Below are 72089 nucleotides of genomic sequence, written 5' to 3' on the forward strand. Positions count from 1 at the left end.
ACACACATTTCAAATGAAACTTTTGGATAAATAAATAAATATTTTTTTACAAGACATAAAGTAAGAAAAACATATTTGCAAAACTACCCTTCACTTATTTTGTAATTACCTCCCATCCAAATATATTTTGCAAAAACAACCCTAGGTTTTTCTATAATTACAAAAATACCCTTTTTACTTGCACTTTTAAATTTTCAAAAGCTTCACATAAACACATACAAGCTTTACACTTACAAACACATACTTCACACTAACAAAATATATGTCTAGCATTGTAGTACATGAACTGTCACATACACATTCATGCAAACAAAAACAAAAGATAAGAAACAGTACAACATTACATAAAAACAGCACACAAAACCATGGTAGAACTGTTCCACGCGTTACAACAATCGCGTGAGCGCAAAAACCACCTAAAACGGGGCTAAGACGCGGAATCTAGAGCTAAAACAAGGTCCAGGGGCTTTTCTGCGAGAAAACAGAACTTCCAGGGGGTTTCTAGGCAAAAACTAGTGACCTAGATGTAATTAAACTATAGACACAGGGTCTAACGTGTAGAACTACGCTCCAGGGATGGCGGACCCTATTTCTGGAAAGCTCAGGGGCTTCGGTGCAAAAATAGGGCTTAACTGGAATTATCTTTGAACGGAGGTGGACTGCGGGTTGATTCCAAGGAAGCTCATGGGCTCTTTAACAAAACTACCATGGCTGAAGGGGTATCTTCTAATCTGGGCTGTCGGATCTGGATCGAACGGTTCGGACCCAATCTAGTTCGGACGGTCCGCTCTGCACGGTGGGGGTTCGGATGGTCCGATCAGGATCGGACCGGTCCGATCTGGTTGGGCTCGCGGGGACGGCGGGGCGGTCACCGGAATTTGACTCCCGCGGCGGCGCGCGGCTCGGGCTCGCCGGAGCTCCTCAAATCCGATGCTCCAAGGGTCAAAACTACTCGAGCTCGGGTCTGGGATGGCCTACGCGACATGGGTAATCCGCCTAGGGTTACTGCGGGGCTCGGGGAGGTCTCAGGTGGCGCGCACGACGACGGGGGTGGATCGGCACGGCGGCGCATCGCCGGCGCGCGCATTCTAGCTACAAGAGCGAGCCTTGGTCCACGACATCTAGCGCAAGATGACCAGGAGGATGATGTGGTGCTCACCGAGGGCTTGAGGTGGGTTAGGTACGGCGGAGGGTGACCGTCGAAAATGGCCGGCGGCGGAGACAGGTCGGGCTTCGCGGGAAGGTCGATGCAGTGGCGCTCCAGGCTTCTGGTCACCGTGGGTCGACTCGTGGAGATCCTGCGAAGGTCCTACGGGGGTTAGGGAGGTCCGGGGATCACCGGCGGCGAGGAATCGCAAGGGCGGAGCAGGATACCGGCGGCGGTCCTCGGGCTCGATACCGACGCGGGCAGGGCTCGGGGTCGAGAGTGGAAGCCTCGGGGAGCTTCCTGGCAGGACGGCGAAGCTGCTGCGAGCCTTGGTCGGAGCTAGGATGCACCGGAGCGGCTGGCCCACGACGGAGCAGAGGTGCTGCACGGTGGAGCAAGATGCCGGTGGTGCTGGGGATTTGGGGTGGCTGCAGTGCGGTGGTAGGGCACAAGGACGGTTTAAGGGAAGGGTTACAGGGGCCAATTAAGGAAGAGGCCGGTGGTTTGGGCGTGCGTGCCCCGGTGGGGATTGCGGTCATGATCCGCGCGGGAGAAGCGGATCGTGCAACCGCCCTGCGCGATTCGGCTCGGGGAAAGAAGCTTCTAGAAGGAGGGCGCGCACGGGAGACTGGCCGATGGGCTCGTGTTCGGGTACGGGGTGGAGCGGGGCCACGTGCAGTGATGGCACGGCGGGGCGGAACAGAGGGAGCCGGCATGGGGAAGAAGAAGGGAAGGAAGGAGATGGTCACCGACAGGTGGGACCGGACTACCAGAAGAGAGAGCTGCGGAAATGACTGAGAAAAGCACAGGAATGACTGAGAAAAGAATGGAAATGACTGAGAAAAGAAGAAATGACTGAGAGAAAAGAAGGAATGACTAACCTACTTTCCTGTTTCCTCCCTTTTCTTTTTCAAACCAACTCGATTCTATTTGAATTCAACTCAAATTTGAATTCAACTCCTATGCACTCAACCAAATAAAACTTATTCACCAGCATGAATCCACAAACATGTTGAACCTAAAATAAATTTTAATTCTTTATGAATTAAATTATAAATAAATGCAAGCTAGGCAAAATAAATCCTTAGAAAATTACTAGAGCCCAATTAAATTCATTATAAATCTCAAAATTTTACCTTAAGGTGTTACAAACCCACCCCCCTTACAGGAATCTCGTCCCGAGATTCAGATAGGCTAGCTAGCAAAGAGATTGGGGTATGTCTTCCTCAGCTCATCCTCTCGCTCCCAGGTAGCCTCCTCCTCGGTGTGATGACTCCACTGAACACGGCACATCTTGATCTACTTGTTCCTAGTAACTCTCTTAGACGTCTCCAGAATCTTCACTGGATGCTCGGTGAAGGTCAGATCCTCCTGTACTTCCAACCCTTCCAATGGTGCTTGCTCTTCCGGCACTCTTAGGCACTTCTTCAGCTGGGATACATGAAACACATCGTGCACTCCTGAGAGGTTGGGAGGCAACTCCAAGTGGTATGCCACCTCACCTTTCCGTTCCAACACCTTGAACGGACCAATGTATCGAGGGGCTAGCTTCCCTCTCACATTAAACCTGCGAATTCCCCTCATCGGCGAGACCTTCAGATACACATGATCACCCACTGCAAAGGTCAGATCTCGCGACGAACATCCGCGTAGCTCTTCTGACGAGTCTGTGCGACCCTCAGGTTCTCGCGCACCTGTTGTACCAGCTGTTCTGCCTCCTCAACAATATCTGGGCCAAACACCTGCCTCTCGCCAATCTGATCCCAATATAATGGAGTCCTGCACTTTCGACCATACAGGGCCTCGAAAGGAGATTTCTTCAGACTGGCCTGATAGCTGTTGTTGTATGAAAACTCTGAATACGGCAGATTTATCCCAGCTGGTACTATACTGAATAGCGCAGGCTCGAAGCATATCCTCCAACACTTGGTTGGTTCTCTCTGTCTGCCCATCTGTCTGAGGATGATAAGCTGTACTAAAGCGTAGTTTCGTATCCAGCGAATCATGCAACTGCTCCCAGAACCGTGAAGTGAACTGAGATCCTCGGTCAGATATGATCTTCTTTGGAACACCATGCAGACAGATGATCCTGGAGATGTACAACTATGCGAGTCTAGCGCCGGAGTAAGTAGTGTTCACCGGAATGAAGTGAGCAACCTTCGTCAACCGATCCACTACTACCCATATGGAGTTGTACCCTTTCTAGGTACGAGGCAATCCCACAATGAAATCCATAGTGATCTCTTCCCATTTCCACTCTGGAATCTTCAACGGTTGCAACAGACCTGCTGGTCTCTGATGCTCTGCCTTGACACGCTGACAAGTGTCACAGATAGCCACGTATTCCGCAACGGAACGCTTCATTCCATACCACCAGAATCGTTCCTTGAGGTCATAATACATCTTCGTGCTGCCTGGATGAATGGAATACGCCGTATCATGAGCCTCGCTCAAGTTCATGTCACACCCTAAAATATTTAATTTTAGGATGTGACTATCTCTTACAATATGTTCATCTATCAATAGGATTTTCCGAGAATTTTAAAGGTTTTTCTGGCAATTATTCTATTTATCCTAGAGCTAGATCTTTTTTTATTTATTTGGAAAGCTCTAAAATTCTTTTTCATTGGTCCCAAATATTCTATTTGGATTCCTCATGTCCTAAATTTACCTCCCGATTTTCCTTGGAAAATTTTGGGATTCTTCCGGATATATTTTTCTTGGTTTGAAATATTTATCTGGACTTTTCCAGATTTATTTTGAACTTAAAAATATGTTCTGGAAAGTATTTCTATTTTGATTCTCATCATAGCTGGACCGAGTCTTATTTTGTTGTACATCCTTTTAATCTTGTCTTCTTCGAATCCTTAATATGTCCCGTCGAGCTCCCGATCCTCTAACCGTTTCCCCCGATCAAGTCATGCTTGAAAACGACATCTCGTGGCTCGTCTTTGGTATTTTTCCGATGATGTTCGATCGCCGTCAGCCCCAATGACTCGGCTTGATCCCTTCCTTCTCTTTTCCGCGCTCCTGAATAACTCGTTCACATTCAACCCGCTCTGTCAGCTCGTTTTCGTGTTCAGCCCTCAACCGATCCTATTTCGGCCCATAATCGAACTCGCTTGGCCATTCTCATTCCATCTTTCCGTTACCTCTTCTATCCTCTCTTTTTGCTCGTTAAATTGTGGGACCCGCTGGTCGGTCCAATCCCATCTCCCGTGAGCAATCCAGACTCAAGAATGAGTCCCAGCCCGATGCGCCGCCGTGTCCTTACCCTCGTTCGAGTTGGAGTCCAGCATGATATCTGCAGGCCTATTTAAATATATCTTGCACCATCTGTTTCTCCAGTAGCCAGCCCTAATTTTTCTCCCCTACGTCGGCTCCTGCGTGCCCTATAAATTCTTGCGTAACCCTACCCTCTGCATCGCATCCCTGCGCCGCACGTAGCCAGCCCTAGATTTCCCTCGCGCTCCTGCTCTCCCTCCTCCTGCACATCCACGAACAGATGCTGCCGCCGGCCACCAGGAGCATCGTCGCCCTTCCGTGCGTCTCCTGCTGCACCCCCTCTGCCGGCCCCCTCGTCGCCCCTTCCTGCATCGCCCAGCGTCGGCTCTTCGTTCTGCTGCCTGAACCGCGCCATCGCCGTCCTGCTCCCTCTCCTGCCTATGCCTCGTGCACACCTGCGCCCCTGCCCCGCGTGCCCCTGCCCAGGGCGCCGTCGTGCCCCTGCATCGCCCTCCTTCAGCTGCAGTACCGCCGCCACCAGAGCAGGCCGCCATCAGGATGCCATCTTTCTGCATCTCGTGCGCTAGGCCTGCCCAGCGCTGCCCCTGCCCAGGGCGTCAACATCAGAACGTCTCCAGCCCCCCCTGTGCGCCAGCTCTGCCCAGCCCCCAGGCGCCCAAGCCCTTGACCGCCTCCTCCTTGCACCGCGCCACGCCCTTCCCCCTGCCGCGCCACCCCTGTCCAGTGCTGGCATGAACGGAACAGAGACCGCACAGAACAGAACAGACAGCCGTCGCATCTTCCTCCGCGAAATTCGATCTCTACGATGCATCCCCGTGGTAAGTAAGGTATGGAACGGAATCCCCTCGTCGTCCTCTTTCATTCGCCCCGCTTCCCGCGATCTCCCGTGCCCAAAATCGACGAGAATTTGAGCTACAGTACCCGCCGGTCACCATTGCTGCCTGTTTCAAGCTTTTCACAATAAGGTCCCTGGAAGATTCTGTAATTATCGTGTAAATTTTCTATGTCTAGCGAAAATTGCAGAAAACCCCTAGATCTTTTCCATGTTTTCAATCCAGCCCCACCATGGAATTTTTCAGATCTAACCCTAATCTTTTCCTGTTTTGCAAGCACTATTTTCTGTGTCTTGTATTTCTTTTCAGCTAACCCTTGAAGTCTATAGTTAATTGCGTATAGGTCCCTGCAGCACTGTTTTATGCGTAGTTTCCGCGTTTTAGATCCGTTTCGATCCGTTCCTTTTGCGTTAGTCTTCTAAAACCCTAACCTATCGTTTAGTAGCGTTGTTGTGCCATAATTCCTGTTTTTAAAATTAAATATCAATTTAATTTGAATAATATCCTCTCATCTAGTTTTCCGAAATAAAATCCAATTAAGTCTTTTCTCCGGTTTTCATAAGTAATGTTAACTCAATTAATATCAACTTAAATGTGTTTGCAATTTAATTTGTATAGTTCAACTCGAATCATAAGGTTATGCGTTTAGATGTTCTCACAAGTTTTCTTTTCTAATTAATTATTTAATTAGTGTAATTTGTACACAGAGAATTGTATATAAAATTTGACTAAGTTCTACTTCGTCTTTATAAATGCAAATATAATATGAGTTAATTATAATTAGGGATATTCTCTTTTGAATATCTTTTACATTGGTTTTCTAAATTAAAATAAATGAAAGCCTATAGTTCTTTATTTCTTTTTAATATAAATCTCCCGATAGCTGTATCTTTTCAACCCTAGCTCCGTTTTCCGCGTTTCTTTCTTTCTCGTGACCGTAGCAGCGAGCCTTATCCTTTAGTTTGCTCTTTTAAAGCTTTCCTTTTGTTTGCTGTATCTGTTCTTAGTCGTTCTTGTTTGTTTGCTTGCTTGTATGTTTTGGGCCCGTTGCTTGTGTGACGTTAGAAGGAGCGTGATCCAAGAGCTTTGAAGATATAGAGTTTCAAGAACAAGAGTTGAAGACTCTGAGCAGCTATTCTCTAAAAGAAAGGCAAGTGTTTCCTTGATCATGCTTTTGTCCTAATAATTACAATAAATACAACATTTTCTTTATATGCATGCATGTGTCCTAATTTTGATGGATCCTAATTAAGGATATGTCTAGTCTTTATGATCATTCCTTGTCAACCTGGGTTTTATCTTTATTGTTGGGTAGCTATTGCTTAGTCGCTATAACTGGTTTCGGTTTGGTAATAATTTATAATCATGATGACAACAATGATGATGTTACACCTATTTTATCCATGTTCATGCTCTTTGTATTGTTAATCACAAGATTATATGTTTAATCGGAACATGGAGAACCACCAAGGAAAACAGTGCAACCACAATACTATATGGCTCTGGTCTTGGCTAATTAATTAGAGACTCTAGCTTATGATAATCTTACCGAAAGGGCAAGAGGGGTTGCATCGTCGGGGTATAGCTCGGTCCTCTTGAGGGTATGATATGGTCCTGGGTAAGGCGTCTGCCTCATTAGGGAGAGTTATGACCGCTTTGACTTGAAACCTCAGCGGACTATCATAAGTTAGGGAATCTTTGTAAAGGCCTCGTAGTGAATCCCTTGCCACTCACCTCGGAAGTGTTTAAGAGGCTAGCTACCTCGGGCAAATCGGGAGACACGAATTGTGGGTAAAGTGTACAACCTCTGCAGAGTGAAAACTGATATATCAGCCGTGCTCACGGTTAAGAGCGGCTTGGACCCTCACATGATAATAGAACTTGAAGATGAATTAAATCGTGGACCATGGTTATGGTTGTGGTTATGGTTATGCTTATGTTGTGTCTCTTCTATTTCTTTTAATGCGGGTTTTGGTATGAACTTATACCTTAGTAATCAGGTGCTAATAAAACTTGACCAACTAAAATTGCTTATCGCAGTAAGCCAGTAAGCCTTTCCTTGATTGGCCTTCATGTCATATAATTCCCAACACTTGCTGAGTACCAACCATAAGTGTACTCACGCTTGTTATAATTGCTGCTCAGAGAAGAAAGTGATGTGAAGTCTTTTGAAGATGATGCTGAGTTCTAGGCCAGCACAACCCCCGGTTGATTGCCTGTGAAGTTTGGAGTCTTCGTTTCCAGGATAAGCTGTATAACTCTGATAATCTTTATAGTCTTTTAGTTCTCTTTTCGTGATACTATTGCTGATTATTCACTGATGAAGTCACTATATGTATGGAACTTGATCCTGGCATACATATAGTTATGCATTCAATTTTGTCTTTAAAAACCGGGTGTGACAGAGGTGGTATCAGAGCTGTGTCGACCGTAGGACACCAGCCTAGATAGCAATGGTCGTTTTCTATGATCTATTCTGACATAAAAGTTATATTTTACCATATCCTTGACCCTCTTGTTGTTTATTCCTCATCCTTCTTAATTTATCTCACCCTTGATGTTGCTTTTATCTAACTCTGTATTCTTTTCTTTTATTCCTTCATTTTCATTGCTTTTACATCTCACAATTTCCCTTGTGTGCTTGTACCCTCCATGGCATTGGTTATCTTGTATCCATTTGTTCCAATTTACCTCCTCCTTGATTTCAAGTTTGGCCACTTTGGAAATCCCCTTGTCTTCTATTCCAAGTGGATTTATTTTATTTCTCCTCTCCTCTTGTTACAAACGCTAGACTGTCCGACCTTGTACCCCGAAGAATGGAAGTAATCATCTACTACAAGAAGTCAAGCTAGAGCAACTGAAGACTACACTGGACTCTTAGGCGTTACACGCAAGAAGTCAATGTTCCGCCAGACAAGCTTAGAGAGATGCCTACATCAAGAATGCTGAAGATTTAGGATATGACCCATACTTAAGAGGTTCCCTTATCAGTTGTAAAACGCTAGTTTCGGTTGTTTGATAGTTTGTTTTGGTGTGCTTGTAATGTTTGTTGTTTTGCTCTTGATTGCTTAGACTCCTTATTTTTGCTTGTTGATGTGTTGTGGGACTTGTGCCTGCAATGACATCATTTCTCCCTTAGTTTTCTCAACCACGATATCCTCACGTTCCAAAGCATAAGCCAGCAGAAAAGACCCAAACCCAAATTCCATCCTTTTATCTCGATACCCATTTAATCATATCGCTTTACTCCTTGTCAGAAGCTCTTTGCCTTATCTCTCCTTTCTATCTCTAGACTTTACGAATCTCTCGTGTACGCTGTCTTCTTGCTCCTTAGCAAAAGTTAGCACAGAAGACCCAAATCCGTTTCTCTCTTTCTTGTTACCCATCTTGTTACCTTATCACCTCCTTGCAACCACAAGATTTTGTAAATCCCTTGTCAACCCATCTGCTTGGAAGCATGTGAAGAATACCCAATCATCGTCCCTTCTTTTCTTGTTACCCATCTTGCCATCTTGTCTTACTCCTTAAAAAAAACTTTGTGTTCTATCTCCCCTTCCAATCACCAGCCCTTGTGAATCTCTCGTCAACGCCTTCTGCTCAATCCAGCTGAAAGCAAGTGAAGATCCCAATCTAAACTCTCTCACTTTCTCGATACCCATTTCATTATCTTGTCGCCTCCTTGATGAAATCTTTTTGCCCTAACCCTTGTCCTTGTCACCAGCCCTTGCGAATCTCGGGATGAGATTCTGTTTAAGGGGGGTAGTTCTGTCACACCCTAAAATATTTAATTTTAGGATGTGACTATCTCTTACAATATGTTCATCTATCAATAGGATTTTTCGAGAATTTTAAAGGTTTTTCTGGCAATTATTCTATTTATCCTAGAGCTAGATCTTTTTATTTATTTATTTGGAAAGCTCTAAAATTCTTTTTCATTAGTCCCAAATATTCTATTTGGATTCCTCATGTCCTAAATTTACCTCCCGATTTTCCTTGGAAAATTTTGGGATTCTTCCGGATATATTTTTCTTGGTTTGAAATATTTATCTGGACTTTTCCAGATTTATTTTGAACTTACAAATATGTTCTGGAAAGTATTTCTATTTTGATTCTCATCATAGCTGGACCGAGTCATATTTTGTTGTACATCCTTTTAATCTTGTCTTCTTCGAATCCTTAATATGTCCCGTCGAGCTCCCGATCCTCTAACCGTTTCCCCCGATCAAGTCATGCTAGAAAACGACGTCTCGTGGCTCGTCTTCGGTATTTTTCCGATGATGTTCGATCGCCGTCAGCCCCAATGACTCAGCTTGATCCCTTCCTTCTCTTTTCCGCGCTCCTGAATAACTCGTTCACATTCAACCCGCTCTGTCAGCTCATTTTCGTGTTCAGCCCTCACCCGATCCTATTTCGGCCCATAATCGAACTCGCTTGGCCGTTCTCATTCCATCTTTCCGTTACCTCTTCTATCCTCTCTTTTTGCTCGTTAAATTGTGGGACCCGCTGGTCGGTCCAATCCCGTCTCCCGTGAGCAATCCGGACTCAAGAACGAGTCCCAGCCCGATGCGCCGCCGTGTCCTTACCCTCTTTCGAGTTGGAGTCCAGCATGATATCTGCAGGCCTATTTAAATATGTCTTGCACCATCTGTTTCTCCAGTAGCCGGCCCTAATTTTTCTCCCCTACGTCAGCTCCTGCGTGCCCTATAAATTCTTGTGTAACCCTACCCTCTGCATCGCATCCCTGGGCCGCACGTAGCCGGCCCTAGATTTCCCTCGCGCTCCTGCTCTCCCTCCTCCTGCACATCCACGAACAGATGCTGCCGCCGGCCACCAGGAGCATCGTCGCCCTTCCGTGCGTCTCCTGCCGCAACGCTGCTGCACCCCCTGCCGGCCCCCTCGTCGCCCCTTCCTGCATCGCCCAGCGTCGGCTCTTTGTTCTGCTGCCTGAACCGCGCCATCGCCGTCCTGCTCCCTCTCCTGCCAATGCCTCGTGCACACCTGCGCCCCTGCCCCGCGCGCCCCTCCCCAGGGCGCCGCCGTGCCCCTGCATCGCCCTCCTTCAGCTGCAGTACCGCCGCCACCAGAGCAGGCCGCCATCAGGATGCCATCTTTCTGCATCTCGTGCGCTAGGCCTGCCCAGCGCCGCCCCTGCCCAGGGCGTCACCATCAGAACGTCTCCAGCCCCCCCTGTGCGCCAGCTCTGCCCAGCCCCCAGGCGCCCAAGCCCTTGACTGCCTCCTCCTTGCACCGTGCCACGCCCTTCCCCCTGTCCAGTGCTGGCATGAACGGAACAGAGACCGCACAGAACAGAACAGACAGCCGTCACATCTTCCTCCACGAAATTCGATCTCTACGATGCATCCCCGTGGTAAGTAAGGTATGGAACGGAATCCCCTCGTCGTCCTCTTTCATTTGCCCCGCTTCCCGCGATCTCCCGTGCCCAAAATCGACGGGAATTTGAGCTACAGTACCCGCCGGTCACCATTGCTGCCTGTTTCAAGCTTTTCACAATTAGGTCCCTGGAAGATTCTATAATTATCGTGTAAATTTTCTATGTCTAGCAAAAATTGCAGAAAACCCCTAGATCTTTTCCATCTTTTCAATCCAGCCCCACCATGGAATTTTTCAGATCTAACCCTAATCTTTTCCTGTTTTGCAAGCACTATTTTCTGTGTCTTGTATTTCTTTTCAGCGAACCCTTGAAGTCTATAGTTAATTGCGTATAGGTCCCTGCAGCGCTGTTTTATGCGTAGTTTCCGCGTTTTAGATCCGTTTTGATCCGTTCCTTTTGCGTTAGTCTTCTAAAACCCTAAGCTATCGTTTAGTAGCATTGTTGTGCCGTAATTCCTGTTTTTAAAATTAAATATCAATTTAATTTGAATAATATCCTCTCATCTAGTTTTCCGAAATAAAATCCAATTAAGTCTTTTCTCCGGTTTTCATAAGTAATGTTAACTCAATTAATATCAACTTAAATGTGTTTGTAATTTAATTTGTATAGTTCAACTCGAATCATAAGGTTATGCGTTTAGATGTTCTCATAAGTTTTCTTTTCTAATTAATTATTTAATTAGTGTAATTTGTACACAGAGAATTGTATATAAAATTTGACTAAGTTCTACTTCGTCTTTATAAATGCAAATATAATATGAGTTAATTATAATTAGGGATATTCTCTTTTGAATATCTTTTACATTGGTTTTCTAAATTAAAATAAATGAAAGCCTATAGTTCTTTATTTCTTTTTAATATAAATCTCCCGATAAATGTATCTTTTCAACCCTAGCTCCGTTTTCCGCGTTTCTTTCTTTCTCGTGACCGTAGCAGCGAGCCTTATCCTTTAGTTTGCTCTTTTAAAGCTTTCCTTTTGTTTGCTGTATCTGTTCTTAGTCGTTCTTGGTTGCTTGCTTGCTTGTATGTTTTGGGCCCGTTGCTTGTGTGACGTTAGAAGGAGCGTGATCCAAGAGCTTTGAAGATATAGAGTTTCAAGAACAAGAGTTGAAGATTCTGAGCAGCTATTCTCTAAAAGAAAGGCAAGTGTTTCCTTGATCATGCTTTTGTCCTAATAATCACAATAAATACAACATTTTCTTTATATGCATGCATGTGTCCTAATTTTGATGGATCCTAATTAAGGATATGCCTAGTCTTTATGATCATTCCTTGTCAACCTGGGTTTTATCTTTATTGTTGGGTAGCTATTGCTTAGTCGCTATGACTGGTTTCGGTTTGGGAATAATTTATAATCATGATGACAACAATGATGATGTTACACCTGTTTTATCCATGTTCATGCTCTTTGTATTGTTAATCACAAGATTATATGTTTAATCGGAACATGGAGAACCACCCAGGAAAACAGTGCAACCACAATACTATATGGCTCTGGTCTTGGCTAATTAATTAGAGACTCTAGCTTATGATAATCTTACCGAAAGGGCAAGAGGGGTTGCATCGTCGGGGTATAGCTCGGTCCTCTTGAGGGTATGATATGGTCCTGGGTAAGGCGTCTGCCTCATTAGGGAGAGTTATGACCGCTTTGACTTGAAACCTCAGCGGACTATCATAAGTTAGGGAATCTTTGTAAAGGCCTCGTAGTGAATCCCTTGCCACTCACCTCAGAAGTGTTTAAGAGGCTAGCTACCTCGGGCAAATCGGGAGACACGAATTGTGGGTAAAGTGTACAACCTCTGCAGAGTGAAAACTGATATATCAGCCGTGCTCACGGTTAAGAGCGGCTTGGACCCTCACATGATAATAGAACTTGAAGATGAATTAAATCGTGGACCATGGTTATGGTTGTGGTTATGGTTATGCTTATGTTGTATCTCTTCTATTTCTTTTAATGCGGGTTTTGGTATGAACTTATACCTTAGTAATCAGGTGCTAATAAAACTTGACCAACTAAAATTGCTTATCGCAGTAAGCCAGTAAGCCTTTCCTTGATTGGCCTTCATGTCATATAATTCCCAACACTTGCTGAGTACCAACCATAAGTGTACTCACGCTTGTTATAATTGCTGCTCAGAGAAGAAAGTGATGTGAAGTCTTTTGAAGATGATGCTGAGTTCTAGGCTAGCGCAACCCCCGGTTGATTGCCTGTGAAGTTTGGAGTCTTCGTTTTCAGGATAAGCTGTATAACTCTGATAATCTTTATAGTCTTTTAATTCTCTTTTCGTGATACTGTTGCTGATTATTCACTGATGAAGTCACTATATGTATAGAACTTGATCCTGGCATACATATAGTTATGCATTCGGTTTTGTCTTTAAAAACCGGGTGTGACAGTTCAGCTTCCTGAGATCCGCTACATCTGGCACACATATCCTACCCTTGTACCACAAGGTACCCTGATCATCTTCTCTGAAATGAGGTGCCTTGCCAACCTTGAGCAGTTCACGGATCTCTTGCAGCTTCTTATCATCTTTCTGATGCTGCCTGATCTCCGCCTCTAGAGTGGGTTCTGCCTTGAATGATGCACTCGAGGTGTGATGCAAGAAACCCAGACTCAACTGCTCAAATTCCTCGCATAACTCCTGAGGCATCCGAAAAGCCATGGCCATGTTAACATAGCTCTTCCTACTCAGAGCATCCGCTACAACATTGGCCTTGCCCGGATTATAGTGAATCTCCAGGTCATAATCCTTGACCAACTCTAGCCATCTTCTCTGCCGCATGTTCAGCTCATTCTGAGTGAAAATGTACTTGAGGCTCTTGTGATCGGTGTAAATATCACACCTTTGCCCAAACAAGTAATGCCTCCATATCTTCAGAGCAAGCACAACTGCGACTAACTCCAGATCATGTGTGGGATAATTTAGCTCGTGCCGGCGCAACTGTCGCGAGGCATAAGCTATCACTCTGCCTTCCTGCATCTGGACGCAACCAAGACCATCCCTCGAAGCATCACAATACACTGTGAACCTCTTGCTCTGGTCTGGCAGAGTAAGGACTGGTGCCGTAGTCAACCTCTTCTTCAGCTCCTCGAAGGCCTTCTGACGCTCATCAGTCCAAGAGAAGTCCACACCCTTCTCTAGCAAGGAAGTCAAAGGCTTCGCAATCTTGGAGAAATTCTCAATGAACCTCCAATAATATCCTGCTAAGCCCAGAAAAGAGCGGACTTCCTTCACCGTCTGTGGTTCCACCCAGTCAAGCACATCCTTCACCTTCCCGGGGTCCACAGCAATACCTCCCTTGGAGATGACATGACCGAGGAATGGGACCTCGTCAATCCAGAATTCGCACTTGCTGAGCTTGGCATACAGCTTGTGCTCTCTGAGCCTCTACAACACAAGACTCAGATGTTTCTCATGCTCTGCCTCTGACTTGGAATATACCAGGATATCATCAATGAATACCACCACAAAGGTGTCCAGATAATCCATGAAAACTTTGTTCATCAGATGCATGAAGAAAGCCGGAGCATTGGTCAAACCAAAGGACATGACCGTATACTCGTATAGCCCATACTTGCAGGTGAATGCCGTCTTCGGAATATCCTCAGGACAAATCTTCAGCTGGTGATAACCCGAACACAGATCAATCTTCGAGAATACACAAGCACCCTGAAGCTGATCAAAGAGATCCTCAATGCGAGGCAATGGATGCTTGTTCTTGATGGTGACTGCATTCAGATCCCGATAATCGACGCATATTCTCTTCGCGCCATCCTTCTTCTCTACAAGCAATACAGGAAAAGCCCAAGGAGAGAAACTACGACGGATATAGCCCTTGGCTAGCAACTCATCGACAGTCTTCTTAATTTCCTCATGCTCGATGGGTGCCATACGATAGGGCCGCTTAGCAATAGGAGCTGTGCCAGGTAAGAGATCAATAGAAAACTCAATGTCGCGATCAGGCGGCATACCTGGCAAATCATCCGGAAAGACATTCGGGAATTCAGACACCACGCGAATATCATCCGTGGGTCTAGCCTCCATCTGACAAAGAATTCCAGAAGGCTCCGAAGCACTGACTGTGACCTCCTGTCCATCCGGTGCTGACAAGTGGATAGTCCTCTGAGCACAGTCAATCCTGACACCCCATCTAACAAGGGTCTCCATTCCCAATATCACATCGATACCCTTGGTGTCTAGCCCCATGAGATTGGCACTGAACTCTACCCCCCTTATGACAACACTGACTCTGGAACAGAAGATATGAGACCTCAACTGCCCTCCCGGTGAAGATACTAACATGCCCCTCTTTAATGTGCTAGTATGAATGCCGTGATGCTCAACAAAAGACCGGGTAATGAAAGAATGCGTAGCACCAGTATCAAAAAGCACCGTAGCAAGGTGAGTATTGACCATGAACGTACCAATAACCACGTTAGGAGCCTCGGCCGCTGACTCGGCCGTCACGTGGTTCACCCTGCCCTGAGATGGCGCCTTGGGCTGAGCTGGGCGCCCCTGCTGTCCAGACTGTGCCTTCCGGGGACGGACGTTGGCGTAGTGCCCCGGCTCGCCACAGTGAAAGCACACCCGTGGGAGCGCTGGAGTCTGCTGTCCGGCAGGAGGAGTGGGCGCTCCCTACCGCGGAGCTGGTGGAGCAGAGGGCGCCGGAGGTGCTCGAAGCCTCTGGCCCTATCCCGCCTGCTGCTGCTGCTGCTGAGGACGAGGTGGGTACTGCTGCTATCGCTGCTGGTACTGCTGGATCTGCCTCTGATGCTGCTGCTACTGTGGGTACTGGTATCGAGGCCGGGTGTTGCTGCCAGTCGTAGCAGGAGCCATCTTCCTCTTCTTGTCCTCAATCTCCCGGCGTTTGCGCTCGGTGTTAAGGGCAGCGTCGACCAGCTGGTTGAAGTTGTCGAAACGGTGGTTCATGAGCGCATACTCCAGGTGGTCATCCAGTCCCTCCCTGAAGCGCTCGTGCTTATCGCCGTCATTGGCGACCTCAGCGGGGGCGTAGCGAGCGAGCTGGAGGAAACGGTCACGGTACTCGGTCACCGTCATAGCTCCCTGCTTAAGCGCAAGGAACTCCTTGTGCTTCATCTTCATTACTCCAGCGGGGATGTGGTGGTTCCTGAAACGCTCCCGGAACTGGACCCAAGTGAGGGCGTCACGGTCTCGAGCTGGGTAGGACTCCCACCAGTCAAGAGCTGAGCCTCGCAGCTGCCCTGCTGCGTATATGACTCGCTCCCTGTCGTCACACTAAGCGACATCCAACTGGCGTTCCACTAAACGAAGCTAGTCGTCAGCGTAGAGTGGATCAGCCGCATGGGAGAACGTCGGCGGGTGACCCCTCAGAAAATCCGCGCGCCTGTCGCGGGGCTGCTGCGGTGGAGGAGGTGGTGGTTGAGCGTGGATCTGCTGCAGAGCCTGAACAGTGTTGTTCAGAGTAGCCATCATCTGCATCTGGAGTTGGAAGAACTGCTCCGAAGTCAGAGGTGGAGGCATCGGCAGCGGCTGGTCGGTACCCTGGTTGTTCTGCCCCTGCTGGCCAGGACCGGTGCCGGTGCTCCTGGTGTTCACCATCTGTTTGTAGCAGAACAAAATTTATAAGAGATAGATATTGCACAACTTCTGGAAGGAAACTCTGTCAGGATAAAATAGGGAGTAGAGAGTGTACGTTTTATCCCCCAACGATCTATCTCAATTTTTATCATTTAATTCAGGTTTGCGTTAAAATCGATTTGCATGAGCAAGTTTAACTTCTAGGCTATGCAATCAACCAAAAATCCAAATCAAACATTCTGCACAATCACAAATATTCAATATTCAAACATTAGTCAAGTTTATCACACCGCTCGACTAAAACAAACATACGCTCTAGCGTATTTTTCTTGCAAGGGCATCCTAGGCTTATGAGGACAGACAAAATTGCAGGCCAACGTCTACGGAAAATACCAGACTAACCCTCGGAAAATGCAGAGAGGATTAGCAAAATCGAGGTTTAGAGCTCAAGGAATAGAAGCAGAAATGAGTGTGTGAGTTTTGCGGAAGCAAGGCAAGAGAAAGGAAATCCTTAAAGTCGACCATTTCTATCTAGGCTTCGTTCTACAGTCAACACGGCTCTGATACCAATTCTGTCACACCCAATTTATAAGAGCATAAATCGAGCAATCATATATGCGCCAGGATCAAGTCACGCATATATACAACAGAATCATCAAGATATCACAACACGTATCTCGAAATAAATGCATATAAATTATAAATGAATATCTTTATTACAACTGAATCAAGAATCAGTTCAAGGAATGCTGAAGCGTAAAATAAATACATGAAAAGCAGGGCGCCACAGGGACATCGGCTGGGAGACAACGCCTAGAAATCGTCGAGTCCGCTGATGTAGTTCTCCACGTCGCCTGGTACTGAGCAGCAGTCGAAGATGTCCCAGAGAGAACAGAAGAGTAGAGAAGGTAAGGGTGAGTACACAACTTGTACTCAACAAGTATAACACGAATTATGAGGCTCTAGGGTTAGCTGACTCAACTGCATTAGCTTTTAATCTTGGCAAATTTTATTAAAACTAATTACTACAAGTGGATGAATTACCATGACCCAAGTTACATAATAATTAATCAAGATTAACCATGAATCTACTGAGAACCAAACCAAACCACCCAAGGTAGATTCCCACTAATCAGACGGAGGATCTGGGCCGCTCATGACTGTGAGCACAGCTGATATATCAGTTTTACACTCTCGAGAGGTTGAACTACTTTACCCACAAGTCGTGAGCTACGCTAGTTGTTCATCACACTTCCTTAGATGAGATGGCTAGCAAGCACACTACGAGACCTTTACAAAGGATCATTTTAGTAAGGTGTAACCGCTAAGATTTCTGGATTAGCGACGATGGGGCCCACCTCACGGGGTACAAGCGCACAGCACAGACCAAGCCGGAGGAGCAGGGACCATTGAAGCTTACCACCCCTCTTGCCCCGCAGGTAAGTTACTCCCAAACCAAAATGACCTAATTAGTAAGTCAAGACCGTCCCATTCCAGTCTTGTGGTTGCGCGGTTGTCCCAGGTTGTCGCTCTATGAACCGGTCCTTATGGAGAGTAGCCAACCAAGCACTAAGCACTGTGCTGGCCCCCTAAACCATGTTTCTAACAAAAATATATTTTAAGACACGTGAGCTGCTCAAGCACACAGCATAGAGGGCCACTCTCAGGATCAAGTTGCATATACCATTAATCAAATTTAATTAAAAAGGACCATAATATGTGAGAGCGCAGCACCTAGCACAACTAACCAAAATGCAACCCAAGGTATTTATATAAAGGATAAAAGTGGCTAGGAAATCCTTATAGGCATACAGTATTAAAATGCAGTATGGAGTTGTATTTAAAAGTGATAGGATGTTCATGTTATACTTGCCTTACTTAAAGTTCTCCTGCTGCTACTCAAACTGCTCTGCAGAAAGGGGCTCCTGGTACTCGTCCAAAGGCTCAGCGTCTACTCACGATCGCAACGCCAAAACATGGTCCAGCACATACACATTCATGCAAACAAAAACAAAAGATAAGAAACAGTACAACATTACATAAAAATAGCACACAAAAACCATGGTAGAACTGTTCTACGCGTTACAACGATCGCGTGAGCGCAAAAACCACCTAAAACGGAGCTAAGACGCGGAATCTAGAGCTAAAACAAGGTCCAGGGGCTTTTCTGCGAGAAAACAGAACTTCCAGGGGGTTTCTGGGCAAAAACTAGGGACCTAGACATAATTAAAATATAGACATAGGGTCTAATGTGTAGAACTGTGCTCCAGGGATGGCGGACCCTATTTCTGGAAAGCTCAGGGGCTTCGGTGCAAAAACAGGGCTTAACTGGAATTATCTTTGAACGGAGGTGGACTACGGGTTGATTCCAAGGAAGCTCAGAGGCTCTTTAACAAAACTGCCACGGCTGAAGGGGTATCTTCTAATCTGGGCCATCGGATCTGGATCGAACGGTTCGGACCCAATCTAGTTCGGACGGTCCGCTCTGCACGGTGAGGGTCCGGACGGTCCGATCTGATTGGGCTCGCGGGGATAGCGGGGCGGTCGCTGGAATTTGACTCCCGCGGCGGTGCGCGGCTCGGGCTCACCGGAACTCCTCAAATCCGATGCTCCGAGGGTCAAAACTACTCGAGCTCAGGTCTGGGATGGCCTACGCGACATGGGTAATCCACCTAGGGTTACTGCGGGGCTCGGGGAGGTCTCAGGTGGCGCGCACGACGACGGGGGAGGATCGGCACGGCGGCGCATTGCCGGCGTGCGCGTTCCAGCTACAAGAGCGAGCCTTGGTCCACGACATCTAGCGCAAGATGACCAGGAGGATGATGTGGTGCTCACAGAGGGGTTGAGGTGGGTTGAGGTACGGCTGTGGGTGACCATCGACAATGGCCGGCGGCGGAGACGGGTCGGGCTTCACGGGATGGTCGATGCAGAGGCGCTCCGAGCTTCTGGTCACCGTGGGTCGACTCGTGGAGATGCTGCGAAGGTCCTACGGGGGTTAGGGAGGTCCGGGGATCACCGGCGGTGAGGAATCGCAAGGGCGGAGCAGGATACCGGCGGCGGTCCTCGGGCTCGATTCCGGCGCACGCAGGGCTCGGGGTCGAGAGTGGAAGCCTCGGGGAGCTTCCTAGCGGGATGGTGAAGCTACTGCGAGCCTTGGCCGGAGCTAGGATGCACCGGAGCGGCCGGCCCACGACGGAGCAGAGGTGCTGCACGGCGGAGCAAGATGCCGGTGGTGCTGGGGATTCGGGGCGGCTGCAGTGCGGCGGTAGGGCACAAGGAGGGTTTAAGGGAAGGGTTACAGGGGCCAAATAAGGAAGAGGCTGGTGGTTTGGGCGTGTGTGCCCCGGTGGGGATTGCGGTCGTGATCCGCGCGGGAGAAGCGGATCGTGCAACTGCCCTGCGCGATTCGGCTCGGGGAAAGAAGGTTCTAGAAGGAGGGCGCGCACGGGAGACTGGCCGATGGGCTCGTGTTCGGGTACGGGGTGGAGCGGGGCCACGTGCAGCGACAGCACGGCGGGGCGGAACAGAGGGAGCCGGCGTGGGGAAGAAGAATTGAAGGAAGGAGATGGTCACCGACACGTGGGACCGGACTACCAGAAGAGAGAGCTGCGGAAATGACTGAGAAAAGCACGGGAATGACTGAGAAAAGAATGGAAATGACTGAGAAAAGAAGAAATGACTGAGAGAAAAGAAGGAATGACTGACCTACTTTCCTGTTTCCTCCCTTTTCTTTTTCAAACCAACTCGATTCTATTTGAATTCAACTCAAATTTGAATTCAACTCCTATGCACTCAACCAAATAAAACTTATTCACCAGCATGAATCCACAAACATGTTGAACCTAAAATAAATTTAAATTCTTTGTGAATTAAATTATAAATAAATGCAAGCTAGGCAAAATAAATCCTTAGAAAATTACTGGAGCCCAATTAAATTCATTATAAATCTTGAAATTTTACCTTAGGGTGTTACAGATGACGATGGTGTTCCGGCGGCCGGAGGGTAGGAGAGCAGCGGGGAAGTAGATAGGAAGCTTCCTCGCGATGATGTGATGCTGATGGTATGCTTGGTCGGGGCTGAGAGACGGCGAGGCGTCGGGACGGTGACGAGACCAAGCGGCGGCGGAACTCGAGCTCACCGGCGCGGTGGTCCGGTCGATCTAGTGTGGGAGACCGAAATTGGGCAGGTCTGTGAGCATCGGTGAGTGGCGGCGGTGCTACTGAAGCACTGGATCGAGGGTGGGAGGCGGCGGAGGCAGCTGACGACGGCGAGCCGAGGCAGCGGCGGAGCTCCGGTGAGAGTACTTGAGCGGAGGAAGGAAAGAGAGGCAATGCGGCGCGGTGGAATGAGTAAAAGAAGTCGAGAGGGACTCCTGGGCAAGCTGTAAGACCAGGGGAGGCATGGCGCATGTGAAGGAGCTGCTGGCAAGCTCGGCGGCACGCGTGGCGGCTCAGGCGGCGGCGGCGCGACGTGGAGGGGCAGGGAGAGGGCCAGCACGGGGTGGGGAGCGGCGGGCGCGGTGCTAGAGCGGCACGTGGCGCGAAGTAGAGCGGCGCGAGGGCAGCTGGAGCTCGGGAAATCGGCCGGCGAGGGCGGTGGGGTCGAGCGCAGAGAGAAACAGAGAGAGGACGGAGCTGGAGGTAGACGATGGGGACCTGGCAGCAATTTTTCAAAAGTGCAGGGACTCCACTGTAAAGCTAGGTTAACTTTCAAACCATAGCTCAAATGGAAATGTGACCAAAAGAAAAAGTGTAGAGCTTAGGAAGATCTACAACTTTTCTTTAAGGTTTAGTTTCAAAAGAGTTACTGATTTGAATCTATTTTAAAACTTGGCAAAGTTTTAAACTTCGGAGAAATCCTATTTAAATTCTACACTCCACTTGAATCCTTAGGATAGTTTCACTTCTATTTGTGGTTTAAAAGTAAGTTCTTGCCTTTTTGAAAAACAACCTTCACATGTTTTGATTTTACTTCCCATTCTCACCCATTTAACACCAAAGGACTTAAATTTTCCAAAATTACAAAAAGATCCTTTTGCCTTCGCATTAAAGTTTTAGCACACATACAAAAGATCAAACATACACACTTTATACTAGAACCTAGTGTGTTTTAATCCTAAGTACCTGAATGTCACAGGTATTTAGGCAAATACGTAGCCAAGGTAGGAAGGTATAAATACCCCCCTCCCATCACTGTAATCTGGATGCTTTTTAAAAAATTTGGAGTATGGATAAAGTTTCCACTGAGATTATTGTCCATTTTCTCTTTCTGCTTGGAATTGGCTCGATCGATATCGATATAGACACCCACCATGGTCTCAGCTTGAAAGTAAACCCAGGATGCTAACAGCGAAGGAAAAGAAGGCTGTGACGTCGAGGGCAACCTAAGCCCGGACCTTCAGCACAAGATCATCCTCACACTGATGGAAGAATGATAAGATTTTAAGAAGACACTGCCGAACAAGAGAGACATGCCTAGATAGAGCACAACCTCAGATCCACAAGTCGAAGGAGAGTGGAGGAAATGGCCGCAGCACAAGAGAAGCCCGAAAGCAGCAATGACGAGGCTCAAGAAAGGGAGCTAGCCTCCTTGCATACCTCAAGAACCTAGAGAACGCCAAGGGCAAAATTAGTGTGCAAGTTACAGAAAAATAGAAAGTCACTCAGCAAAACCACCAAGCTCAACAACTATTAGCAGCAAGGTGGAAGTTATCTGAAATGCAGGCCGAGCTTGACAGCTTGCAAATAGCACAGGAGGAAAATGATGATTCCACCTGGAATAGATAATATGAAAATGATGATTCCCCAACTATGACTATGCATCCTACAACTAGAGCAACCCTCACATTGCCACGCCCCTGCGATCAATTGACCCCCAACTCTTCTTTCTGCAGCCTTACAACACACTATGTGGCCCCAAGGCTACAAACCCATCCAACTCCTGAACTACAATGGTTCAGTGGACCTGTCAGACCCGGAGTCATGGAACTGCGCACATGGCATGTATATTCTAAAATAAGGGATGGGGCATGTCCCATACCTTGTACCTATTGTACACTACTCGAACATGAGTAGGACTAGTCGGAATAGAAGGAAACTACCCGAATAGTACTCGGGTAGAACTCCTGAGCTCGTATCTGGATAGGATCTCTGTAACCCTGTCCCCCCAGACTATATAAGGGCGGGCAAGGGACCCCCTCAAAACATAACCAATCTAAAGCAATACAAACCGCCGCACAAGATGTACGGTATTACGCTCCTTGCGGTTTGAACCTGTCTAAATCTTTGCGTTCCTTGCACCTTCAAGTTCCTGATCTTGGCAACACCTCACCTACAACTTACCACCGTAGGGGTATCCCTCGGTGGGCTTGGCGCACTGACAGTTGGCGCTAGGTAGGATGTTCATCGAAGATCCCCTGGCGAGCTCGATGGCATTGTTTCAACCTCACCATCGTGCTGGAAGAAGGCGTGGCTTTCATCTTCGGCTCCTGGATCTGCACTGCCAATGGCTCTGGCGGCTTTGGCAGCCACCTCACCAACCCTAGGCAGTCGGAGGCATCAACGCCAACATCTAACCGTGACAATGATGAACTCACCGACAATATCGGCTAAATCCAAATTTCTGATCTACTCGGAAATCGCGATAGCGAGTCCGGGTCCTACTTGGCTCCTACTCATGAGAGGTCCGAACTCGAGTCTCCGTTCGGACTTCACATCACAGCCACCATTTATCAGGAGGCGCTACAGTCCGAGTCCCTATCCGCATTGGAAAAGGACTTGGATGACCTATTTCAACTCAGACTCCAACCACAGCTCGCGCTGCAATATCGACATGCCGCAACTACTTCGACTTCGCGAGGACACTCGGCGACCCACCGATGACTACTTCGACTACTTGTCTCGACTAGAAAATTAGTCGGCATTGGGCCTCACACTGTTAATAAGTAGTCGGAATCGACTCCGACTAGTCATGATTCATCAACATACCGCTGCGGCTCCATCGACGAGTGTTACGGCTTCATCGGCAATCACCCACGAATCAAGTTAAGTTACTTATACCTTTCCCGACTTGTTCTTCATAGGACCGGCAACTATTTTGGGTACGCCTCTCGGCAGGAATTACTCTTGGGGGCTACACCAATGATCGACTACTTCTAGGGTTTGCTGACTAACAGCCCACGCGCTTGGTAAATTGAGTTCGTAGGGCGCTGCCCACGCGCTTGGTACACCAAGTTGTGTCGGGCTCATAGCAGGTATAACATATGGACATGCGCACTACAACACGCGCTCTCGCCGACTACTTTATACCAACAAGCATTCTCTTTATCGCAATGATGACTACTTTTTCCTGCATTCGTTTTCTTCTTTTAACGGTCGCTAATCTACTCGGGTAGCACATGCCTTAATCCATGAAATCTCGGCTCTTCTGTCGCGCCTAACGCCTCTACGCGTACACGAGACAAAGGTCTCATACATGCTATGAGCAATGGCTAAAATAGGACCAGGTGCTTAAACATAATAGGTGGACTACTCGGGAGATTTACCTAGCCTAAACAAGAGCTCGACACAACAAGTTTATTTTTACACTGAATAAATTTCGGTATCTTCGCATTATGCTACATAACGTAGGCATTGTCTTTTTTTAGATGGAGCTTCGGCAACAACTCCCTAGTTCGCTCACACATCTCCAATGACTCCGCTAGCTCCCAGGCGCGGGGGCTGCACGCCAATCGACATGGCTGCTACAGTTCACCTGGCTCATAAGCTTGGGGGCTGGATGCTGCAAAACTACTCAGAAGACTCGTAAAACAACCCAATTTAAGAGGCTTCTGAGGATTTATCTCGGAAAGATAGTTGTTTAACCATTATTTTAGGGATTTTATTCTGAAATAAGAGTTTTTTCAAATTTTAAACCCAGAGGTCCTATCTCACCATTAAATCGGGGATAAGATTTGTTTTCAGTGGTAATTTAGGATTTCTTTGGGGAAGTTATTTGTTTAACCATTTGTTCACGGATGTCATCCGAAAAAAGGAGTTTTCAAATTTCTAAGCCAATTTGCCTATTTTAACCATCAATTTAAATTCTAAACTTATTTTACAATGCCTGCCACAACCTTTTGGATCCTTTTTTCCAAACCTTTGGATTTGGATTCAAGGCTCGGGGCTACGGGACACATATCATCATCGACTTGTTTTTTCAATCTGTTGGAAGATAGGGAGAGAATATTCAAGACTAATTTAACCCTTAGTCTGATTCTTCGATTCAACCTAAGGATCGGAGGCTCCACCACATGAAGTGCGATTTTCATCGCACTGCACATAAAAGAAGACTACCCGGGATATATGCACCACACAGCCTCAAGGCAGCCAAAGAAGTACTAGGAAGACATCTTTAATTTGGAGTTTTAGAAGAACTCGAAGACACCTTCAGAAGTACTCGGAAGTATGCAGTACTCGACTACGAAGAGCTCAGGGACTTATCAGATTCGGAGCCATGAGTTTGTGCACATGGCATGGATATTCTAAAATAAGGGATGAGGCATGTCCCATACCTTATGCCGGTTGTATGCTACTTGGACACGAGTAAGACTAGTTGGAACAGAAGGAAACAACCCGAGTAGTACTCCTAAGCTCGTATCTGGCTAGGATCTTTGTAACCCTATCCCCCAGACTATATAAGGGCAGGCAAGGGCCCCCCCCCAAAATATAATCAATCTAAGGCAATACAAACCACCACACATGACGTAGGGTATTACGCTCCTTGTGGCTCGATCCTATCTAAATCTTTGTGTTCCTTGCACCTTCGAGTTCCTGGTCTCGGCGACACCTCACCTACAACTTACCACCTCAGGAGTATCCCTCGGTGGGCTTGGTGGTAAAATACCGACAGGACCCAAGACAATTCCTCATGACCTTAAAGTCACAATCGCGTCAGCAGGGGGCAATGACTCAGTGATGGCCAAATCATTTCATAATGGCATGTGAGGGTACCGTGTTGAATTGGTACTCCTTTCCGCCACCAAGATCTATCCTAAGCTGGAATGATCTCAAGTCCAAGCTCATGCGGAATTTCCAAGGGTTCAGAAGGATTGCAACAACCTCTGTCGACATGCTCCAATGCTTCCATCAAGACAAAGAGCTGTTATACAGTTACTTTTGAAAGTTTGTCCAAATGAAGGCATCAGCCCAACAGTTACTTCTGAAGGTTTGTCCAACTGAAGGCATCAGCCCAAATGTTCCTGAGAGTACAGCAATCACTACCTACATCAATTGGCTACTCTTAGGGCAGTTGGCCTCTCACCTTTCTAGAGAAGAGCCTACCACATTGCATGACCTCTACAAAGAGATGATAAAATTTGCAAAGTCCGACGAAGACCACAAAAGAAGAGTTGAGATCAGAAGGCCGATGAGAAGGCCGATGAGACAGTCCGCTGCTAAATGTGATGGCAACCAAGGGTGGCAACCCCCAAACTAGGGTAACCATAGATCTCAAGGCCAACCGCCTCACTACACCTTCCCAGTTCAACCTTCACAAAGCGATGAACAGGTCTACGGAGGATTTCTCCAGGCGGGTGGTGGAAAGCACCCGCATAATCCTAGTTTAGGATGAGTTTGGGGGAAGTCAAGGAATGCTAGATCAAGAGGCGTATGAACACGAGAAGCACACAAGGGTTTAGAGTGGTTCGGGCCGCCAGAGCGTAAAACACTACGTCCACTGTGTGTTGTATTGCTTGTGAGTTTGTGAAACTTGTGCGTTGCTGGAACTTTTGAAAGCTTGAGATCTAACGCGGGCGCTCTCCCTTTTATAGGCTCAAGGGGAGCGCGTACACTGAGCGAGGTCCCGACAGGTGGACCTGGTAACATATTAAATAAGGTACACATTGGAGCCTTAAATGCCACAGATTCGGAAATCTTCCTCTTCGGCTCCCGTGCGTATCCTCTACCAGGGTATGGTCATGTGCCGTCTCGCTAGCACAGGGTCTACTTTCAGTGACATACGTAGTGAGAGACATGCTGTCACTGTAGGTGTGGCAGAACCAATCTGAATTATACCGGCTCAAGTACGTGAGTCCATTCCTGAGGGCTCCAACGTGCTTCAAACGGTATAATCCCTTGGCCTGTCGGGTAACGTCCCGATAAACCACCGAATACAGGATCAATAAGGTTACCTCACACGAAGGTGAGTCCAGAGATACAGTCACCATCATATCTTACATCACAGGGAATTACATTATAAGAGTTTCCAAAAGTATTACGAAGTTTCAACTCAGAGAGATTATTACAAACTGTTAAAGTTAAGGTTCTTAGCAGCGGAAAACATACGTGACGATTCCTAACACGTCATCAAGACGGATGCCATGCTAAGCCCGGGCACGACATCACTCGGTATCCTCAATGTTGGCCGGGGACGAATCCCATTCCACGAACCAACCATCTGGAAGAGCACAGGGCCAAGACGAGGAAAGAGTAGGGTCTTCAAGGCTTTACCTGAAAAACATAAAGCTAGCAAGACTGAGTATACTAATACTCAGCAAGGCTTACCCAGGATTGGGTATACTTTAGCCCATAACTAGACTTATGAAGGCTTATAATGGTTCTGGGTTAAGTTTCAGCGGAAAAGCATTAAGAGTAGATCCTTAATTTCAATCTTTAGCTTTTTCACACCCGATTTATAAGAACATAAATCGAGCAATCATATATGCGCCAGGATCAAGTCACGCATATATATATCAGATTATCAAGATATCACAACACATGTCACGAATAAAAACGTATAAATTATGAAATGAATATCTTTATTACAACTGAATCAAGAATCAGTTCAAGGAATACGGAAGCGTAAAATGAATACATGAAGAGTAGGGCGCCACAGGGACGTCAACTGGGAGACAACGCCTAGAAACCGTCGAGTCCGTTGATGTAGTCCTCCATGTCGCCTGGTACTGAGCAGCAGTCGAAGATGTCCCAACGAGAACAGAAGAGAGGAAAAGGCAAGTGTGAGTACACAACTTGTACTCAACAAGTATAACACGAGTATGAGGCTCTAGGGTTAGCTGACTCCATTGCATTAGCTTTTAATCTTGGCAAATTTTATTAAAACTATTTACTATAAGTGAATGAATTACCATAAACCCATATTGCATAAGAAATTAATCAAATTTAATTACGAACTACTAAGAACCAACCAAAACAAAACCACCCAGGGAATCTCCCTAATCAAAGGTTGATAACCCCACTAATCAAAAGGAGGATCTGGGCCGCTCATGACTGTGAGCACAGCTGATATATTAGTTTTACACTCTCGAGAGGTTGCACAACTTTACCCACAAGTCGTGAGCTACGCTAGTTGTTCATCCCACTTCCTTAGGTGAGACGGCTAGCAAGCACACTACGAGACCGTTACAAAGGATCACGTTGGTAAGGTGTAACCTCACGTTGGTAAGGTGTAACCGCTAAGGATTCTGGATCAGCGACGATGGGGCCCACCTCCAGGGGTACAAGACACACAGCACAGACCAAGCCGGAGGAGCAGGGACCATTGAAGCTTACCACCCCTCTTGCCCACGCAGGTAAGTTACTCCCGAACCAACACAACCTAATTAGTAAGTCAAGACCGTCCCATTCCAGTCTTATGGTTGCGCGGTTGTCCCAGGTTGTTGCTCTATGAACCGGTCCTTATGGAGAGTGGCCAACCAAGCACTAAGCACCGTGCTGGCCCCCTAAACCAAGTTTCTAACAAAACATCTTTTAAGGAGACGTGAGCCACTCAAGCACACAGCACAGAGGGCCACTCTCAGAATCAGGTTGCATATACCATTAATCAAATTTAATTAAAAAGGACCAAGTTTGTTATAGCGCAGCAACCTAGCACAACTAACCAAAATGCAACCTAAGGTATAATATACAGGATAAAAGTGGCTAGGAAATCCTTATGGGCATACAGTATTAAAATGCAGTATGAAATTGTATTTAAAGGTGATAGGAGGTTCATGTTATACTTGCCTTCCTCGTACTCTCCCGGCTGCTGCTCGAACTGCTCGGAAGATGGCTGCTCCTGGTACTCGTCCAAAGGCTCCGCGTCTACTCACGATTATCAAGCATAGTCCACACATGCACACATATGCAAACAAGAACAAAAGATAAGAAATAGTACAACATTACATCAAAACAGCACACGAAACTATTCTAAAGCTATTCTACGCGTTACAACAATCGCGTGGATATAAAGAGCTCTTAAAACGGAGCTAAAACGCGAAATCTAGGGCTAAAACAAGGTCCAGGGACTAGACTGTAAGAAAAACAGAGCTACAGGGGGGTTCTGGGCAAAAACCAGGGGTCTAAACGCAAATAAAGGGTAGACACAGGGGCTAGCACGCAAAAACTCCAAGAAAGGACTGGAAAACCTAAATCTAGAGAGCTCAGGGGTCAAAAGGGAAGAAAAAAGGGCCTACCTGTAATTATTTTTGAGCTACGGTCGGACTGCGGATTGATTCTTCAAAAGGGCAGGGGCTCTTTAGCAAAAGAAACGGCTCAAAGGGTACGCGCGGTTCTGGGCCATTGGATCTACTCTCTACGGCTCAGATTAGATCCATCTCGCGAAGGGGTACGCGCGCACCGTGGCCGTCGGATCTAGATCGGTCGGTTGAGAAGAGATCTAGGGCTGAGATTTACGCGGTCCACCGGATCTAAATTGGGCGGTTGAGATCCGATGCCGATCTGGATCTAATCCAGTTCGTCGGTTTGAGATCGGGCGGCTCGGGTTGGGTACCGGTCTGGATCTAATCCAGACCGTTAGGTTCGGATCGGGCGGTTGAGGGCTCTCCGGCCAGGCTCCGGCGACGGCGGCGTTGGTCGCGGCGGAGGGCGACTGGAGCTCACCGGAGGACACGCAATTGGGCACTTCCGGCCTCGATTCGGGGTACGGCTGGCACGGGAAGAGAGAGGGAGGCACGGGGAAAAGATCTAGGGGGTTCGGGGACGGCCAAATTGGCCGTAGCGGCCGGGCGGCGACGGCGGGCGGCTCGGGAGCTCCGGTGAGCCCGCGCGGCTCCGGGAGTGCGAGACCGAGGAAGAAAAGAGGGGGATGAGCGTCCTTACCCCACCGGGGTAAGCCCACGGTGCTTAGGCGACGGCCGAGGGCGGCGAGGAGACGGCGTGGCGGCGGCCCGAGACGCATGGCAGCGGTGAGCAGAGGCGGCTAGGGTTTAGCGCGAGCAGGGCACGGCGGCGACCTGGGAGAAGCCCTAGGGGAGGCGGAGCTTTATAGTGGCGGCTGCGGTGCCCTGGCGTGTGGGCCCGAGATGAAGACGGCGTGGCGGGGTCGGTCGAGCTCGGACTCGAGCTCGAGTCCGGCTCGAGTGCGGGGAAGGGGACGACCCCGACAGGTGGGGTCCCCCTGTCAGCGACCGCGAGGGAGAGAGAGCGGGGGAGGGAAGGCAGCGCACGGGGCTGGGCCAGGGAGATGCTGCGGCCTAGGAAGGAAAGGAAGAAGAGAGGCGCGGGGCTGAGGGGGAGCTGGACCGAGGCGCGGCCCATGCGGAAGGGAAAGGAAGGAGAGAGAGGAGTGAGCTCGGGCTGGGCCGCGGAAGAAAAGGAGAGAGGAGAGGAAGCCCGAGGGAGAAGGGAGAGTGGGCCGGCGTGGCCCATGCGGGAAGAGGGAGGGGAAAGGGAGAGCTGGGCCGGGCTAGGAGGGGGTTTGGGCTGCTTTCTCTTCTTCCCTCTCCTTTCCTTTTCCTTTTCTATACTCAACTATTCAAACAAAACTATTTAAATTCAAATAAATTTGAATTCAAACCCAACACAAATAAAATAATGCACCAGCATGAATGCACAAGCAAGTTGACCCTATAATTAATTTTATTTTCTTGTGTTATAAATTTGCTTTAATTGCCACAAAAATTAAAGAAAAACCTCGAAATTTCATTTGAGCCAAAATAATTCATTAAAATTTAAGGAAAATTACATTAGGGTGTTACAAGCTTTCAGGTTCTAGTTGATTATCCATTCTAGATAAACACTTATAACTAAGCAAGCATGGTATATCCTTTAGCCAAACATCATCTTTGATAACCGTAAAGTTACTCTTATTACTCTATGTGACAAAGGGATCAAGCAGTCTCAATCTCCGCGAGAAACGGACGATTCTGAATCGAATTTCAAACCTTGCAAGGTAAACCTAACTCACACGCTTGGAACACCAAAGGGTCGTTCCGAAGCAACCGTTTGCCTTTCATTCCGACTCATGGACAGGTCCACCACAAGCGACTGCAGGACCATACGCACTTCCAAAGTGCAGGACGTACGTCTGTAGTGCGACTACAAAACCCGTACTCCTGGTTGCCCTTGCAACATGTATTCCCAGACGTCGAACATAAGTAACTAGAAGAAGCAAGACGAGTGGTGGGAGGTATGTCCACTCCTCAGGCCGATTGGCTACTAGGCTTACCGCTTACCCAAAACTCACGGCATGTGGTTAGTACTTTCAAACGCTTAACCCCGATCGGCACACACCGCGACCTTATCAATTTCAACAACACAGACGGGGTATCACCTCAACCATGATACCTTACATTCTTCCCGTCCGTCATCCTTATAGTGATTGCAGGAATGTAAATATTACAACTCCTATGTCGCGCGAGTGATAGGAAATCACCCGACTTCTACCGGTCCTATTAGCAGAGCATTTATTCGATATGAACTCAGGTGCAATACATTGGTTCCTAGGGTTCATGCATCTAGGGTTTCATTTCATCTCCTAGACTTAATGCAAGATATAATATATATATATATATATATAAGATTGCATAATGTAATAATTTAAAATACTGGGTTATGCACCGGGGCTTGCCTTTACTGGTGAGGCCGAAGTTAGAAATGTCAATATCTTCCGAACTTTGGTTCGGGGCTTCAGTTAATCCCTTGGTGACGTTCACTTGATCTTCAGGAACATCCTCTGCAGACTCCTGGGAGATCTTGTAGGTACCGTCTACGGAAGTAATCGTATCTACATGTAATGCAACATTACATTCAAATGTGCACACAAAACTATTTTACTTCACAACAAAGTTGCAATTCAACATTCATTTAACAGGCTACTCACATAACAATCAAAAAGATCTAAAACTAAACTTAGGTAAAGCTTTAGGGAGACAACTAATTAGAATCAGCTACTTGTTGAGGGTTACAACAGAGCTGATTGGAAACAACGAGGGTTTAGCCGATAGATATGCTTTGGTCGTGCCTAATAGAGGCGTGTCTACTGTGCGATCTTACTGATCGAGGGTTGTGTACTTTGGTCTGGGTAGTCGATTGACAGGTGCACCGGTTTCCTGATTGATCGATGAAAACACCGATCACTTTAGCAGAGGGATAATTCCTAAAACAGTTGTGTCTTGACTGAGATATGCTTAAGTGTTATCCTAGGTAACTAGGTGTGGTTGTATCGGCTCGATTACGTCAGCACAACAATTGAGTGACGTACAGCCGATTGGAGTGTGGTTGAGGATATGTGACCGATAGATATATAGCCGATCTTTCAGCCGATAAATCGGCTGATAGAAGTGTGTGGATAAGGACAGGAAAACTAAGGATTGATCGGCTATATTTAACCGTTATGGGAAAACGACTAGAATCGGCTTGGATTGGCCGATAGCAAGAACCTTAAGATCATGTGTGTATCTCTGATACATCACTATGTGTAGCCGATGTAGGACAGAACAAAAGAATTGTATCGGCAGTAGCCGATATTAGAAAGATAACAACTGTATCAGCTAACCAGCCGATGGTAGAAGCATATCAAAAGAAATGCATCGGCTGACAGTTGTTACACAGAAACATCATAGACTCAAAGGAAACGGATGCTTAGTGGCTGAGCTGATAACCTGACACTGAAGCATAGCTGTCGAGATGGATTAGCTAAGCAGTAGATGCACACGGACTAACAAGGATCCTAATATGGAAAGGACCTTAAGGAAACGGCAATCAAGACAAGGATAAAGTCTTGATGGCAGGGATATAAGTACTCGTGTGATAGGATCAACTAAATATCACACTTTTCTGCCTAAGACATATATCCTATGATTAACCCTTTAGCTATAACACATGCATACAACTCAAGGTACAAATAAAGCATTCATTTCCTAGTATTCAACCTAGATCACAAATCAAAGACTTTCACTCAAGATCACAACATAAAACTTGTAGATTTTGACCTAGGGTTTCAAACAAAACTGATTTTGTATTTTTATGAACTTCTTACGAAAATCTATGAAATGTAGAAGTTCACTGATTTGAAATAAAGAAAGTTCTGGAAACCTTACAGAAAACACCCTAGAACTTTCTAAATCGAAGCAATTAAGTCCCTGGTCGGGGAAAACAGAGAACAGGAAGATAACGACGATATTCCGGCAAAGGAGTCGCCGGCATTAGGAAAATTTAGTAGGTCAGGGCAAACCTTGGGGTAGCCTTGGTTATGAAGGAGAACACGCGGAAAGTGAATTCCCGCGGTGAACAAGATTGGCGATGAGAAGAGCTCGATGAGAGGGTTCACGAGCTTTCTTGAGGTGTTGTGGTCTTGCTCGGACGATCGACGAGAGATAGGGGCTGCTGGATGTCGTGGACCCCTGGGACGAGACGATACAGCCGGATTGGTTCGCTATGCCAACTCCTTTGCGAACCTCAGGGTTTTCGTGCTCACGGGTTAAACCTCCACTACTCACGCGCGTGTGCTGCAGAAACATGGTCGGCACACCTGCGTAGCCTCTGGCAGGACCATCGCCACGCCTGGTCGCATCTCCTGCGCTGTTTCTGTTCTGCTCTCACATCACTGGCCCTCAACTTGCTCGCGCGTGGTCCGTTGCCTTGCACGCGCTCACACCTGCGGAAACGAGTCGAGCTGGCCACCGGTAGAACACTCCCGCTCGCACTCGCGAACGTGCTGGTTCAATTCCGCTCGGACCTCCGGGTCCTGTAACTCCGTCGCCTTTCCACCAGCTACCTGCTGTGACGCCATCAGGGCCGGCCTACCACCGTCGCCGGTCTTGCGCTGCGCGTCGAACCCGCGCCGCGTTACTCCTGCCCCGACCTCCGCCTTCGCTTCGCAGTTTCTCCTTCCGGCTTGCCGCGCCCTAACCGCTCCTCCACCTTTGCGAGGACCGAGGCCTGCCTGCATCAGGACTGCGCCTTCCAATGCCTTCTCCTCGACGGCCTCCAACGTTCTCCGCGTGTGGCCCCACTGCTCCCGTGCGAATCCGTTCGCAGCCGCCGCACTGCAGCTCCTCCCGCACCGCGCGCGACCTTCCTGCACATCAACTCGGTTGCGGCCTGAGCGCGTCCAGCGGAGACACCGCTATGCGCTACACGCTGTCGTCTTGCACGCCGTTGCCCTGCACGTTGTCGCCCTGCACAGCCCTTCCTACTGCCGGACTCGCGCTTGCCTCGGCCTTGCCGCGTCGCCTCCGCGCACGCCCGAACCGCGTGCGTTCTCGGCCCTCGTCACGTCTTGCTGTGGCCGCCTGCACCAGACCATCACCAGGTACTCCACGCGCGGGGCCTTGCTGTCCTCGTGCTAGCCCACGCCACACCGCCGCGCCAGAGCTCCACCTGCACATTCAGTCCTGCACGCCGAGCCGCGCCGTGCCCGCACACGCGTTTGCGCGCGTTCTGCTCCAGCGCCTGCGCCAACGTCGCCAGCGCCGCGCTCTGGCGCCGCCTGGATCCCGAGCGCTCGCGCCGCTCCAGTGCCTACTCTCCAGCGTGCACCACCAGTACTGCATCGCGCCTCCTCCTGCGCTCACTCAGCCGCCGCGCTGCTTCCACTGCTGCGCCCCAGCTCCTGTTCGCCCAACGCCCGCGAGCTAGCGCCGTCTGCTCGCCTGAAGCCATCAGCTTCGCTCCTGCGCTCAGCTCATGCGCGCCGCCCGCAGCTACGCACGTCTGCTGCCTCCCCCACGCCAGCGTCCCGCTTGCTACCTGCGCCGTGGCTTCGCCTGCGCAGTCTGCACCCTCGCGTTCCGCTCCTCCCGCTGCCCGCTCGCTCGCCTGGCCACCACCCTGCGCGCGCTCCGCTCGTCTGGGCCACACGCCGCTTGGCCCGAGCCGCGCGCTGCCGCACGCCTGCTGCGCGCCTCCACGCCTGTCTGCGCCGCGCCTGCCGCGGCCCGCGCCAGCCACTGCCTCCGCCTGCGCCTGCGCTCGCTCAGCCGCGCCGCGCGCCGAGCCGCGCGCGCTCGCTCCCGCCTCGCGCGTCCTGCGCCTGCACCCCAGCCAAGCCGCAGCAGCGCGCTTTCCGCCGCCCGGGGCAGGAGCGCCCCAGAGCGCCGCCATTGGAGCCAGAGGGAGGGAGGCAGGGGGAAGAGCTCCCTGGAAGAGGTGCTGCTAGAACAAGTGACACCAGGAAAGGATAAGAGAGAGAGAGAGAGAGAGAGAGAGAGGAAGAACAGAGAAGAAAGAGGAATGGACTTCCCCAAGGACTTATGTGCAAAATTAGAAAATCACAGGGACCTTTCTGTAAACTCAAATTTCCCATCAATCTAAAACCCGAATGAAGAAATACCCAAAATGAAAGTTGGAGAGTTTTTCAAACTCTACAACATTGCTTTAGGGCTCACGTTCAAAAACTCAAAACTTATATTTTTACACGTGAATTTTTGAATAAAAGTTGGATTTGAATTGCTTTTGTCCTAAAGAATGAAACTTCATAAAATTTAGAATCTAAATGCAAGAATTTATGACATGTCATAATGATTGGACAGACATGTCATAATGACTTGCACCTTTTACACTTTAATCCTAAGTAACTTTGAAAGTTACTTTTGTAAATCAAATATTTGCATAAAAGGACTTATACTTTTATAAAATTACATAAATACCCTTATTCGCACAACTTTACCCAAAATTTTTACATATTTCAACACACACATTTCAAATGCAGCTTTTTGGATAAATATATATATATATATATATATTTTACATAGGATAAAGTAAGAAAAATATGTTTGCAAAACCACCCTTCACTTATTTTGAAGTTACCCCCTATCCAATTATATTTTGCAAAAACAACCCTAGGTTTTTCTGTAATTACAAAAATACCCTTTTTACTTGCACTTTAAATTTTCAAAAGCTTCACACCAACACACATGAGCTTTATACTAACAAACACATATTCCACACTAACAATATATATGTCTAGCATTACAAATACACGAACTGTCACAGTAGGGTCATTTCCCGCTGATAGGCGAAGGGGCTATGTTGACCTGCCATGCTGTAGCCTCCGTGCATTGTAGCAGTGCACGCCGCAGCCCTCCTGCAGCAGGTCATAATACCCCTTTGCTCAAGCGCGCGGCGCTGTGATGTGACTACACGCCGCTCGCCCGTGCACGCAGTGCGGTGATACGACGTGCCGCCTTGGTAACTGGCGGGCTTACCGTGGTGTCAGCATACCTGCCCAATGTGTGAGTGGGCAGCCCATGCCCTGTCTTGGGCATGCGCACCCCAACCACCTGCATTTAATGCGGTAGTTGGGTTGGCTTCCCTCGGAAGGCTGGCTGCCACTAGACACGTAGCGGTGCTGGTTTAGCGGCCGCTTCCCCAGGGGCACGTGGCGGCACCAGACCTCCTCTCCGGTGGGAAGGGAGGTCCGGGCCGCTCTGGTTGGCACAGGGTCGTAGGCCCCCTGGGGATCAGGCTTCCACACGTAGGGGCCCAAGACCACGCCGCGGTGGTCTGGGCCCGCAGTAGCCATTCCTGAGGACCTTGTCCTCGTGGGCACGTGGAGGCGCCAGACCTGCTAGACCACGGGGTCAGGTCTGGAGACCGTGAATCCCGCTGTCAGGCCCGGGCCGTACGGACTGTCACCCACAGGCTTAGTGCGAGGTTACGGATAACCTCGCGCCCCTTGGGTTGGAGACACTAGAAGGAGGTACCCCTGTCTGTATGTACCGACAGAGGCCCCCGAGCCCACCTCGGGTGAGGAACAAACCTGCAGGTGGGGCCATAATCTTGCGTTGCGCTGGGTGGATAGCTTGCGCGCACAATGAAGGGGCAAGAAGGACTTTCCCCTCTGGCGAGATCTCTGAGGGGTCGTCCTCTGTCCGCGTTCTGCGCGCCTGACGGTTCAGCTTCCTGCCTTATTCACGCACATCCCGCCGTACTGGCGGTTCGGATTCCACCTTTTCCGCCTACCTCCAGCGACCACACCTTTGACCGGCCGGCCCGGGCCCACCGGTCATAGGGGGTGAGAGACGAGTGCCTGGTGCGAACGACTCTTCGGATTCCCCTCGGTCGCCGTGGAGTCCAAGGAGGGATCAACTTTATTTAAAGGTATGTGCCACAGGGATCGGCTCGCTTTTCACACTTGCCTTCTCCAAACGCTGCAGCACCCTTTCGTCTCCACTCGCATTTTTGCGATCTGCTTTTTGCGCCTAGCGTTTTTTCCTCTTCCTGCATCCTTGCAATCCTTCCCCTCGCATCCGCAGCAATCGCCACCATGTCTCCTCTTAGCCATCCCCGCCGCTTCCAGCAAAAGGAATAGCTCGACGCGGTGCGTCGCCTCTTGGGGTGGACCACGCCAGAGCTCGCTAGGAATATCCGAGTAGGTTCCAGCTCCCTCAACGACTTGGTCGAGGGGGAGTTCGTCCTCTTCAATGCATATATCACCTGCGGGCTAGCCCCTCTGATCTCCTCCTCCTTCCTTCTGCTCCTGGAGGAGTTCGGTCTTCAGCTCCAGCATCTCACCCCCCACTCCATCCTCCTCCTGTCCATCTTCGTCCACTTCATGGAGATGTTCGTGGGGGTGCAGCCCTGCGTTTCCATCTTTAGGCACTTCTACGCCCTGGTCGGGTCTAGGAGGAGCAAGTGCGCCATCGGCGCCTACTACTTCCAACTTCGGCACGGGATGTCCAGCTCCTACATCAGCCCTTTCTCCAACGCCAAGTGGGAGGACTGGCGCAATGACTGGGTCATCGCCATGACCGACGCCAACGATCGCCTCGAGCTGCTGACCGAAGGGCCCCTCCTCGACCGCAGCTACTAGAAGGCCAGGCCATCCCTACCGGCGGAGCTCGACCCAGTGCTGGACCGGGTCAAGATCCCGAACCCAATGAAGGTCCCTCTTCCCCGCCTCCTGGTCAAGGCCTAGCGGGCGATGGAGGAGGCGGAAGCGGGCTTCCGGCAGGAGTGGGAGAGGCTAGAGGCAGAGCGCCTTTGGCTCCCCGACTGAGAGCACCGCCTGGGGGACCGCATTCAGGTGGTGGCCTCCCGTGCCGCCGAGGAACGGGCCCAGCTTGAGCGGGAGTGTGAGGTCCAGCGCGAGAAGATGCGTAGGGTAATCGACCGGGAGATGGCGGTTGCCACCCGGGAGAAGGCGGCGGCCCAGAAGGAGAAGGAGGTGGAGCTGAAGGAGCGGACGGATCATCACACAATCGATGCTGCCAAGTCTATGGCAAAGATGATTGACGATGAGCAGGCCGCCCTCAACTATCGGGAGCAGGAGCTGTCCCGCCGGGAGGCAGCTGTCAAGGAGGAGGAGGATCTCTTCTCTGCCCTCCGGATAGACCTGGAGGCCCGGACCCGTGACCTCGAGGTGCGGGAGGCCAAGGTGGAGGAATTCCTGGTGGAGCAGCACGCCGGGGTCGAGCGAATTGTGAAGTGGGTCAGTGAAGCAAGCACCACCCTGGAACCCCTTGGGCTAAGTCCCATCCAGGTTGCAGAGGCCCCTTCATCACTTGGCGCCATCCTTCTAGCGCTGGACTCCGCCGCCGAGCGTCTGCAATGCCTGGAGTCCACCCTCATCGCGCGCCTGGAGGCCGAAGGATGGGAGCTTTCCTGGGTGGTGGTCGACTACGTCCTCACCTGCTTCCGGAGCCATGACCCTGCCATCTCCTTGACTCCAGTCCTGGAAGGCCCCGTACCAGAAGCGGAGGCCGCCGCCCGGGAAGGAGTACAAGAAGTGGTGGAGATCGTGGCTGCCCGCTTCGAGTGCAGCACAGGGCCGGACCTGTAAAAGGAGGAGGCCTCTCCGGACCGCCAATAGAATAGGAGTAGTCTTCTTGTTGTTTTTGTATATACTGTAAGTTATACAAAGTCTTGCACACGATATGTAATACAAAGATATGTAATACAAATTGTTTTTGTATTCATTATAAGTGATGTAATATTCTATATATGACAAGCAATAAAAACTTAGCTATTTTGCATGAAAAACTTATCTGTTTTTCCAGTTTCTTGTTCTGTCGTGTGCTTACTGGACTACCGAGGTCCCTTGGCCCCCTGGGAGGTAGTCGCAAGGGACTGGGACTAGCTTCCATGAAAATGAGGTTTAGTCCTGCACATGACTTAGGATCGACGCTTAGTAATCGTTCCCACGGGGTCCCGGACCTTGCCGGCGAGAGTCCTTTGAGATTCTTAGTGAATCAGAGCACCGGGGCCTATGCTCAAGGATCGAAGGGCTCCGGACTTTCGGATCCGCAATTCTAGGTACTATGGTACTTATCCTAGGGAGGTAGAGCGTGCAGGCTTAGGGTAAAAACCAGGCTAAGCGGCTACACAACTCTGGACCCCTCTGAGGGCAAGTACGCTTCCCCGAAGCTGGTCCCTAGAAGATCGGACCCTTTCATCATGTGAAGGAGAGGTCCTGGGTGGAGACACAACCCAGCAACTCAATTCAGGCCTTAGGCACAGTACATGGATAATGGACCACGTGGGGGTTAGGGTAAGCAAGAAACAAGAAAAGAAACTGAATTGCATAAACCTCGAAGGCAAGCGGAGAATAAAATTTTCCTTGATACGTTGGTACAGATAGAACGCGCGATGAAAGCTAGGGGCTGGGTTTACAAGGACGGACCTCCACCGCCCTGGTCCGCACAGGGTGCTACCATTTACAAAGGAAAAAATTTACTATTAGCTAAGCCCCTAAGGATAAAACTTACAGAGGTGCTCAATGTTCCAGGGGTTGGGTAGTTGCACGCCCTCCTCCGTAGCTAAGCGAACAGATCCAGGTTGGCACACCTTTGACACTTTGAAGGGGCCCTCCCAGCTGGGGGGATAGCTTGTGGAGCCCCTCTCGGTTCAGGATTCGCTGTAGGACTAGGTCCCTGACCCGGAGCTCCCTACCATGCGCGAACCGTTGATGGTAACGCCGGAGCCCTTGGTTGTATCGTGCGTTTTGGACTGCTGCTCGCCATCTTCGCTTGTCGACGAGGTCCACATCTTGGTGACACTGCCGCTCCTGCAATTCCTCATCGAAGGTTTGGACTCATAGTGAGCCCATGGTGATCTTCGAGGGAAGGCATGCTTCGGCCCCGTAGACCAGGAAGAAAGGGGTCTCCCCGGTCGCTGGGCTAGGTGTGGTCCGGTTCCCCCATAGTACGCTTGGAAGTTGGTCAACCCACTTCGCACCATGCTTTTCAAGATCGTTGTAGGTGCGAATCTTGAGCCCCCTGAGTATCTCAGCATTAGCCCGTTCCACTTGGCCATTGCTTCTGGGATGAGCTACAGAAGCGAAGCAGAGCTGGATGCCGATGTCCTCGCAGTACTCTTGAAAGTGCTGGCTCTTGAAGTGGGTCCCGTTGTCGGTGATGATTCGGTTCGGGACCCCGAACCTGCACACAATTGACTTGAGTAACGCAATTGCTGATGCCTGGTGATGTTGACCACAGGGGTTGCTTCCGGCCACTTGGTGAACTTGTCGATGGCAACGTAGAGGTACCGGTACCCGCCGACGGCCCTGGGGAAAGGTCCCAAGATATCCAACCCCCATACAGCGAAAGGCCAAGAGGGTGGAATCATTTGCAGAGCCTGAGCTGGAGTGTGTATCTGCTTTGCATGGAACTGGCATGCTTTGCAGTTCTTTACCAGCTCAGCTGCATCCTGGAGCTCTGTCGGCCAGTAAAAGCCATGCCAGAAGGCTTTACCGACCAGCGTGCGGGATAAAGAATGGCTTCCGCACTCGCCTCCATGGATCTCTGCGAGCAAGTTGCCGCCCTCTTCCTGGGTGATGCACCGTATGAGGATGCCATTGGCGTCACGGCGGTAGAGATCCCCTTCTACCACCACGTATCGCTTAGCCAATGACACTATGCGCTCAGCGGATGCTTGGTCTTCAGGAAGGAAGTTGTTTTTCAGGTAGTCCCGGATCTCGGAGATCCAAGCATTGGGACCCCCCTGAGAAATTGGGTGCTGCTCCTCGAGGTCTTCGGGATCCTCGAGGGTGCACACAATCCTTGGCGGACCCCACGGATGGAGCGCCGCCGGGACCGCTAGCTTCGAGGTGCTAGACTGACCCCCTTCGCCCAGTTCCGCAGGCTGGATGGATGGCTTCAGTAGCCGTCTTTGAAAGACGCCCTCTGGCATGGATGCCTGAGTTGATGCCCTCGTGGAAAGTGCATCTGCACTGAGTTGCCCTCACGTGGAACGTGTTGTAGTTCCAGTGTATCGAAATCCTTCTCCAGCTTCCTCACTTGGATGAGGTATGCTGCGAGCTGGGGATTGTTGCAACTGCACTCCCCCCGGACCTGCTTGATGATGAGTTGGGAGTCTCCCTTGACCAGGAGCTCCCGGACCCTAGGGATAGGGCCACCGTCAATCCGAAGATCAGGGCCTCATATTCCGCCATGTTGTTGGTGGCCTCAAAGTCGAGGAGCACCATATATTTCACTTGTTCGCCATTTGGGTTGATGAGGACCATGCCAGCTCCAACCTTCTTGTTGCGTGCGGACCCATCGAAGAAGATCGTCCAGTGGGGTCCGGTGAACACCGGAGCCCTGACCTCTGGAGGTGGGGGGTCCGAACCATGGTCCGGATCCCCAGGGAAGCAAGGTGTAGAAGTCCACTCTGCAACGAAGTCGGCAAGCACTTGACTCTTGATGGCATGGCAGGGCTGGAAGTCGAGTTGAAACCCAGCAAGCTCTGCAGCCCACTTGGCAATGTTGCCTGTGGCATTGATGTTGTGGAGGATGGTCCTCAACGGGTAAGCGGTTACCACCGCGATTTTGTGGGCCTGAAAATAATGGCGGAGCTTCGGGGATGCAATGAGTATAGCATAAAGGAGCTTATGCGTCTCGGCACACCTGGCCTTTGCTTCATGTAGGACCTCACTGACGTAGTAGACTGTGACACCCTAGGTGTCAATTTGTATCACATTAGGTATGAAATGTAATGCATGTGTTGATTTGTATAAGGTTGGATGTATTTGTAGAAATAAGACCCTATGTGTAATTTTATAAGAATATGAGTCCTTTTGTGCAAAATGCATGAGTTACAAAAGTAATCTTCAAAATTACTAAGGGCCAAAATTATAAGAATGCAAGTAATCATGACTCACCTGAAAACTTGCATTTAGGCCCAAGTTATGTGTAAAATAATTAACAAGGACAAAATCTTCATAAAATTTAAAGTTAGTCCCAAGTTTCAAAATAAAGTTGCATACTTCGAGTTTTTTATTTCAAACCCTAAAACAAAGTTGTAGATCTTTAAAAGTTTTACAACTTTCATTTTGAACACTTTTCCTTTTGAGCCCTGGTTTAAAAGTTATCGCTAGTTTACAGACAGGTCCCTAGAACTTTGGAAAATTGCAAACCAGTCCAGTCGTCTTCAACCCTCCTTCTGCTCCTCTGTTTTTCTATCTCCCGCCGCCGCCGCCGCTGTTCCTCGGAACTCCGGCCGGTCAGTACTGCCCCCTTGCTTCCCCTTACTCCCAGGCGCCGCCTTATCTCCTCCCCAACCCTATCCCTTGGTACTCCCGCCCATTCCCGTGCCGCCACGCGTCTGCCGCCGCCGCCCGAGCCTGTTGCGCCGCCCACCCGAGCCGCCGCCGTGGCGCCCGGCCATGTGCCGTTCTTCTTCCCCCTCCTCTCTATAAATAGCAGCCACGGGACCTCCTGAAGCTCATTTCCCACCTCCTTGCGTCTCTCCTTCGCTGTAGTCCGGTTCCCCGCGCCACCACACCGCCGCCCTTCGGCCTCCACGCCGGCGGACCTCCTCCGGCCATCCCCTCTCCTCCCAAGCACGCCAATCGGTGCGCCTCAAGCTCCTAGTGCCCATAGGCCAACTCTTCTCTACCCTTGACGCCCCACCTCGCCGGAATCTGGCCTTAACCCGCCGCCGGTGCCCTGTTTCCGGCCATAGGGACCACATTGCAAGGTCTCAAATCTTTCCGAGGGCTTGTATGAAAGTTTTCAATCCTTTCTTCCTTTTCAATGTGCTGAACTTTGAAAATTCCTAGGAAATCATAGAAAATTCAAAAAAATGTGAAACCAGTTGGACTTGAATCCTTATTTCAAACTCTATCACTTTTGTTTTATGACCATGTTATGAAAGTATATGGTTTGTGCTGTGTTTAAAATAGAAGTAAATGGATGCTTGTTATTTCATGTGAGTGGTATTTTTGACTTGTAAATTCAATAGAAAATCGTAAGAAATTCCAAAAATTGCAAAACCAGTTTTGTTGGAAACTAGATTTTGGACTCTACAACTTCTATTAAGTGAGTTTGATATGAAACCAAATAGTTTTGAATCTATGTTAAATCTAAGACATGGGAGTGTAATATTCTATCTATAGTTCCAATTTTGTTCCTACATGTTAACTTTGTGATCATGATTTTTGATATGCAATCTCCATAGATTAAGTATGAATTGATGTGGAATTTTCAAATCTAAGTTTGTTTTGTAATTTAAATTCTCTTAAGTTGATCAATTCAATTTGTTTTATAGTAGAATTAGCTAAGTCTTTTCAGTAAAGTTTATCTAATTAGATCTTTTGGTCAGAATCTTTTAAACATGCAATTGATCTGTGTTTAAATTTTCAAAACTTTATGACCCTAATTATCCAGGGCTCACATTCAATTTTGAATTTAATTTAAACTTGAATACTTAATTTCTGCTTCCAATTAAGTTAATGCTATAGTCATGAGTTAATGCTTATGATTCAAGGCTTAGATTCCTTTTTATACCATGAGTTCTTGAGTGTTATCCTTTTGGATTGCACTTTACCGTGAATTAAGATGAAGGTGTATGCATCCATTGAACTCCATCTTGCATATCATGTAGATTCGACCATTCTTGCCAACGGAAATTACCAGCTAATCCCGGAACCAGAAGAAGGTTGTTCTGAAGACCCTAAGAGCTTCGTCAGGGAATTCTCTGAAGGCCCAAACCAAAGTTCGGACGTTATTAACTTGACTAACCCAAGCCCCACCAGTAAAGGCAAGCCCCGGACATAACCCACTATTTTATTACACTGCAATCTATATCTATTTACGTATTCTATGCATTAAGTTCTTAGAAATTTCTTGAAACCCTAGATGCATGAATCCTAGGAACCAATGTATTGCACCTGAGGTCATATCGACTAGATTCTATGCTAATAGGACCGGTAGAAGTCGGGTGATTTTCTGTCACTCGCGCGATATAGGAATTGTAATATTTACATTCCTGTTATCACTATAAGGATGACGGACGGGAGTTTTATAAGGTATCATGGTTGAGGTGATACCCCGTCTGTGTTGTTGAATTTTGATAAGGCCGCGGAGTGTGTTAGCGGTGGTTAAGCATTTGAAAGTACTAGCCACATGCCGTGGAATATGGTAAGCGGTAAGCCTAGTAACCAATCAGCCCGAGGAGTGGACATACCTCCCACCACTCGTCTTGCTTCTTCTGGTTACTTATGTTCGACTGAGGAAATACGTGTTGCAAGGGCAACCAGGAATACGGGTTTTGTAGCCGCGCTACAGACATATGTCCTGCACGGGTGATGTGCGTATGTTCCTGCAGTCGCTTGTGGTGGACCTGTCCACGAGTCGGAATGAAAGGCAAACGGTTGCTTCGGAACTATCGTTGGATGTTCCAAGCGTGTGAGTTAGGTTTACCTTGCAAGGTTAAATTTGATTCAGAATCGTCCGCCTGTCACGATGATTGAGACTACTTAATCCCTTTATCACACAGAGTAACAAGAGCAACTATATGATGAATAATACTGATGGTTGAGATAAAGAGCTCTACCTTGCTTGCTTAGTTGTAAGTGCTTATCTAGAATGGTTAATCACATAGAACTTGAAAGCTAAAAGTTGAAAATAAGGATCTACTCTTAGTTGCTTTTCAGCTGAAACTTAACCCAGAACTATTATAAGCCTTCATAAGTCTAGTTATGGGCTAAGTATACCCAATCCCGGGTAAGCCTTGCTGAGTATTAGTATACTCAGTCTTGCTAGTTATATGTTCTGCAGGTAATGTCTTGAAGACCCAACTCTTCCCTTGCCTTGGCCCGGTGCTCTTACAGAAGGTTGGGCCGTGGAATGGAATCCGTCCCCGACCAGCACTGGTGATATCGAGTGATGTCATGCTCGGGCTTAGCATGACATCCGTCTTAACGACGTGTTGTAATCATCGCGTATGTTTTCCGCTGCTAAAAAAAACATAGTTTTAACAGTTTGTAATCTTTTCTCTGAATTTGAAACTTCGTACCTCTTTTGGAAACCCTTGTAATGTAATTTTCTCTGTGATGTAAAATGTGATGGTGATTGTATGTCTGAACTCACCTTCGTGTGAGGTAACCTTATTTGATCCTGTGTATCGGTGGTTTATCGGGATGTTACCCGACAGGCCAAGGGATTATACCGTTTGAAGCACGTCGGAGCCCTCTTGAATGGACTCGCGTACTTGAGCCAGTATAATTCAAGTTGGTTCTGCCACAGCTGGTATTAGAGCTATAAGGTTACTCTGGAGATACATTTTACCTTAAAAATGCTTTCAGTATAAAAGTTTGACCACCAAAATGTTTGGCAAAACCGCGTTGGATTCGTTAAGGATTGAGCTTAGCACGTAAAGCCCTAGGGTAATGCTTATAAGGGAAATAGAGGTGGCTATAGTATATGTATATAACCCTAACTACCAGCATTACTTTTCCATCAAAACTTAAATTCATGCACAACCCAACCTTACTTTCTATAACGACACCTTCGATCGTGAGGTAAGAAGGTAAGGATCCTCAGCCAACTGAGGGAGCTTGGCCTTCCCGTCGGTGATGCGAACCGAACGCTGTTTCTCAAGCAGTGGCCTACTTGAGATGCTGCCAATGTACCAACTTCGGTTGATTACATTGGGAGTATATAGTTAGGTACGGGGTATGAACAGCAACACCCCCGCATTTTGCGGTACCCCCGTGAATACGTTATCTCGATAACGTATGTTAACGTTGTCTGTACGGCGGTAATTGTACACATGCTGTTTCTATAGTGAACAGTAATGAATGGGAACGCTTTCATGACGTGCTGGCATGAAAGGTTCATTGGATATATATTGTGGTTTTCTGCAGGTACTGTGGCAGAACCAACCTGAATTATACCGGCTCAAGTACGCGAGTCCACTCCCGAGGGCTCCAACGTGCTTCAAACGGTATAATCCCTTGGCCTGTCGGGTAACGTCCCGATAAACCACCGATACACAGGATCAAATAAGGTTACCTCACACGAAGGTGAGTCAAGAGATACAATCACCATCAAATTTTACATCACAGGAAAATTACAATACAAGAGTTTCTTAAAGCAGTGCGAAGTTCTAAATTTAGAAAAGACATTACAAATTGTAAAGCTATGGTTTTTAGCAGAGGAAAATATACACGACGATTACAGCGCGTCGTCAAGGTGGATGTCATGCTAAGCCCAAGCACGACATCACTCGTATCATCAATGTTGGTCGAGGACGGATCCCATTCCACGGACCAACCTTCTGGAAGAGCACAGGGCCATGACAGGGAAAGAGTAGGGTCTTCAAAGGCTTTACCTGAAAAATATAAAACTAGCAAGGCTGAGTATACTAATACTCAGCAAGGCTTACCTGGTTATGGTATACTTAGCCATGTAACTAGACTTATGAAAGCTTATAATGGTTCTGGGTTTAGTTTCAGCTGAAAAGCAACAAAGAGTAGATCCTTAATTTCAAGTTTTAGCTTTCAGATTCTAGTTAATTATCCATTCTAAGTAAGCACCTATATCTAAGCAAGCATGGTATAATCTTTGGTCAAGCATCATCTTTGATAACCATAATATTGCTCTTGTTACTCTATGTGGAAAAGGGGATAAGCAGTCTCATTTCATCGTGAGAGGCGGACGATTCCTGAATCGAAATTCAACCTTGCAAGGTAAACCTAACTCACACGCTTGGAACACCACAGGGTCATTCCGAAGCAACCGTTTACCTTTCATTCCGACTCGTGGATCAGAGCCACCACAAGCGACTGCAGGAACATACGCACATCACTCGTGCAGGACATACGTCTGTAGCGCGACTACAAAACCCGTATTCCTGGTTGCCCTTGCAACACGTATTTCCTCAGTCGAACATAAGTAACCAGAAGAAGCAAGACGAGTGGTGGGAGGTATGTCCACTCCTCGGGCCGATTGGCTACTAGGCTTACCGCTTACCATATTTCGCGGCATGTGGTTAGTACTTTCAAACACTTAACCCGCACTTCCACACGCTGCGACCTTAACAGATTCAACAACACAGACGGGGTATCACCTCAACCATGATACCTCACAGAACTTCCGTCCGGTATCCTTATAGTGATAACAGGAATGTAAACATTACAATTCCTATATCGCGCGAGTGACAGGGAATCACCCGACTTCTACCGGTCCTATTAGCGGAGCATCTATCCGTTAAGGACTCGGGAGCATTACATTGGATTCCTAGGATTCATGCATCTAGGGTTTCACTTCAATTCCTAGACTTAATGCAAGATATAATATGAATAGACATAGATTGCAGTGTAAATAAAGTAGTGGGATATGTCCGGGGCTTGCCTTTACTGGTGGGACTGAAGTCAGAGATGTTAGTGTTGTTATCTTCCGAACTTGGTTCGGGGCTTCAGTTGATCTCTTGGTGACGTTCATTTGGTCTTCAGGAACATCCTCCGTAGACTCCGGGGAGATCTCGTAGGTACCGTTGCCGAAGTAATCGTATCTACATGCAATGTGACATTACATTCAAAGCGTGCACATAACACTACCTTACTTCACAATACAATTGCAACCTAGCATTCATATAACACACTATTCACATATCAACCGAAAGATCTGAAACTAAACTTAGATAGAGTTTTAAGAGGACATCTAATTATGATCGGCTATTTGTTGAAGATTGTAACAGAGCCGATTGGAAACAATGAGGGTTTAGCCGATGGAAAGGTGCATCGGGTTCCTAGATGATCGATGAAAGCATCGATTACCTTGGCAGAAGGATGATTCCTAAAGCAATGGTCTTAACTAAGATGTGCTTAAGTGTTATTCTAGGTAACTAAGTGTGGTTGTATCGACTCGATTACGTTAGCACAACAATTGAGTGACGTATAGCCGAATGGAGTGTGGTTAAGGGTATGCGACCGATAAGTATAAAGTCGACCTCTCAGTCGATAAATCGACTGATAGAAGTGTGTGGATATGGATGGGGCAACTAAGGATCGATCGGCCGTGTTTGACCGATACGGAAAACAACTAGAATCGGCTTGGGTCGGTCGATAGGAAGAACTCTAAGATCGTGTGTGCATCTCCGATATATCGACTCTATGCAGTCGATATAGAACAGATCAAAAGAATTGTATCGGCAGTAGCCGATACTAGAAAGGTAACAACTATATCAGCTAATCGGTCGATGATAGAAGTATCGACTGACAGCTGTTACACAGAAACATCCTAGACTCAAGAAAAGCGGATGCTTAGCAGCTGAACTAGTAGCCAACGCTGAAGCATAGCCGCAGAGATGTTTTGGCTAAGTAGCTGACACACAAGAACTAACGGGGATCCTTATACGACAAGGAACCTAAAGAAATAGCAATCGAGATGGGGACAATGTCTTAATGGCAGGGATATGAGCACTCGTATGAAAGGTTTAACGAAACATCACATATTTCTATTTAAGAACTATATTCTATGGCTTACTTTTCAGTTATAACACAAGCATACAATATAAAGCACAACAAAACATTCATTCCTTAACATTTGACCTAAACCACACATCAAAGACTTTCACTCAAGATCACAACATAAAACTTACAGGTTTTGACTTACGGTTTCAAACGGAACTGATTTTACATTTTTATGAACTTCCTATGAAAATCTATGAAATGTAGAAGTTCATCGATTTGAAATACAGAAAGCTTTGGAAATTTTACAAAGAACACCCTAGAACTTTCTAAAACATAGCAATCAAGTCCCTGGTTCGGGAAAACAGATAACATGATGTTAACGATGATATCCCGGCAAAGGAGTCGCCGGCATTAAGAAGTTTCAGTGAATCAGGGCAAACCTTGGGGTAGCTTTAGTTGTGGAGAAGAATGGGCGGAAAGTGATTTCCCGTGGCAAACAGGATTGGCGATGAGAAAAGCTCGACGATGACGAGACTCCGTGATTGGCGAAAAAGCTTGCCGGGCAGGGTTGCCGTGCTTGATTGCATCGAGGTGCCTCCGAGCTCGTCATGCCTAACTGCTGCCTTCGTTCCACAACCCCTCCTTCCGACTCGCTTCGCCAAACTCGTAGCCGCATCACTATCTGTGGCTTCCGCCGCTCCACGCTGAGCACTCGACGTGGTCAAATCCTGGAAGGAAACTCTGGACGCCATGCTGTTTGCGGACCAGCTGCTTTTAAACCCACGCCGCTGTTTCCGCCTCGACCACCTCGTGCTGCTGCTCCTCTTCCTCCTCATCTGCTGGACCGGCGTCGCCTCGGCCTTGTCGCGCCGCATCTGTGCTGTGCTTGCTCCGGCTGCCCAACACCAGCACATACTGCCAGCTTCCGTGCGTCACTACGCGCACGTTCGCGCGACCCGCTCGGCGCCGCTCACGTTCCTGCCGCTCCAGCACCTGCACCGGCTCTCCAGCACACAAGCTCCTGCATTGCCTAAACCATGTCGCTCCCGCTCTCGTGCTCGCTTGACGCCAGGGCCCGCACACGCCTGTTCCCGCGTCGCGCGCGCTCACTCCGAGCCGCAATCGCACGCCTACACTGGCCCAGTGCTACTGCTCCACCTCTGCGCTCCGCGCTGCACGCCGCCAGCGCGTCTTCGCTCGCGAGCCGCAGCCGGCCACCGTGGTGCCGTCGCTCGCCCACCCGAACCGCAGCCGCTCCGCGGCTCCACCTGCACCGCCGACTTCCACACGCGCTCCGCATTCGCGCTTGCGCTCCGCCGCTTCGGCCGAGCCAGCGCCGTCTGTGACGCTCTGCTCCTGGCCCTCCGCGCACACACCTGCCCAGCCCCGCACGCCAGCTCGCGCCCGCTCGCGCACCACCCGAGCCCGCGCGTGCCCCGCCTCTGCGCTGTGCCAGGCTCCGCCCAAAACCGTGCCGAGCCGCCGCCTGCTCCCTCTGCCGCGCTGCGCGCCCCGCCTCGAGCTCGCTCGGCCCCGAGCGCCCGCCGCCGCTCGCTCCTGGGCCCACGCTGGGCCGCGCCACGCGCGCTGCGCCTCTGCTCCCCGCGCGTCCGCCTGCCCGCGCGCTCACCTGGGCCGCACCTCCAGCCGCTCGGGCCCCGCCTTGTGCCGCTGGCCCGCGCACGCCTGCACCTGTGCCGCGCTCACCCCCGCTCCAGCCGCTCGGGCCGCCAGCGCCGGCCCGCTCCTCGTGCTGACGCCGCCTCGCGCCGCCTGCAGCTGCCCGCTGCACCGAACTGCGGCGCCTGCTCCTCCCGCGGCCGGCCGCCCGAGCTGCGCACCGCTGCCGCCCAAATCCGCGCTGCTGGCCCGCCAGCCCTCTCCCACGCGCGCGGCCTCCGCTCTCGAGCCGTCCCGGCCCCGCGCGCCTGCGCAGCGCCGCTCCTGCTCCCGCTCGCGCAAGCCGCCGCCAGCTCCCGCGCGCTGCTGCCCTGCGCAGGAGCTCGCTCACGCGCAGCCGCCCAGCACTGCCGGCGCCCAGCGCCTGCCGTCGCCGCCTGCCCACTGCCGTGCAGAGCCGCTCGCCTGTTGCGTTTGGAGGAGAGAGAGGGAGAGAGAGAGAGAACAGTGGAGAGAAAATAGAAACCAGAGCATGTGCCGCCGGTGGAGATAAAGGAACAGAGGGGAGGCGCCAGGATAAGGAAGAGGGGAGAACGAAGACAGATGGGATTTCCCCAAGGGCTTATACGTAAAATCAGAGAAATGCAGGGACCTATTTGTAAAACAAAATCTCCCATCGATTTAAAACCCGAATGAAGAAATGCCCAAAACGAAAGTTGGAGAGTTTTTCAAACTCTACAACATTGCTTTAGGGCTCAAGTTCAAAAACTCAAAACTTATATTTTTACACGTGAATTTTTGAACAAAAGTCGGGTTTGTATTGCCTTTGTCCTAAAGAGTGAAACTTTATAAAATTCAGGACCTAAATGCAAGCATTTATGACACGTCATAATAACGGGATAGACTCGTCATTATGATTGGATAGACATGTCATGATGACTTGCACTTTTTACACTTTAGCCCTAAGTAAATTTGAAAGTTACTTTTGTAAATGAAACATTTGCATAAAAGGACTTGTACTTTTATAAAATCACATAAATACCCTTATTTTTACCACTTTACCCAAAATTTTTACACACTTCACCACACACATTTCAGATGAAACTTTCGGATAAATAATATATATTTTTACAAAACATAAAATAAGAAAAAACATGTTTACAAAACCACCTTTCACTTATTTTGAAATTACCCTAATCCAAATACATTTTGCAAAAACAACCCTAGGTTTTTCTATAATTACAAAAATACCCTTTTTACTTATACTTTAAATTTTCAAAAGCTTCACATAAACACACATAAGCTTTATACAAACAAACATATATTTCACGCTAACAAAATATAGGTCTAGCATTACAAGTATACGAACTGTCACAGGTACACTAACCACGAATACGAAACTAGGACAGATAGGGTTTATCAACTAGTTAATAGTGAGAGACGTATGTATAATGCCACCGAAACTAACCACGTAAGTCCGAAGATATTCGGTAGTTGTTTTTGGTTTGTGAGGACGATTAGAACGTGCATGCATAACTCATCATTAAATACATCATACAATGTGTGTTTTGGTTCTTCTAAGGATGTGTGGTAGGATGTTGATCTTTGGTGTGGTTAACGGGATTCTTGTGATAGTGTTGGACAAGCCTTTTAAATATCCTTCTGCTTTCCAGCCCTTGCTATATCCGAATCAGTGTCTCGTCTTATTTACCTTGTAAGTCTTCAACAAGGTAAATAAATTTTATCATCTGAATTCTTGTTTCAAATGGTTGGAGTCACACATGGAACCCCGGAAGGTTTCCGGGCAGATCAATCCAGCAATCCCCAACAACCATCCCTATCATTTTCACATCTAGCCGAGGTTATGGCTCGGCAGACTGAACTTCTCAATTTATTAGCACAAGCACAGCAGAATCAACAACACCAGCAGTCACGAGGTCGTGATGAACCTCTGGTAGCAACCTATCAAGATTTTCTTAGTACTCAGCCCCCGCTGTTCAGCAAAGCGGAGGAGCCCTTGGATGCCGATGCCTGGCTTCGCACCATTGAATCTAAGTTTGCTCTTCTTACGATCCCATGTGCGGACTCCAACAAGGCTCATTTTGCTGCCCAACAATTGCACGGAGCTGCCCGTATTTGGTGGGATAATTATTGTGCTATGCAAACTGATGGCCATGTTATCTCCTGGGAAGAATTCCAGAATGCCTTTAGGGCACATCATATACCTGAAGGGCTGGTGGAACGGAAACTGAATGAGTTCTTGGCACTTACTCAAGGCACCCGCACTATACTGCAGTATGCACAGGCTTTTAATCACCTGTGTTAGTACGCGGGCTATCATGCTGATAATGATGCCAAGAAGCAAGATCGTTTTCGTCGAGGTTTGAATACTAAGCTCAAAGAACATCTGAATCTTGTCAAGGCGAATACTTTCAGTGAGTTGGCCAACATGGCACTAACTCAAGAGGATTGTATTACGGCACACCGTGCCGAAAAGAAGCGAAGGATCTCCGCTGGACCTGCAAGCATTCAACCCCCGCAGTATCAGTCGATTCCGAATGTAGCGCCTAGAGCGCCACAGCAAAATACCCGGATCGGCAAACTGGTTTTCAGGCCGCCTCAACAACAAGGAGAGTATCAATCTCCTGTACCTCTACAACAACCACAACAAATTGGCCCACGGCCAACTGTTCAACAAGTCCAACAGAGAAGCAGTACCAATCACGGTATCAATTGCGAAAGTGCGGATCACTTCATGAGAGATTGTCCGCAGCCCAAGAAGCTTAATCAAGGGCAGAGTTCTAGTCAGAATGACCAGAACAAGGGTAAGAGGCCGATGATGCAAGTCCGACAAGGACAAATCAACTTCACTACCCTCGCAGAACTTCCAGATGGAGCTCCTATCATGACGGGTACATTCTCGGTACACCACAAACCAGTTGTTACATTATTTGATTCAGGAGCAACCCATAGCTTCATTAGTAACGATTGCAGTACCCGAATAGGACTTGATCTTTGCCCTACTAAGGGGTCATATGTGATCTCTACCCCTGGAGGAAAAATTACATCTGGCCAAATGGTCAAAAAGGTGCCAATTCAATTAGGTAGCAAGGAAATCAGAACTGATTTGATTCTATTAAACCTAGAGGGTATCGATATTATACTTGGGACAAATTGGATGGCAGAACATAGAGTACTGCTAGACATCTCTTCCCGAGTTATCGAGATTGACTCACCACATCAAGGAGCAACTACCCTCTATCTGCCCCAATAGGAGTATCTGCACTCTTGCACTTATGCCATCACAGACATCAAGGTAAAAGATATTCCTATAGTCTGTGAGTACCCCGATGTCTTTCCAGACGACTTGCCTGGGATGCCACCAGACAGAGACATCGAGTTCATTATTGAACTTCAACCTGGCACCGCTCCTATTTCAAAGAGGCCGTATCGTATGCCTCCAAATGAATTGGCTGAATTGAAAATCCAACTCCAAGATCTTCTTGATAAAGGTTTTATACGCCCAAGTGCGTCACCTTGGGGTTGTCCCGCTCTCTTTGTCAAAAAGAAGGACAATAGCCTAAGGCTATGTGTTGATTATCGTCCACTCAATGCGGTCACTATCAAAAATAAGTACCCTCTTCCCCGCATTGACATCTTATTCGATCAGCTAGCTGGAGCTAAGGTCTTTTCCAAGATTGACTTACGCTCTGGTTATCATCAGATCAAGATTAGGCCTTGTGACATTCCAAAAACGGCCTTCTCAACCAGATATGGACTTTATGAATATCTGGTTATGTCATTTGGGCTTACCAATGCACCGGCATATTTCATGTATCTTATGAATTCAGTTTTTATGCCGGAACTCGATAAATTCGTCGTGGTCTTCATCGACGATATTCTTATATATTCCAAAAATAATGAAGACTATGCCAGTCACTTACGTGTCGTTCTTCAACGACTACGTGATCATCGCCTCTATGCCAAATTCTCAAAATGTGAATTTTGGCTAGATAGTGTGAAATTTTTGGGACACACTATCTCCAGTGAAGGCATATTGGTTGATCCAACTAAAGTCCAGGAAGTTATGGATTGGAAGCCCCCAACTTCAGTCCATCAAATTCGAAGTTTCCTTGGATTGGCAGGATACTATCGCCGATTCATTCCAGACTTCTCCAAGATAGCCAAACCTATGACTGAGCTACTTAAGAAAGAAGTTAAGTTCCGCTGGGATGATAAGTGTGATGAAGCATTCCACACTTTGAGAAAACTTCTGACAACTGCCCCAGTCCTAGCTCAGCCAGATACTACTCAGCCTTTTGATGTCTATTGCGATGCCTCTGGAACTGGTCTTGGTTTTGTTCTTATGCAAAACAACCGAGTCATTGCTTATGCATCCAGAGCACTTCGAAATCATGAGCAAAATTATCCAACTCATGATCTCGAATTAGCAGCGGTTATTCATGCTCTCAAGATCTGGAGACATCATCTTATGGGTGCTAAGTGCAACATCTACACTGACCATAAGAGCCTCAAGTATATCTTTACCCAAGCTGATCTGAATATGAGGCAAAGGCGTTGGTTAGAACTGATTAAAGACTACGATCTTGAGGTACATTACCATCCTGGCAAGGCCAATGTGGTTGCGGATGCCCTTAGCCGCAAGGCACATTGTCACTGTTTATCCATGACAACCTTCAGTGACACTCTCTGCAATCAGATGAGAAAACTCAATTTAGAAATCATTCCTCAAGATAGTCTGAATCATTTATCCATCGAGAATACCCTTCGAGATAAAATAGTCACGTCACAACTACATGATAAGGGTATCAAAATTATCAAGACTAGGTTATCTCAGGAAGAGGTTAAGTACAGGTGTTTTCGTACTGATTCTCAAGGAGTCTTATGGTTCAACAATCGCATCGTTGTACCAAAAGATCATCAACTTCGACGACAAATACTTGATGAAGCACATTTATCCAAGTTCTCTATTCATCCTGGTAGTACCAAAATGTATCAAGATCTTCGACAGAATTTTTGGTGGACCAGAATGAAAAGGGAAATTGCTAAGTACGTATCCGAGTGCGATACGTGCCAGAGAGTTAAAGCCAGTCATCTCAAGGCATCTGGTACACTTCAGCCATTACCCATTCCATCATGGAAATGGAAAGATATTAGTATGGATTTCATTGTTGGTCTTCCCAGTACACCTCAAAAGCATGATTCTATATGGGTAATTATTGATAGACTTACCAAAACGGCTCATTTTCTTCCCGTGCGTACTATCTACACCACTAAGAAGTATGCCGAAGTCTATCTGGATCAAATTGTTCGGTTGCATGGTGTCCCTAAAACCATTATTTCTGATCGAGGGCCCCAATTCATTGCACGCTTCTGGGAACAGTTGCAGTCTGCTCTTGGAACTAAACTGATTCGAAGCTCTGCATATCATCCCCAAACTGATGGACAGACTGAGCGAGTCAACCAAATACTGGAGGACATGCTCCGAGCTTGTGTTATACAATATGGTACAAGCTGGGATAAATGTCTTGCCTTGGCCGAATTCTCTTACAATAACAGCTATCAATCTAGTCTTCAGATGGCTCCATTTGAAGCGTTATACGGTCGCAGATGTCGAACTCCTTTGAATTGGTCTCAGACCGGTGAACGCAAAATCTTCGGACCTGATCTGGTTGTAGAAGCCGAAGATAAGGTCAAGGTTATTCAAGCCAATCTCAAAACAGCTCAGTCTAGACAGAAAAGCTATGCAGATAAAAGAAGTAAACCTTTGCAGTTCCAAGTAGGAGATTTTGTCTATCTCCGAGTATCTCCTACCAAAGGTGTCCAGCGTTTCGACATAAAAGGAAAGTTAACACCCCAGTATGTTGGACCCTTTGAGATCCTTAAAGTCTGTGGCCCAGTGGCTTACAAAATCCGCCTTCCATCTCAATTGGCTGCCATTCATGATGTTTTCCATATCTCTCAACTCAAGAAATGTATCAAAGTACCTACGGAGATCGTTGAAACCAGCGCCATTGAGATTGAATCCGATCTATCTTACACCGAGCAACCTATTCAAATCTTGGATACCAAGGAAAGAGTCACCAGGAGAAAGACAATTAGGATGTACAAGATTTTATGGGATCACCACACCGAAGAAGAAGCAACTTGGGAAACAGAGTCTTATCTCCAACAAAATTTCCCAAACTTCCTTCAAGCCAATCCCTAAATCTAATCGTCTGATTCTTTCTGCCTTCGAATCTCGGGACGAGATTCTTTTTAGGGGGGAGGGCTGTGACACCCTAGGTGTCAATTTGTATCACATTAGGTATGAAATGTAATGCATGTGTTGATTTGTATAAGGTTGGATGTATTTGTAGAAATAAGACCCTATGTGTAATTTTATAAGAATATGAGTCCTTTTGTGCAAAATGCATGAGTTACAAAAGTAATCTTCAAAATTACTAAGGCCCAAAATTATAAGAATGCAAGTAATCATGACTCACCTGAAAACTTGCATTTAGGCCCAAGTTATGTGTAAAATAATTAACAAGGACAAAATCTTCATAAAATTTAAAGTTAGTCCCAAGTTTCAAAATAAAGTTGCATACTTCGAGTTTTTGATTTCAAACCCTAAAACAAAGTTGTAGATCTTGAAAAGTTTTACAACTTTCATTTTGAACACTTTTCCTTTTGAGCCCTGGTTTAAAAGTTATCGCTAGTTTACAAACAGGTCCCTAGAACTTTGGAAAATTGCAAACCAGTCCAGTCGTCTTCAACCCTCCTTCTGCTCCTCTGTTTTTCTATCTCCCGCCGCCGCCGCCGCTGTTCCTCGGAACTCCGGCCGGTCAGTACTGCCCCCTTGCTTCCCCTTACTCCCAGGCGCCGCCTTATCTCCTCCCCAACCCTATCCCTTGGTCCTCCCGCCCATTCCCGTGCCGCCACGCGTCTGCCGCCGCCGCCCGAGCCTGTTGCGCCGCCCACCCGAGCCGCCGCCGTGGCGCCCGGCCATGTGCCATTCTTCTTCCCCCTCCTCTCTATAAATAGCAGCCCCGGGACCTCCTGAAGCTCATTTCCCACCTCCTTGCGTCTCTCCTTCACCGTAGTCCGGTTCCCCGCGCCACCACACCGCCGCCCTTCGGCCTCCACACCGGCGGACCTCCTCCGGCCGTCCCCTCTCCTCCCAAGCACGCCAATCGGTGCGCCTCAAGCTCCTAGTGCCCGTAGGCCAACTCTTCTCTACCCTTGACGCCCCACCTCGCCGGAATCTGGCCTTAACCCGCCGCCGGTGCCCTGTTTCCGGCCATAGGGACCACATTGCAAGGTCTCAAATCTTTCCAAGGGCTTATATGAAAGTTTTCAATCCTTTCTTCCTTTTCAATGTGCTGAACTTTGAAAATTCCTAGGAAATCATAGAAAATTGAAAAAAATGTGAAACTAGTTGGACTTGAATCCTTATTTCAAACTCTATCACTTTTGTTTTATGACCATGTTATGAAAGTATATGGTTTGTGCTGTGTTTAAAATAGAGGTAAATGGATGCTTGTTATTTCATGTGAGTGGTATTTTTGACTTGTAAATTCAATAGAAAATTTTAGGAAATTCCAAAAATTGCAAAACTAGTTTTGTTGGAAACTAGATTTTAGACTCTACAACTTCTATTAAGTGAGTTTGATATGAAACCAAATAGTTTTGAATCTATGTTAAATCTAAGACATGGGAGTGTAATATTCTATCTATAGTTCCAATTTTGTTCCTACATGTTAACTTTGTGATCATGATTTTTGATATGCAATCTCCATAGATTAAGTATGAATTGATGTGGAATTTTCAAATCTAAGTTTGTTTTGTAATTTAAATTCTCTTAAGTTGATCAATTCAATTTGTTTTATAGTAGAATTAGCTAAGTCTTTTCAGTAAAGTTTATCTAATTAGATCTTTTGGTCAGAATCTTTTAAACATGCAATTGATCTGTGTTTAAATTTTTAAAACTTTATGACCCTAATTATCCAGGGCTCACATTCAATTTCAAATTTAATTTAAACTTGAATACTTAATTTCTGCTTCCAATGAAGTTAATGCTATAGTCATGAGTTAATGCTTATGATTCAAGGCTTAGATTCCTTTTTATACCATGAGTTCTTGAGTGTTAGCCTTTTGGATTGCACTTTACCATGAATTAAGATGAAGGTGTATGCATCCATTGAACTCCATCTTGCATATCATGTAGATTCGACCATTCTCGCCAACGGAAATTACCAGCTAATCCCGGAACCAGAAGAAGGTTGTTCTGAAGACCCTAAGAGCTTCGTCAGGGAATTCTCTGAAGGCCCGAACCAAAGTTCGGACGTTATTAACTTGACTAACCCCAGCCCCACCAGTAAAGGCAAGCCCCGGACATAACCCACTATTTTATTACACTGCAATCTATATCTATTTACGTATTCTATGCATTAAGTTCTTAGGAATTGCTTGAAACCCTAGATGCATGAATCCTAGGAAACAATGTATTGCACCTGAGGTCATATCGACTAGATGCTATGCTAATAGGACCGGTACAAGTCGGGTGATTTCCTGTCACTCACGTGATATAGGAATTGTAATATTTACATTCCTGTTATCACTATAAGGATGACGGACGGGAGTTTTATAAGGTATCATGGTTGAGGTGATACCCCGTCTGTGTTGTTGAATTTTGATAAGGCCGCGGAGTGTGTTAGCGGTGGTTAAGCATTTGAAAGTACTAGCCACATGCCGCGGAATATGGTAAGCGGTAAGCCTAGTAACCAATCAGCCCGAGGAGTGGACATACCTCCCACCACTCGTCTTGCTTCTTCTGGTTACTTATGTTCGACTGAGGAAATACGTGTTGCAAGGGCAACCAGGAATACAGGTTTTGTAGTCGAGCTACAGACGTATGTCCTGCACGGGTGATGTGCGTATGTTCCTGCAGTCGCTTGTGGTGGACCTGTCCACGAGTCGGAATGAAAGGCAAACGGTTGCTTCGGAACTATCGTTGGATGTTCCAAGCGTGTGAGTTAGGTTTACCTTGCAAGGTTAAATTCGATTCAGAATCGTCCGCCTCTCACGATGATTGAGACTACTTAACCCCTTTATCACACAGAGTAACAAGAGCAACTATTTGATGAATAATACTGATGGTTGAGATAAAGAGCTCTACCTTGCTTGCTTAGTTGTAAGTGCTTATCTAGAATGGTTAATCACATAGAACTTGAAAGCTAAAAGTTGAAAATAAGGATCTACTCTTAGTTGCTTTTCAGCTGAAACTTAACCCAGAACTATTATAAGCCTTCATAAGTCTAGTTATGGGCTAAGTATACCCAATCCCGGGTAAGCCTTGCTGAGTATTAGTATAATCAGTCTTGCTAGTTATATGTTCTGCAGGTAATGTCTTGAAGACCCTACTCTTCCCTTGCCTTGGCCCGGTGCTCTTACTGAAGGTTGGGCCGTGGAATGGAATCCGTCCCCGGCCAGCACTGGTGATATCGAGTGATGTCATGCTCGGGCTTAGCATGACATCCGTCTTAACGACGTGTTGTAATCATCGCGTATGTTTTCCTCTGCTAAAAAAAACATAGTTTTAACAGTTTGTAATCTTTTCTATGAATTTGAAACTTCGTACCTCTTTTGGAAACCCTTGTAATGTAATTTTCTCTGTGATGTAAAATATGATGGTGATTGTATCTCTGGACTCACCTTCGTGTGAGGTAATCTTATTTGATCCTGTGTATCGGTGGTTTATCGGGACGTTACCCGACAGGCCAAGGGATTATACCGTTTGAAGCACGTCGGAGCCCTCTTGAGTGGACTCGCGTACTTGAGCCGGTATAATTCAGGTTGGTTCTGCCACATAGACCGGCTTTTGAATAGTCTTGACTTTGACAGCGGAACTGGGCCCTTCTCCCTGAGCTAGGGACACACTGGACCCCAGGTCTTCTGTTTCTTTCTCGGGTCGGGACCCGGCCGGACCCCCTGAAGTAGGGTCGGTTGTCACATTGGTGGAGGTTGGACCCCCACTTCTTACAGGGGGGACCACAGGGGCCCCCTGCATGAGTTGCTCGGACCTCTCAGTGACCAGCACCGTGCTGATCACTTCAGTCGTCGCTGCAAGGTACAGAAACAATGTCTCACCTGGGTCCGGAGCCACTAGGACCGGTAGGGAGGTGAGATACTGCTTCATATCCTGGAAGGCCTGCTCTGCTTCCTCAGTCCATGTGAATAGACCGGACCCCCTCATCAACTTGAAGAAGGGAAGAGCCCTCTCGGCCAGCCTTGAGATGAAGCGGCTGAGGGCTGCGAGGGACCCCGTCAACCTCTGTACGTCCTTGAGTCGTGCAGGGGGTCTCATTGCTTCGATTGCCCGGATCTTATCCGGGTTCGCCTCGATCCCCCGGTGTGGCACCAGGAAACCGAGGAGCTTCCCCGCCAAAATGCCAAAGATACATTTCTCGGGGTTAAGCTTCGTGCAGGTCGCGCGTAGTTTGTTGAAGACTTCAGCTAAATTTTCTAGAAGGGAACTCGATTCTGTAGTCTTGACAATGATGTCATCAACATACACCTCAACTATGTCTCTAACCAAATCACCTAATGTGATGTTCATTGCATGAGCAAAGGTGTGTAAAGCATTAAGCAGTCCATATGGCATTACAACATAGCAATAAAGACCATCCACTGTTACAAAAGCTATATGCTTCCTATCAGTCTTAGCCATTTTGATTTGATGAAAACCAGAATAGGCATCTATAAAGGATAGCAAGTCACACCCGGAGGTGGAATCTACAATCTGATCTATGCGTGGAAGTGGATAGGGGTCTTTTGGACATGCCTTATTGAGGTTGGTGTAGTCGATGCACATCCGAAGCTTCCCGTTGGCCTTTGGGACGACGATCGGATTGGCCAACCACACAGGGTGGTGGGCCTCTTCGATGAAGCCAGCCTGCAGCAGCTTGCGGACCTCTTCACGGATGAAGTTTTGCCGCTTGATGGATTGCTTCTGTGGCTTTTGTCGCACCGGCCTGGCGTCAGGGTGGATCTTCAGATGGTGCTCAATCACCTCCCTGGGATCCCGGGCATCTAGGACGGTTCCCAGGCGAACATGTCAACATTTGCCCGGAGGAAGGCGATGAGCACGCTTTCCTATTTCTCTCCCAGGTTCCCCCCGATGCGAGTGATCTTGGAGGGCTCCGCTCCAACCTGGAAGATTTTCACGGGAACATCGTCCGTATCAGATGGACGGACCTTGGGTGCTTTGGCTGGCGCCCTAGCACGTGAGAGTGAGGGGTTGGACCCCTCTGCGCCGGCAGCCGGGACAAGGCCCACTGCTAGTGTGTGCAGCTTCTCAACCGCCGCCACAGCCGCGGTCCGGTCACCCTTCACGGTGAGGACCCCTGCAGGGGACGGTATCTTGAGGACTAGATACTCGTAATGGGCAATAGCCACGAACCAGTACAGAGCCAGCCTGCCAATAATGGCATTGAATGGGAGGTTGACCTCCGCAACATCAAACTGAACACTCTCTGTGCGGAAGTTTTCATCCGTCCCGAATGTAACCGGTAGGGAGATGGTCCCCACCGGGTAGATAGGTTGTGGGCCCACTCCGGAGAGTGGGCGTGATGGGTCCAGTCTGGACTTCGGGATCTGCAGCTGCTTGAAAGCTGCATAGCTGATGAGGTTGAGGCTGGCGCCTTTGTCAATCAGCACGTGATGGAGCTTGATGTTGGTGATGGTAGGGGCGGTGACAAGTGGTAGCACCCCGGCCCCCGCCATGTTCTCCGGATAGTCAGATTGCTAGAAGAAGATGGTGGTGCTCCTCCACCGTTAGTGGGGCACCGCTTTCGGTGCCCCCAGCTTCACCGAAAAAACCTCTCGGCGAAGGGTCTTTACGTCCCTCCGGAGACGAGCTCTGAGCTGCCGCCATACATGACGTATAGCTTCTTCCGGCGCTCGTCTCCTCCGGACCTGGAGTCGAACTGGTGGAAGAGACCTCTAAGGTCCTTCTTTGGGGGTTTGGTATCCTAAGTCCCTCTCCGCCGCAGCTACATCAGCGCCAGAGACCTTCTCCTTGCCAGACCGCCGTGGTGGGGAGGAGTCATCCTTGGAGGCCTGGTCGCGCCTCTTGCTGAGGCGCTCCATGAGTTTTTGGATCTCACGGCATTCGGTGGCGCTGTGGCGAGCCCCAGGGTGAACAGGACATGACCCAGGGTCGGTAAGTTGTTGGCACGGGCGCTTGCCACGCGAGTTCTGGCCCCCGGCCGCTCCCGCCGCGGCGACCGGAGCCCCAGTTTGCGGCTTGTTCATGCCGTGGTTCTTCTTGTTCTTCTTCTTGCCACTACCAATGGCAGCACCACTGCAGCCCCCCGTCTGGGCAGGCCATCCTTGGGGGGCAGAGTGCCATGCACGGCCTTCTGCTGCCCTGGCGCATTTGTCCGCTAAGGCGAACAAGGTGGTGATAGTTTCCACCTGGCGTGTGGCCAGCTTCTCCAGCATCTTCTCGTCACAGACCCCCATCAGAAAGCTGTGATAATAGATGCATCGGAGATACGTGGAATGGTTCCATGTACCTTGGTGAAGCGGGAGATGAAGGCCCGGAGGGTTTCCCCGGGTTGCTACCTCACAGCATGGAGGTGGGCCTCCACGCCATGCTGCTGATATGCGGTGGCGAAGTTCGCCGTGAACTGTGCACAGAGCTCTGTCACACCCTAAAATATTCAATTTTAGGATGTGACTATCTTTTGCAATGTGTTCATCTATCAATAGGATTTTCCGAGAATTTTAAAGATTTTTCTGGCAATTATTCTATTTATCTTAGAGCTAGATCCATTTTTTTATTTGGAAAGCTCTAAAATTCTTTTTCATGAAGTCCAAATATTTTATTTGGATTCCTCATGTCCTAAATTTACCTCCCGAGTTTTTCTCCGAAAATTTTGGGATTCTTCCGGATATATTTTTCTTAGTTTAAAATATTTATCTGGACTTTTCTTGATTTATTTTAAACTTGAAAATGTGTTCTGGAAAATATTTCTATTTTGATTTTCATCGCAGTCGGACCGAGCTGTATCTTTATATACGTCCTTTTAACCTTGTCCTCTCCGAATCTTTGAGATGTCCCATCGAGCTCCCGATCCTCTAACCGTTTCCCCCGATCAAGTCAAGCTTGAAAACGACGCCTCGTGGCTCGTCTTCGGTATTTTTCCGATGATATTCGATCGCCATCAGCCCCAACGACTTGGCCTGATCCCTTCCTTCTCTTTTCGCGCTCCCGAATAACTCGTTCACGTTCAACCAGCGCTATCAGCTTGTTTTCACGTTCGGCCCTCACACGAACCTGTTTCGGCACATAACTGAACTCGCTCGGTCAATCTCGTTTTCTCTTTCCGTTACCTCCTCTATCCTCTCTTTGCTCGCTAAATTGTGGAACCCGCTGGTCAGCCTAATCTCACCTTCCGTGGGCGATCCGGACTCAAGAACGAGTCCCAGCCCGATGCGCTGCCGTGTCCTTATCCTCGTTCGAGTTGGAGCTCAGCACAACATCTGCAGGTCTATTTAAACGTGTCTTGCACCTCCTGTTCCCCGGTAGCCGGCCCTAACTTTCTCCCCTGCGTCGGCTCCTGCGTGCCCTATAAATTCTCGTGTAACCCTAATCCCGCAAACTCTTTGCTCGTTTCGGCTGCTGCTCAACCGCCGCCGCGCACCCTCCCTGCGAGCCCTCGCGCCCTCCTGGTTGCCAAATCTCAGGCCTCCACGTCCCTATAAATCCTGCTCGCGTAACCCTAACCTCACATCTTTTTGCCTCGCATTTTCCTGCTCGCGTTCCTGCACCACCACCGCCGTCACCCAGGGCGTTCCCCCTGCTGCATCGCATCCCTGCTGCCCACGTAGCCGGCCCTAGCTTTTCCTCGCGCCCCTGCTCTCCCTCCTCCTGCGCATCCACGAACAGATGCGGCCGCCGTCGCTGTGATCTCCTGCGTGCCCCTGCTGCGCCGCCCTACCATGAGCCTCGGTGTCGCCGCCAGCTCCCGTGCGTCCCCTCCCCTCCAGCGCCGCCCCTGCCCCTTCCCTCTCCTGGCGCAGCACCGCCCCCCTCCTGCAGCTGCAGCCCCCCTGCCCAGGTGCGTAGCAGACAGCCACCAGTGCAGGAACGAAACAGAGACAGCAGCCAGAAACGAAACAGACAGCCGCCGCCCATCTTCTCGAGTCAAATTCGATCTCTACGATGCGTCCCCGGGGTAAGTTAGGTATGGAACGGAATCCCCTCGTCGTCCTCTTTCATTTGCCCCGCTTCCCGCGAGCTCTCGTGCCCTAAATCACCGGCAATCTGAGCTACAGTACCCGCCGCCACCATTGCTGCCTGATTTGAAGCTTTTACGATTTAGTCCCTGGAAGAAATCTGTAATTATCGTGTAAATTGCTGTCTAGCGAAAATTGCAGAAAACCTCTAGATCTTTTCCATCTTTTCAATCCAGCCCCACCATGGAATTTTTTTCAGATCTAACCCTAATCTTTTCCTGTTTTGCAAGCACTATTTTCTGTGTCTTGCAATTCTTTTCTGCTAACCCCTAAAGTCTATAGTTAATTGCGTATAGGTCCCTGCAGCGCTGTTTTATGCGTAGTTTCCGCGTTTTAGATCCGTTTTGATTCGTTCTTTTTGCGTTAGTCTTCTAAAACCCTAAGCTATCGTTTAGTAGCGTTGTTGTGCCGTAATTCCTGTTTTTTAAAATTAAATATTAATTTAACTTGAATAATATCCTCTCATCTAGTTTTCCGAAATAAAATCCAATTAAATCTTTTCTCCGGTTTTTATAATTAATGTTAATTTGATTAATATCAACTCAAATGTATTTGTAATTTAATTTGTAAAGTTCAACTCGAATCATAAAGTTTGACGTTTAGATGTTCTCACAAGTTTTCTTTTCTAATTAATTATTTAATTAGTGTAATTTATACATAGAGAATTGTATATAAAATTTGACTAAGTTCTACTTCGTCTTTATAAATACAAATATAATATGAGTTAATTATAATTAGGGATATTCTCTTTTGAATATATTTTTCATTAGTTTTCTAAATTAAAATAAATGAAAGCCTATAGTTCTTTATTTCTTTTTAATATAAGTCTTCCGATAGCTGTTTCTTTTCAACTCTAGCTCCGTTTTCCGTGTTTCTTGCGCTCTCGTGACCGTAGCAGCGAGCCTTATCCTTTAGTTCGCTCTTGTAAAGCTTTTCTTTTGTTTGTTGTATCTGTTCTTAGTCGTTCTTGTTTGTTTGCTTGCTTGTATGTTTTGGGCCCGTTGCTTGTGTGACGTTAGAAGGAGTGAAATCGAAGAGCTTTGAAGATTTAGAGATTCAAGAACAAGAATTGAAGACTCTGAGCAGCTATTCTCTAAAAGAAAGGCAAGTGTTTCCTTGATCATGCTTTTGTCCTAATAATCACAATAAATATAACTTTTTCTTTATGCATGCATGTGTCTTAATTTTTATGGATCCTAATTAAGGATATGCCTAGTCTTTATGATCATTCCTTGTCAACCTGGGTTTTATCTTTATTGTTGGGTAGCTATTGCTTAGTTGCTTCAACTGGTTCTGGTTTGGGAATAATATATAATCATGATGACAACAATGATGATGTTACACCTGTTTTATCCATGTTCATGCTCTTTGTGTTGTTAATCACAAGATTATATGTTTTAATTGGAACATGGAGAACCACCCAGGAAAACAGTGCAACCACAATACTATATGGCTCTGGTCTTGGCTAATTAATTAGAAACTCTAGCTTGTGATGATCTTACCGAAAGGGCAAGAGGGGAGTGCGTTGATGGGGTATAGCTCGGTCCTCTTGAGGTGTAGATATGTTCCTGGGTAAGGCGTCTACCTCATTAGGGAGGGTTATGACCACTGCGGCCTGAAACCTTAGCGGATTGTCATAAGTTAGGGAATCTTTGTAAAGGCCTCGTAGTGAATCCCTTGCCACTCACCTCGGAAGTGTTTAAGAGGCTAGCTACCTCGGGCAAATCGGGAGACACGAATTGTGGGTAAAGTGTACAACCTCTGCAGAGTGAAAACTGATATATCAGCCATGCTCACAGTTATGAGCGGCTTGGACCCTCACATGATAATTGAACTTGAAGATGAATTAAATTGTGGACCATGTTTATGGTTGTGGTTATGCTTATGCTATATCTTTTCTTTTTCTTTTAAAGTGGGTTTTGGTATAAACTTATACCATAGTAATCAGGTGCTAATAAAATTTGACCAATTAAAATTGCTTATCGCAGTAAGCCAGTCAGCCTTTCCTTGATTTTGGCCTTCATGTCATATATTCCCCAACACTTGCTGAGTACCAACCATAAGTGTACTCACGCTTGTTATAATTGCTGCTCAGAGGAGAAAGTGATCTGAAGTCTTTTGAAGATGATGCTGAGTTCTAGGCCTGCACAACCCCCGGTCGATTGCCTGTGAAGTTTGGAGTCTTCGTTTCCAGGATGAGCTGTATAACTCTGATAATCTTTATAGTGTTTAAATTCTCTTTTTGTGATGCTGTTGCTGATTATTCACTGATGAAGTCACTATATGTATGGAACTTGATCCTGGCATACATATAGTTATGCATTCGGTTTTGTCTTTAAAAACCGGGTGTGACAAGCTCTCCCCAGGATTGGATGGATCCTGGGGTGAGGTTCATGAGCCAAGTCCGGGCTGGCCCGGTCAAGGCTACATGGAAGTAACTTGCCATAATGGCATCGTTGCCCCCAGCTGCCGCGATGGCGGTGATGTATACCTGCAGGAATTCTGACGGGTTGGTTGACCCGTCGTACTTTTCTGGCAGGTGGGGCCGAAACTTGGACGGACAGGCCACTGGTCGGAGGTGGTCGCGAGCGCTGTGCAGCCTACCCCAGCCACCGGTGCCTGGGTGAGTCCTTGTGGCTTTGGCACAACCGCGTCGAGCTTGGCCTCGAGGTGCCGACCCTCGATGTTGAGCCGGCGTGCGCGCGCCTGCTCGATGGTGACACGGGCATCCTCTCTTGCACGTCTGCGGTTGAGTTCTGCCCACAGGTCCTCGGTCCGTGCACTCCTCACTGATGGGGAGTGCACAGAGCCGGATGCGCCACCTTGACGACGACACTGCCTAAACATAGATCCCCCCGCTGAGCCTAGGGTAACCTGTGCCAGGTCGAGGAGGCGGTCGACGTTGTCACGCCATTGCCTCAGCATGTCGGGCGAGGCTGCCGCATCTGGCGGGTTGTGGAGCAGCTCCCTGGCTGCCATCAACGGCCTGTTTTGTACGGGCTGCGACAGGGCCCTGGAGGTTTGCCCCGTAGCACGCTGCGGCGCGACGGGTGCCACAACCCTGGATGGAGGATGGCGAGAGGCAAGCAGCGTAGAGGACGCCCCTTCCTCCCCCATCGGATGATCATGGAGCTCAACTATCTGAGGCATTGTGATCAAGGGCCTTGATCTAGCACTAACCAAACCTCACCCGCTACCTGGCGCGCCAAATGTTGGAGGATTTCTCCAGCCGGGTGGCGGAAAGCACCCGCCTAATCCTAGTTTAGGATGAGTTTGGGGGAAGTCAAGGAATGCTAGATCAAGAGGCATATGAACACGAGAAGCACACAAGCGTTTAGAGTGGTTCGGGCCGCCGGAGCGTAAAACCCTACGTCCACTGTGTGTTGTATTGCTTGTGAGTTTGTAAAACTTGTGCGTTGGTGGAACTTATGAAAGCTTGAGTTCTAACGTGCACGCTCTCCCTTTTATAGGCTCAAGGGGAGCGCGTACACTGAGCGGGGTCCCGACAGGTGGACCCGGCGACATATTAAATAACGTACACATTGGAGCCTTAAATGCCATAGATTCGGAAATCTTCCTCTTCGGCTCCCGCGCGTATCCTCTACCAGGGTATGATCATGTGCCGTCTCGCTAGCACAGGGTCTGCTGTTAGTGACATGCATAGTGAGAGACGTGCTGTCATTGTAGGGTCAGTTCCCACTGACAGGCGAAGGGGCTATGTTGACCTACCGTGCTGTAGCCTCCGCGCACTGTAGCAGCGCACGCCACGGCCCTCCTGCAGCAGGTCATAATACCCCTTCGCTCATGCGCGCGGTGCTGTGATGTGACTACACGCCGCTCGCCCGCGCACGCGGTGCGGTGATGCGACGCGCCGCCTCGGTAACTGGCGGGCTTACCGTAGTGTCAGCATACCTGCCCAACGTGTCAGTGGGCAGCCCATGCCCTGTCTTGGGCACGCGCACCCCAACCACCCGCATTTAATGCGGTAGTTGGGCTGGCTTCCTGCAGAAGGCTGGCTGCCACCGGACACGTGGTTGTGCTGGTTTAGCGGCCGCTTCCCCAGGGGCACGTGGCGGCACCGAACCTCCTCTCCGGTGGGAAGGGAGGTCCGGGCTGCTCTGCCTGGCACAGGTTCGCAGGCCCCCTGGGGGTCCGGCTTCCACACGTAGGGGCCCAAGACCACGCCGCAGTGGTCCGGGCCCGCAGTAGCCGTTCCTGAGGACCTTGTCCTCGTGGGCACGTGGAGGCGCCGGACCTGCTAGAGCGTGGGGTGAGGTCCGGAGACCATGACCCCAGCTGTTAGGCCCGGGCCGTACGCCCTATCACCCAAAGGCTTAGTGCGAGGTTACGAATAACCTCGCGCCCCTCGGGTTGGACACACTAGCAGGAGGTACCCCTGTCTGTATGTACCGACAAGGTGTAACACCATAATTTTGAATTTAGGAACTTAAATAAATTTTGCTAGAATTTCTTTAGGACCCATAAGGTTTTCATCTCCACATTTTGATTTTAGAGCATTTACCATGAATTAATAGCAATTTAATAAAAATAAATATAGGGAACTATAGGTTTTGTGCATTTCACGCCCCAAATGCATTTGAATGCATTTCTTTTTCTCTCCCTTTTCTCTAGTTGGGCCCGGCCCACTTTTCTTTCTCTTTTTCTCTTTTCCCTTGCGGCCCAGCCCATCACCCCTTTCTCCTCCGCGTGGCCCAGCAGCCGCTGGCCTTTCCCCCTCTCCTTCCACGCACAGCCCAACTCCTTCCTTCCGGCCCAGTCCGCCCGCGCGCCGGCCCATCCTTCTCTTCTCCCCTTCGCTCACTGAGAGGCGGGGCCCGCCTGTCAGGGTTGTCCCCGACCTCGGCGCGAGTCCAGCTCGAACTCGCACCTGAGTCCGGTGGACCTCCGCCGCGCAGGGCCACAGGCCCGCATGCCCAGGTGCCTGGCGCGCCCCTATTTAAGCGCCCCGTGAGGAGCCGCAGCCGCCGCCTTTTGCTCGAGAAACCCTAGCACCAGAGCTTTCGCTGCCACCATCGCCGCGTGCCTCGGCCACTCGCCGCGCCGCCGCTCCGCCACTTCCTACCGTCGAGCAAGCGCTCTAGGAGCTTCGCATTGGGGTGAGGATACTCGCCCGCCGCTTCTCTCCCTCAACCTTGCTTCCCCGCGCCCGCGCGACCTCGCCGTCGATCTCGAGCCGCTGCTCACCACCGTGCTCCCGCTCTGGACGATTCCGCCACCCTCAAAGCCCCTAGATGGGTTACCCATTGAGCCCGCTATCTCCCATTACAATCCCCGCTCGAAACCGAGGCCGGGAGCGCGTTTACATGTTTTCCCCGGCGAAGCGCCACCGCTGACCGCTGCCGCACCGACCCGCCGCCGGCGCTTAGCGCTGCCGCCCCCGCATCCCAGCCGTCGGATTTAGATCCAACAGGTTAGATTAGATCTAACCCGAGTCAATAGATCCAGATACCGGTCAGCCCGAGTTCACGGTAGTTCAAAAGTATTCACGCATAGATCCTTTTTCTTCTGTTTAGGCCCCTGACTTTTTCAAAAATAGGACCCGCAGTCCTAGATCCTTCTTTTTTACAATCTAACCCCTAGATCTAAGGTTTAATATGCTCTAACCCTCGGTTTCTTCGGTCAGAGCTCTTCTAGTTTCAAATCTTCTACAAATAAGCCCATAGAATCCTATTTTAGCACTAACTTCTCCGTTTTAACTCCGTTTTCATCGATTCTTGCGCTCACGCGATCCTTACAACATATGCAGTAGCTTTACTACATTATTTTGCTCTGTGTATATTGATTGGTGTATTGTTTCTTATTTATTATATTTTTTTGCTTGCATGTACTTGTGTGTTATGATAGCCGGCAGACAGTTCGAGGGTCCGCAAGAGCCGAGCTTTGAAGACGTTCCCAAGCAGCAGCAATTCGTTGATGAAGGCAAGTGGTCCTTAATCGTACTCCAGTCCCAATAACTTTATAAATATACATATTTACTTTATATGCATGCGTGTGTCCAGAATATGATGGATCCCAAATTAAGGATATGCCTAGTTTTTATTGAACTTCCTTGATTAAACCTGGGTTATTATATTTATGTTGTAGCTACGCTAGTCGCTTTTACTTAGATTTTGGTTGGATAACCTGAAGAATCATGTTACACGGTTTTACACATGTTATGGAATACTTTATTGATAATGATTAAGATCATTGCATTAATTGGAACATGGAGAACCACCCAGAAAAACAGTGCAACCACAATACTGTATGGCTCTGGTCTTGGCTAATTAATTAGAAACTTTAGCTTATGATAATCTTACCGAAAGGGCAAGAGGGGTTGCATCGTCAGGGTATAGCTCGGTTCTCTTGAGAGTGTGATATGGTCCTGGGTAAGGCGTCTGCCTCATTAGGGAGAGTTATGACCGCTTTAACTTGAAAACTTAGCGGATTGTCATAAGTTAGTAAATCTTTGTAAACGCCTTTGTAGTGAATCCCTGCCACTCACCTCGGAAGTCTTTAAGGGCCTTGCAAATCCGGGCATTAAGGGAAACATGAATTGTGGGTAAAGTGTACAATCTTTGCAGAGTGAAAACTGATATATCAACCGTGCTCACGGTTAAAAGCGGCTTGGATACTCACATGATAATTAAACTTAAAGATGATCTAAATCGATATTCTTTATCTATTTATTTATGTTGATGTTATCTTATCTCTTATTTATTTAAGCGTTGGTATATACTTACACTTAGTTAATGCCTATTTAATAAAACTTGATCAACTAAAAATACTTATCGCAGTCAAACCATGTCAGCTTTTTCTTGATTATAGCCTTGCTTGTCATATAATTTACTCCACTTGCTGAGTACCAACCATAAGTGTACTCACACTTGCTTTATTAAAACCAATGCTGCTCAGAACAAGATAATTGTCCGGAGTTCCCTTAAGATTTCAAGGAATACTAGGTGTATGTCTCCCAGTCATCTGCCTGTGAAGTCGAAGTCCGCTGCTAGTTATAAACATTTATTTATTCACGTAAGATTAAGGCTGTCGGTCATGTAATAAAGTATTATTATAATCTATTTTGTTAACGCATTGTTTCAGATATACACTTGTGACGTCTACTATATGTGCGGAACTTGATCCTGTCGCACATATGGGATGCATTCGGTTACCTTTTCTAAATTAGGTGCGATAGAAGTGATATCAGAGCAGTGTTGACTGTAGGACGTTAGCCTAGTTAGTAATAGTCGAATTTTAAGGCTTATCTTGCTTAGTAGCTTAGCTTCTGCTTGCTTGCTTTTGAAAACTGCTTATTTCTTGATAATAACACTATTATTTCATCCTTAACTTCATGCTTATCTCTCAAGTGTGTTGGTATTTTTTAAAAATGCAATCTTGCTTTAAGGTCACCTTTAATATTTTTGAAATATTCTTTATCTTGCGTTGCCCTCACTTTTGCTACAGATGGCTAGAAACAAGCAGACCGCCCGCAAGAGCACCCGTGGACCGCCGCATCCGATCCATCATCTGCAGGAAGTGTCCGAGCAGGAGGAGTCCGAGCAGACGGAACCCAAGTACGTGATACTCGAGGACGACGATGACAACCACTACGGCCAACCTGAAGGAGGCTGGATGGACACTGACACTGAGGAGGAGCCCATGAAGTTGCCTAAGGACCCCCCTGAGGTCTCAAGTGGCAGCAATGAGGATCCTGCAGGAGGAGACGGTGCCAACCCAGGTGCTGCAGGCGGAGACGAGGATGAGAATGGTGACAATGACTCAGCTGGACCCGATGGTGGTGACAATGACCCAAATGATGATCCAGAGCCAGCCATCGCCGCAAGCCCAACGCCACCTGAGCCCCACTATGAGAAGCAGATACATCACTTGGACTTTGCTGAAGGTCCATTCCCTGCGCTTCTCTGGAGGGCCATGCAGAGAATTGGCTTCCTGCTGATGCCACGCTATGAACCTCACTTATACAAGAATGCCCAGCAGGAGGAGGAGTGGTTGGTGGCAGTGGTGATCAGTGTTCCGGACGAGAGACATGGCAGCCGGGTGGAGTACTCCAAGCACATTGATGATGTGCCCAGGAAGACCTTGGACTCAGGGACTAGTGAAGC

The 72089-nt window shown here is 48.2% G+C and overlaps 1 protein-coding gene across 1 annotated transcript; it reads right to left on the minus strand.

Moving 5' to 3' along the window:
* Positions 1–38796: 38796 nt before the first annotated feature.
* On the minus strand, positions 38797–60028 carry LOC112890351. Its single transcript, XM_025957256.1, has 4 exons — positions 59705–60028; positions 40742–41178; positions 39550–39781; positions 38797–38814 (listed from the first exon to the last, which is right to left on the minus strand). Exons 1-4 carry the CDS (start codon positions 60026–60028, stop codon positions 38797–38799), a joined length of 1011 nt encoding a protein of 336 aa, XP_025813041.1.
* Between the last annotated feature and the right edge of the window lie 12061 nt (positions 60029–72089).

This window comes from Panicum hallii, chromosome 4 (genome assembly GCF_002211085.1).
Source record: "Panicum hallii strain FIL2 chromosome 4, PHallii_v3.1, whole genome shotgun sequence".
NCBI lineage: Eukaryota > Viridiplantae > Streptophyta > Magnoliopsida > Poales > Poaceae > Panicum > Panicum hallii.

Bases quoted from the DNA above. Each gene is read 5' to 3' on its own strand.
- LOC112890351 (XM_025957256.1), bottom strand. From the start codon at position 60,028: ATGAGACCCCCTGCACGACTCAAGGACGTACAGAGGTTGACGGGGTCC. The intron at 41,179-59,704 runs GTAAGAAGTGGG...CATTATTTTCAG, and splicing joins GGGCCCCTGTGGTCCCCCCT to GCCCACAAAATCGCGGTGGT. The intron at 39,782-40,741 runs GTCCGGGAGCTC...AATTGTGTGCAG, and splicing joins ACGGTGGCCCTATCCCTAGG to GTTCGGGGTCCCGAACCGAA.